The 72,089-nt window shown below is 38.2% G+C and overlaps 1 protein-coding gene across 9 annotated transcripts; it reads left to right on the top strand.

Moving 5' to 3' along the window:
* Positions 1–16,113: 16,113 nt before the first annotated feature.
* LOC113066080 (eyes absent homolog 1) lies at positions 16,114–60,879 on the top strand. Of its 9 annotated transcripts, none has more exons than XM_026237696.1 (18): positions 16,114–16,382; positions 22,725–22,852; positions 23,389–23,454; positions 25,423–25,500; positions 27,636–27,702; positions 28,064–28,209; positions 29,702–29,839; positions 33,878–33,960; positions 34,334–34,520; positions 35,685–35,827; positions 36,654–36,737; positions 42,287–42,376; positions 54,950–55,008; positions 55,106–55,266; positions 55,450–55,564; positions 55,796–55,917; positions 56,528–56,628; positions 58,665–60,879. In XM_026237696.1, the coding sequence occupies exons 2-18, from the start codon at positions 22,729–22,731 to the stop codon at positions 58,743–58,745; spliced, it is 1,845 nt and encodes a 614-aa protein (XP_026093481.1). In that variant the 5' UTR covers positions 16,114–16,382; positions 22,725–22,728; the 3' UTR covers positions 58,746–60,879. The 9 variants fall into 9 exon arrangements, with proteins under 9 accessions (XP_026093481.1, XP_026093484.1, XP_026093483.1 ...); XM_026237698.1 differs by having other exon boundaries at positions 16,115–16,382; positions 29,717–29,839; XM_026237697.1 differs by lacking the exon at positions 16,114–16,382 and adding an exon at positions 20,989–21,632.
* The last annotated feature ends 11,210 nt before the right edge of the window (positions 60,880–72,089 follow it).

The raw sequence follows: 72,089 nt of genomic DNA, 5'->3' as shown, positions 1-72,089 counted from the left end.
ACAAGCTAAAAATCTCCCCACAAAGAAAGCTTCCTAATGGCTCCCACAAGACCATGATATCATTTATTTTTCGGATCAGATGTACAAGTTGTACCCTTCATAATTATTGGAGGCACATTTGACCTCGGCAGAAAAGGAGCTTTTTCTTTTTGTTGCTGTCGTTTTACACATACATTTGCTCTGATGCATAGGTATATCGTTTTAAAGCACTAAACTATTAGTATGACTTATATGACAGACTGTGATGTAGGCCAGCTGATAAGCCGTGGCTCTGGAATGATTTCTACACATGATGAGATGACAACATATTATTCATTTGTCTTTATTTAGAAGAAGCCATTAAATAATGTATGTGCCTATGTTTGTAGCCTCCCACTCCTGTGCATCCTCCGCCCATTAAAGCATTACTGTGAGCACCTGTGTCTCATAGACGTCTGAGATCCTTGGGCTTCCATTTAATTAAATTATATCATAATGAAATCTCCTGTAATGAGATTAATTTTAATTATTCATCAAGAGCTGATTTGAGTAAAAGACAATGTAAATAATTGATGGCGCAGTTAAATATTATTATTATTATTTATTTATTATTTTTAATTTTTTTCAATTCATCACCCTTTGCTTTGATAAAAAGTACAATTTATTAAAGAGACCACAACTGATGCAACACGCAGGTCATGGATGATGGGAGTGGGTGCCCTCGGGGTCAAATTGTCAGTTTACATGGCTTGGAAGCAAATCTGTGGGTTAATGATGTATAGAGTAAGTGTCCACAATATAAAAAAAGGAAAAATCTAGTTATCACCTGTACAAACTTTTTAGAAATGCTATTTTTTCATTTATTGTGGTTTCATGTACTCTTAAATATAAAGTTTCTTTATTGGCATTTGTGATTCCATGAAAAACCTTTAAGGCCCAGGGAACCTTTCCATTCCACAAAAGGTTCTTTATAGGCGAAAATGTTTCTTTAGATTTTTCAAATGTTCTTTATACTAAGAAAAAAAAAAAAATTAGGAACAGTTCACTAAAAGGGAACCAAAAATGGTCCCGGCATTTTCCAGGGAAAATGTGGTGTAACCATTATGTAACGTATCTTAATTACACATCTTAATAATTCTTTTTTTTCTTTTTATTGTGAAATGTTTAAAATACTACATAATAATAAAATATAAAATGCAGTACTAAATAAAATATTTCTTAGTATCACTGAAATACTTTTATAGATTTATTTTGAATTTGTTATTTTGTTTTTGTTATTTCAATTTTAGTTCATTTTAGTAATTTTGCTCTGGATTTTGCAATTTATATTATTGTTTTTAATATGACTCTGTAGTTTTTATGTTGAAGTTTTTAGTTTTTATTTAGTTTTAGTTATTGTACTACTTCAGCTTAAACTAAATGAAAAGGCAGCTAGCTGAAATATATATATATATATATTGTATTTTATATCACTTAATGTTTATTATTTTATCTTATTTTTTTGTTTTTTTGAAATAATGAAATTATGCTACTGTGTGTTTCAGTTTAAAACCCTGTTCAGAAGTTTGTGGGCAGTCGGTTGACATTTTCTAATCTGAATTAATCTGGTAATGTCATAAAGTCAAATCATCTGATTAGGAGACATTGCCTCAGACAGCCTTTGTTTTTATAAGGTGACGTGGCTCAGTAATCTTTAATTCAGTGTTTTGTGTTGGGTCTGTCCTTTTGATTTAGCAGTCTTATACTTTTTATGAAAAACCAAATGATGCTGAACATCTTTTAATATTTTCATTTGAAAAATTAAAAATTGACGTTTATTTTTGCACAATATGCTGTTTACAGTATATCATAAATATGCTGTTTTGTTCTGATCTTGTTACTGCATGCAGCAGGGAGCTCTTAACTAGTTGGTGTTGGCACCGGTTGGTCGAGTTCCCTTTTGACAGATTGCACCATGGTAACCCTAATCTTCTATTTCAAATTCTGCTCTCCTCGAGGGATAAAAATAAGGAACAACATTTGCACTCTTCTGCCTAATCAGCCTTTTCCTTAATGAATTAGAGATGTGTCTATAGCGGCCAAAGACAAGAATGTTGACTGCATAGCAGACTGCATCCTTTTATTAGAGCTTTTCAATATCTGATCAATTATTCAGGCCCAGAGCAGCCGTTTGGTGATACAGAATTTCAGCTAGCTTGTAATTTTGTAAATAGCATAGACATCATGTGATGGGTCATTTCGTCATGCCGGTAAATGCAGAATAACCTCAAGAAACTGAATATGTTAAGTTTCACTTCGACAAAGACTTTATTTAATTAAAGTTCTAGGTCACCCGGAAATATTTTACTCAGCCTTATTTTGTTCTAAACCTGTACTGTGAAACACAAAAGGAGAATTTTTAATAATGTAGTGGTTATTATTTTCCAAGCAGTGATGAAGAAATGGGGACTGGAGCTTTGAAACTTCAAAAAGTAAAAGTATCATAGAATTGGTCGATTGGTGCGCTATATTTCATTTTTTTTTTCAGTCGGGCACTCTCGATCAACGCTGGTTACTGACAAATTGGGATCTCGCTTAGAGACACCAATCTACTTCGAGTGTAAACTTAACAAGCCAATGCACATTGGCATGCAATTATTGCATCCAGCTGCTGCTGATCACTGCTTGAGTAAAAGTAGGCAGCCAGTGCAGCGCATATTCCGCTTTTCAGTTCTCGGCTGCACAGGAGCAGACTAAGGTGGTCCGATGTTCTGTCCCGGCAGACAGCTGCTGCCTCCACCCGTCCGCCAGCCACAGTGCCCCAGCCTGATTGTCACCGAGGGCGGCCCCCTGTGACCGCTCCTGCACCTCATCCACAGCAGCCTCGAGCAAGCGGTGCCATGAAGTTGGTTGTTGGTAGGCAACCCCACCCATCTAGGCCCCCGTCAAACCTAGTGGTGAACAGAAGACAAGAGGCCCTGGGATGGGCGACCCAGAGAGGGAGGAAACTACTCTTTGAGGAATGGTGAAGGCACCTCTCCCACCCCCGTAGGAGGGCCAGTTGGAGAATCTGGAAAATCTTGATGAGATAGTGGTTTTCTCTGTCCCTGGGTCCCAGGAGGGCACAGAAGAGTAGCTTTAGGTGCATCCGTCCCTGAGATTGGTTTGCAGCGATCAAATTGAAGAATGCATACTTATGTGTGTCGATCCTTCTGCGGCACAGACCATTTCTGTGGTTCATGTTTGAGGGACATGCATATCAGAACATGGTCCTGCCCTTCTGGCTGTCCCTGTCTCCCTGTGTCTTCACGAAAGTTGTGTGTCCTCAACTTTCTCAATCATTGGCTGCAAGCACACGGACCTGGTGCTTCAGCATCTGAGCCAGTTGGGTGTTCGAGTTATAGAGGAAACTCTCCCCAACACATAGGATCTCTTATCTCGTTTTGGATTGTTGGATTCAGTCGAACAGACAGCACCCCTCACAGAGGAACGTGCGTGGTCTGTGCTGAACTGCTTGAATGCATTCTAGGATAGGACAGCAGTCCCACTTAAACTATTTCAGAGGCTCCTATGGAATATTGCAGCTGCAGCGGCAGTTACGCTGCTGGGGCTGCTTCATATGACACCACTTCAGCACTTGCTTCATGGCCGAGTCCCGAGGTGGCCGTCGTGTCCAAGTTACACCAGCCTGTCACCAAACCTAAACCTCGTAGTCAGACCTTACATTCCTCCGGGCAGGAGTGCCCATAAAACAGGTCTTTAGGTATGCTGTTTACACGGATTCCTCCTTGCTGGTGGACCACGTACAATGGTCACACAGAGGGTGTGGACGGGCCCCCAACTGCACTGGCATATCGATTTCATAGAATTGTTAGTGGTTCAAGGCGCCTTGCCTTGAACCATCTCAAAGGTTATGAGGCAAGCAGGTGCTGGTCCAAATGGACAACATGGCGACTTGCATACATCAACCGACAAGCTGGACTATGGTCCTGTTGCATGTTGCAATTCGCCTGCCACCACCTCCTTTGGAGTTGGAAGGTTCTGACTCCCGGCCCACCTATATACCCTCTTGGGACCTGTTTCTGGTGCCTGAAACACACTCAAATGGGTGGAGGCACTGAGAGGCCCACTTCAGTGGAGCAGCAAGGTTAGTGTCTGCTTGCTAAAACTGCCCCAGAGTGTCCGTACTTTAGACCCTGCCGAGTTCCTCCACCCCCTCAGCAGTCAGACATGGGGGAATGTACAGTGAGAACCGGTAGAAGGCTGGGTTCCATATGTAGAAACTAAATTGATCCCATATGTGTAAAGTCCACGGTATAGCTTTAGAACCCGTGTTTCACCTGCAGACTTCTGCCATTTCCAAGAGGGTTACAATCACCTCTAATCTTCCATATGCATCTAAATGGATGTTCATTTCGGTAAGTGCTTCCAAAACCTCCTTTGGGAAGGATGGGGCCTCTGCAACGTTCCTGTTCCAAGTGGAACGGGTACGTTTTCCCAGTGTTATCAAATCTCAATGAGTTGGCAGTGCTTTGACAACTTTGACTCCTCTTCTTGTTACGAGCCCTGGCCCACAGCAAAAAGGGGTGCAGGCGGTTTGTACAGGACACTGAAAGGGCAGCATCCATGGTGACGTGATGTAGAGAGTGACCAACTGAAAAGGAACCTCTCGGTTACGTATGTAACCCTCATTTTCTGAAGGAGGGAACGGAGATGTCATGCCCCATCGCCATGGCTGATGTACCACTGCTGAACGGCCAGGTCACCAGCTCAGCTCCTCAGCAAAAACCTGAATATGCACTGCACTGGCTGCTTTCTTATAATCACATGCCAATGTGCATTGGCTCGTTTAGTTTACACTCAAAGTAGATCGGTCCCTCTAAGCGAGATCCCAATTCGTCGGTCATATATTAGTGTCCACACTAGCGGACGATATTATCTGTTAATTCCGAGTGCACACATGTCTGCCAATTTAAATTATCAAGCTCCTCATAGAAGTATGATTGTGATTGGCTGCCAATGTTCTTATTATTCATTATTCTAAAAATCCAACGATACATTTTCTCTGTGCCTTTATCGTTATGATTGTGATGTGGACACTGCTATTCTTTAATATTGAGAATGATTTTAGAACTATATCTTTATCGTTATCTTTATAGTTATTATCCTTGGTGTGAACAGGCCTTTTATGTTCCAAATTCTTTTAATTGATATTAAGTTGATTTGTTTCTGGAAACCAGTCTGAATGGTTTGTTCCTGTATGAATCGGTCTGATCCAGGTCCTAATAACCTGGGGAGTTTATCAGGGAATAATAACGTAACTTTCAGTCTGTTTCTCACACAGAACACTTAAATTAAGGAAAAATGTTAAAAATCTGATATTTTACTCATGCCTGTACAAATAATTAAAATCTTTCTAGATTTTAAAATATACATGTATTTTACTATATTTAGTTTGAAAATGTTTTTCACAGTTTTTTTTTTAAGTTAGAAAATAAGTAATTTTATAAATAATCTAAAAATCTGTCTGAAAGATTTGTTCATAGATCAGTTTGGCATTTGGTTCATGATGAATCCGTGAGAACCATGGAAGGGTGGGTTCCATATTGAGACCTAAGTGGTACTCGTATGTGTATAGTCCACGGTATAGCCTTAGAGCCGTGTTTCCCCGGCAGACTTCTGCCTTCCCAAGAGGGAAAACCCGGTATGCATTGCACCTGCTGCCTTCTTATACTCATGGAGTGATCAGCGGCAGCTGGATGCAATAATTGCATGCCAATGTGCATTGACTCATTTAGTTTACACTCGAAGTAGATTGGTCAATCGAAGCGATATACCATATTCGTCGATCACCGAGGTGGCGTCTCCGTTCCCTCTTTCAGGGAACGAGGGTTACCATATGTAACCAAGACGTTCCTGCCACTCACTGTAAAATTAAATGTATTAGTTGTTGTTTTTTTTGTTTTTTTTAAGTATATAGTTTTTTTAAGTATAAACTAATTATCCTCCAGTTTTTACTGTAGCATTTTACAGTGTTTTACTGTTAAAATTATCTCTACTTTTTCAATCTCTAAATGGACCTTGCCTTGCTAATCCTAATGTTGTAATATGCATCTAAAGACAGAAATGACAGCTGTCTGTGCTGTGTAGCCATTAAAATTGAAGCTGAATGTCATTTCCATTCTTCTAGTGAGTCTAAGCCAGGTGTGACTGAAAAGGAGAACAATTCCAGCCTAGTGAATGAACAAACCCCTAATTACCCTGAATGTCCCTCTGGTAGTTTTCATTCAAGCAAATGTCTCCTCTAATTGACCTGACCAGTCCTACCTGTTTCACATCCAAATCCTGGACTATTCTTCTGCATTGTATCCATGGCAACAGGAAATTTTTGTGGCCTATAAAAAGTTGTGAGTCGTGTAACCGAAACTTGGCAGGGAGTGTTACCATGGTACGCTTCTCTATTTATAGATCAATCTTGCTGTGAGCTCAGAGTTATACCTCTCAGACGTTTTACTACAAAACTTTGTATTTTTACTTAATGTTTATATAAAAAATATATATATATGTTTTGTCGTTAACTACATGACATAACACCAAGTCCTTGAATACTCTTGTTTTATAAAAGACAGAATTTATGAGAAATATTTTTTTTTTTTCATATGAGCTTTCATATGAATGTTCCTATGATTTTTAGCTGATTGTGGCAATGACTAGATTGAATCATATGTTAGCCATCTGAGTGTAAAGTTAGTCATCCTTGTATTCATTTATCATCATTTATTAAAGCCAAACCTTCGGCATATGGATAGCTTGCTGATGTTATTGGAAGCAGAGGATTTTATAACCCTGTCGGAAGACAATCAAGTTGGCCGGGCAACTTCTTTCTTTTCCTGTGTGTTTTTCCAGAAAATTAAAGTGTGACTCAACGTCTCCCATAAACATTTTAGTCATACAAATCAAATGAAGAGCAGCAGAGATTCTGTGAGCCTATATTTTAATGGAAGGATTTCTCTCAACGGTGTCAAACCTCCATCATGGCCAGTTTTCCCTCAGTTCTTTGCTTGTCTAAACACATTTCACTCTGAATATGTGTGTCATCCATTACGGCGGTCCCCTAGCCTCGATTACTGCTTCCTTTCAGTCATATTTCCATAGACTGTGACAGTAGGCCGAGATCGAAGAGGGCCTGTGAAGAGGATGTGTCATCAGGTGAACTTCAAATGCTGTCTTGAAACAACCTTTCCTCTCCAGTGTATCCATTACAAGGAATCCACCCTGCACATCCCATTCAGATGTGTGATATGATACACCCCAGTGAAGTCATGGAGCAAGTATACTACATGCAATCGAGAAATAAAAGGCCTTTCCCTGTGGTTTTGGTGCACAGAAATGTGTTTGTGAGGAACGTTTACATCTGGAAATGAACATCTTCTGCACATAGAGGCTTTACTTTTAAGTTTGTTACTCTTTTGAGCATGTCCACGACACCCCACAGGTGTTGGGGTGGGATTTTTGGCCATCATGTCAATCTTTGACAGGCCTACATATAGAAGACAAGGTTTGACATGTTTTTGGAGAGATCAGCATAAGATCCCACTTGGCAATTTCCATTTCCTCAAAGAGGAAATTACCTTCCGAGCACTGCAGGAAAAGGAAACAAACATGGAAAGTTGGCACGTCAGTCCAAAAACTATGATTTTGTCACTGCAGCATTTTAAAGTGTATTTGGTGCACTTGCCCCTTGAAAAGTCTGAACAAAGTTGGGGTTATAGATATTTACTCTAACTAAAGGCAACTGTCTTTGTGAGTTTTGTAAATTAAATAGATGAAACACAGAGCCCAGAGTCACTGGGAGTTAGGCCTCATAGGGGGATGCTATTAGCACGTGTCTTTGCTCTCTCTCTCTCATGGATAGTACTAAACTGTTATTAACCTTTGGTTATTTTTGAACTTCTGGTCATGCTTCAAGTCACTTTATATGACGCCAGCATGATGGGAGGCAACCGCTGGCCAAGCAAGCTGCTAATAGTTCACACACTTCAGGGGCCTCTGCAGCATCTTCCTGTTCTATAAAACGAACAGCATTCCATATCCAGATAATCCGAGCGTTATTTTAAATGCATATACATAAGGAGAAAGAAAGAGCCAGAGAAGTTCAGCTGTCAAATGTCTAAACTAGAGTTAAAAATGAAATCTGCCGCCCAATAGCAACCCTGCCATTATATTTGGTAAGCAGTCCTGAGTGATTTAATTATACTTCCTGAAGAGCAAGTGTGGAAATATTTTTAGTACAGATTGTTACTTGTTGCTTCCTCAGAGTTTATAGGCAGAAGATGCTTCCCAGGCCTTTTATATAAATTTAGAACAGTTTTAATGTGAAAGCAAAAGCAATGTAGGCCTACATGGCCCCAAAAAATAAGCTTTTGAATTTTTAAATGCATATGTCTATTCATATTTATATATGATTGATGTTACACACACACAAACACACACACGCATATATATGTTAGTGGTGGGCCGTTATCGACGTTAGCGTGCTGCATTAACATGAGACTCTTATGGGGCAATAAAAAAAATATCGCCGTTAATCTATTCTCAAAGTTGGGTTGGGAGCTGGGTCTGTACTGAACAAGCTTTGATGACTTTCACCTTGATATTTTATATAACCGACTGGCAGAGGCCAGCCTAAAAAGATGCTGAGGACAGTTGACGGGCCACTGCTGCGCATCGTCACGAAAGGTTTTCTTTTTAAGCCTTACCGCTTGTCGATTTAAACATTAAAGCATCCAAACACAAGGCGCGGAAACAGAGCAGCTGGTTACTCGCGCGCTGCGTTCGATGCGCTCAAGAGAGAGAGCCGCGTATCACGGACAGCGACACTGAAACGAGCTCTCTTCTGCGAAGTTCTCCTCGAAGTCCCTCCTGCACCTGAACGAACAATTACAAATCGCAGTTTGAACAAACAAAAAGATGTGAAAGAGCCCAATTCAGTACTCGCGGGGTTCTGGTGTTCAGGGCTCACACAGAGAAAGGCGTCTCTAAATACTTGAACATCGAATTTGCTTATTTTTGCTCTTGTGCCGACAAATACATACAAAATATACATACGACATCCACCTTGGAAAACTGTCAGTTATTTCTTAAGTGAAAGTAAACAGTTGAAGAAAAAAATGGGATGTGTATTATATTGGATGTGATCATCATCTCTTAAAGTGACCATGCCTAATTTAGCCACTGGTTGCTGTAATGTTAATCCAATGAAATGAAAATGAAAATCACTCATTGCTCTTGACTGAAATACTTTGTAGTTTTAACAGTCAAACCAAAAATTACTCAGACACCAGGTATAATTTTTGATATATATAGCAAAACTGTAATAACGTGAGAAATGTTGAAGGTGTCTGAATAAATGTAGGTTTGATTGTATTTTTCATTTTTACATTGAAGACTATCCAGTGCTATTTTACATTTAATTCTTTGGTTTCTGTACCTTGTCACCTACAAAATTGAAAAAAACTTAAACATTGTATAAATAGCACAAATAAATAAAAATAAACGAACATACAAATTAAACAATTTTAAACAGGGCCCACTGGTACAACCTTCACCGGGTCCCCGCTGACCCCAGCTACGGCAATTCGAATGAGCCATTTAAATCTAGATTAATTTCAAGATCACAGTGAGATTAATCTAGATTTAAAAAAATTAATCTATGCCCACCACTATTATATATATATATATATATATATATATATATATATATATATATATATATATATATATATATATATAAATAAACCCTTTAACACTTTATATACTTTATTATATATAAGTCATTCATTCATTTGAAGTTTTTTTTTTGGTACTGTATTATTTTATTTATTTTTTTCTTATGTACTAAAATTTATTTTAATAAACTACCATTTGTTTACACTGAGAGAGAACTTTGTTTAGCACAAAAGGCCTTTCACAATGCCCACTTTGCTATGATGCTTACATATCAATGAGGCTGCACTTTTCTAAACTGTGGTATCATCTAGCGCATTTACACTACTCGCTGAGGCACACTGATCCATTTCTCCTTTGCGCTTAGACACAGTCGTATTCCTCCCTCTTGCATTCCTTCCATGCGCCTGCCCTTTTCTTTCCCTGGAACTGCCCACTGCCATTGTGGAGAATGGCAGTGCCCCAATCAAAGTGGCTTTCATTTGGCCAATTTAAACAGACAACCCCAACCATACATTTGCCTAATGTGTTTTTGTTATGTGGCCTCATGGCTTCACAAATGTCAGCCGGCTGGAAGGAAGCAGTGGCTCTAACCTCTGCAGTTTCAGGGCTCTTCCCCCACTGGGATTTCTGCTGGCCTGAAACTAATCCCTCCGCCTGAGAGCCGAAGTGTCCTCTCTGCAGGGGAGAACCCATTCCGGGGGCCAGGGAGCAGCGGTCTGGCCGCGGCACTCTGCTGACCTGGACCCAACAGGGGGAGGCAGCTGTGAAGGCTGGGAATGCCACATTTCTGACCAAAACCAAGACAGTTGGGCCAGCGCTGACAAATGTTCCTATGGACGCCCGGCATGCTTGCTCGGAGTCATTAGAAAGGGGGCCTGAAAATTTATTACGAAACATATTGATATTTTAGGCCACAGCTGATTTAAATTTAGTGGAGTCAAGCAGACTTTCCCATTCAGGAATGTAAGATTCCAGTTATGGCTTATTTGTATAAGTAAACCATTATATATATATATATATATATATATATATATATATATATATATATATATATATATAGTTGTGCTTAATATTTTTATGGAATCCAAGATTTGCTTTACTCAGGATTCTTTTTTAAATAGAAAATTTAAAAGAACACCATTTATTTGAATTAGATATGAAAAAAATTCTCCACTGAAACGTTTTGACCAATTTAATGCATCCTTGGTGAATGAAAGTATTATTTATAATAATAACAATAATAATCATAATAAAAAAAAACAAAAAAAAAAACATTTTTGCATTTGCTTCTGAACATTTTTTTTTTTTTAATTTCATTTTTTTTTGTTTTTTTGTGGCACATAATGCCACTTTTTAATTTACATAGACAGTGCTTGATTTCTACACTGAGGCATTGTGGGGTTTAATATGACTTACAGCACCTGCAGTTTATACGGTACAGTAGTTTAGTTTGTCAATATCAACACTGCCAAAACAGTGGAAATACGCCCAGGACACTAAATAGACTAACATTTTTTTTATGAATTGTCCAGAGTACACTCTTGTTTTAAAACATAAACCACTGAAGTTGGTTAACAACTTAACAACAGCCAATGGCCCTAGTACAGCATTTATATAAACACTCCAGTAGGGATTATGTCCTGTATATCACCACTATCCTCTGTGATGTCTCTTTCTGAGTAATAGGTCTCAGTAGTTCGCTTGCATTTGCTGTTTTTTCAGAGCCCTGGAGAGTAATAAACTCCCTTCTTGAGGATCAGAGAACCCTCATAGAACTTCGCCAGGTGTTCTTGAATCCTCATAAAGCATGGCCTGCAGTGCACTCATGGGTAGAAGTGTCCTTTGTGCCACTCTCAAACAAACACACTGTCGGCATTGATGATGTTTTTTACGTCTCTGATTTTTAGAAGTACAAACATCACTGTAGTTGGAAATTCAGATACAATATTACTATTTAGCGCTTTTGAGGTTAACCGGCTGAATTATTCTGTTGAGGAGAAATCCCTTTGTGTTTCGAAGGCCTTCAATATGAACATACTTCCATTAGTTCTAGCAGATGAATGTGATGTTTGTTTATAGAGAAATGGAGCTTCACTGCAGCTTTTATTCACCACTTGAAAGCACTTTGCTTGCTACTAATTTACCTTAGGGGGCTTTAAAATTATCCGTCTGTGCTGTCGAAATCTTTATTGTGGTGACAACTCGTCATCATCATCAAAGATTGCCCTGGAGTCAAATGAAGATGGTTTTTGAACAGTGGTGTTCTGTCGGGCAGATTCAGTCTGATTGGTTCTCCGCTCTAACAGTGAAATTAAGCACTGCAGGTTGGATCAGCAAATGTAGTTTTGGAGATTGATGGTGCAGTCTGTGGGATCAGGCAGGAGGAGAGAAAAACACTCACTGATGGAGTCGTATAATCTGTATAAAACGTCTCGTACATTGTGTTTGAATTTAGCTTTGCCCATAACTGAGTTTTTCAGATCCTTTTTATTTGTCTTTATTCATCTTAGCTAAACCAGTAATGTTCAAAAGTTCAGTGGGGGCCGGTAAAATGTTTTTGAAATGAGTCTCTTATGTTCACCAAGGCTGCATTTATTTGAAAAGAAAAATTCAGTAAAAAAAAAAATGTTATATTGTGAAATATTACAGTTTTAAATAACTGTTTTCTATTTCAATATATTTTAAATGTAATATATTCCTGTGATGCAAAGCTGGATTTTTAGAAAGCCATTGCCTTGAGTGTCACATGATCCTTCAGAAATCATTCTAATATGCTGATTTCCTGCTTGAGAATTTTCCTTATTATTGTCAATGTTGAAAGGTGTTGTTCTGACTAAGTAACAACAAACTTTTTATAGCTCGGTTATTCAAAGCAGAAAAAATACTCACTGTGCAAGAGTCGTTCAAAGAATTAAGTAAATATCCAATATCAACTGCTTGGTAAAATCACCATAGAGCCAACTCTCCCATCCTCTACCTGTCAGGGAAATGAATTTAGAGACCAAAATGATTTTTTTCCCTCTCGTTACTATGTAAATATTATGTAAAATGTGTAAAAAGTTATTTTTATTAGACAAAGACTGAAGTTTGGGTTTCGTATCTTGGGGGAATTTCAGAGTTTTATGTTCCGGGAGACCGCCAGAAAAAGCAACTCGATCTCCTCGAAGTGTGACACTGTGTAAACACTTTGGTAGCAGACTGCAAACGACCCGTGTTGTTGTGTTGGTTAGCATTAGCATTATTAGCATCCCAATGACTGTTGATTTTCTCTGTTTTCTCAAAACGGAAATTTGCTCCTAGTTTGAAGAAGCATAATTGTGCTATACAATAACAATAATGACATTCCATCAGGGGATCCATTTATTGTCTTTCAGTCGAATTGCTTTAGTGAGTAATGAGTAGCCCAGTATCAGCCCAGTTGCTTTTAGTGGCTCAGCTGTGGGCAATGCATGAATCATAGCTTAATCATGCATTTGTGACATAATTTCTTGATAACCCCCCGTGCAATGCAGGACACAGTAGATCTCCCCATGTGTCTACATTACAAGCCAGTAAGTAAGACTGCAGGGTCCCATCAAGATAATCCTTAATAAAGAAGGGTTTCACTTTTAATCTTACCCACTTCTCATATTTCTAGCTTGATATAGTTTTTGGCAAGTAATGTTTTAGCACTGATGTCAGTCTAGGACTATCAATGCATCTTTGTCAGTCCATCACGGGCACATAATAGGAACATTGCGAGCTTGATTGTGTAATTCTGAGAGGTGGTTTGCTAAGTGTTTAAGTCTAGCGGAAAAATAAGGCTGATAAAGCCTAGATTTAGACTCTCAGATGTAGGATCAACACACACAACACAATATATATACTTATATTATACTATATAATACTTACTAGATAGATAGTATAGATAGATAGATAGATAGATAGATAGATAGATAGATAGATAGATAGATAGATAGATAGATAGATAGATAGATAGATAGATAGATAGATAGATAGATAGATAGATAGATTCAGTTCAGCATTATTTATAATTAAATACTCTCACACAACAGTATTACACAACATGATAAACCATGTTATCAGAACTTTATTTATACTTCCAAACTAGCAACTTATTATTTTCCCAAGATATGAATTTAGTTTAGCTATTTATGGCCTTTCATGTTAGTGCGTCAATATATCTCTCAGAATCTTAATCTCAGTTTTATTGAATATTATGAGGGATCTTTTACCTGATATTTTGCTATTTATAGTTATGTGAACCATACCTTTCCACTAACGTTGAAGCCTTTGCTTAGGGGAAATTGAAAGTGTTTGCTTGGGAGACATAAACAACTTGGGATAATTATGCTGTGCAATTTTAAAATATCTGCAAAATTACATTGAAAGTTAATTTTATGAGTGAGAGAGGGGGTTTTAACTCGATTGGCGTATAAACCCCTCAGCTACATCAAATAGTTACTTGAGATCCCCTTTGCATTTATTAGTCTATTGAGTTATCAAGAGCCTCTTCAAAATGCAATATATTTAATTTTCTTAAGCTGAAATATGAAACGCTGGCTTTAACCTGTAGGCACATCTGTAGCGTAAATGCCGGTGCATTTGCATGACCACTGCTTTAGTTGCGCACCACATCTAGATGAGGAAAAGTCAAGCCCAGGTCTATTTATACTGAGTAGGACGGCAGAAGTTTGACCTGCTGTCCCATATAGGGTTGCCGAGTCCATTTCATTGCGGCACACCAATATCATCAAGGTGTGTGAGTGAGCTTGTTAGTGTGTGTTTGTCATTTAGCCAACTTGTAGTTAATTAATAGTAGCTTGTAGTTTTTTTTTTTTTTTTTTTTTTTTTTTTTTTTTTTTTTTTATATGGCCTATACAGTATATATAAAATAAGGCACTGCTGCATTTGTTCATTATAGAGGCATTTAGACAGTTATTGGTTATTGATCAATTACTTTGACAATTATATTATTATTATTATTGCTATGTTTTATATCCCTTTGCAAATGTAAACATTCATCCATAATTCTACAGGTAAAAAAACAAATGTAAACGCTGAATTACGTATTTCTTTATTAGATTTAGATTTTATATAAATATTTTTTTAATATAAATCCCTTTTATACATGTTTGTTTGTGTGTGTGTGTGTGTCTATATATATATATATATATATATATATATATATATATATATATATATATATATATATATAGAGAGAGAGAGAGAGAGAGAGAGAGAGAGAGAGAGAGAGAGAGAGAGAGAGAGAGAGAGAGACTTTTATTTTAGATACATTATATGTATATAGCTTAACGTTACATTAAAATTAAGACCATTATATTAACAATTTTATTTCTATTTATAGACAGACAGACAGACAGACAGACAGACAGACAGACAGACAGACAGACAGACAGACAGACAGATAGATAGATAGATAGATAGATAGATAGATAGATAGATAGAAAGAAACATGCTACACGTTTATATTGGTACACATATAATATATATATTAACATCTAGCTAGATAAAAGAAAATGCAATTGAATAAAATTGCAGATATTTTATTAAATGTATATATACTGTATGTTCACTAGCTTAATTTCAGTGTAAATTTATATATGCATTTATGTTATATTGAGATTCATAACACGTCCACAAAAGGAATGCATTTCTTTATGTAATACTAATAGATTGCATTTGGTAGTATTTCCATTGTCAGGGAGCAGTGAAGGTAAACTTTGGAAACAAATGAAATAATAAGCTGGAGCAGACAGAGGACAGTCATTACCTTGCAAACAGCAGTGAGCCGTCTACTTGTTGATGGAGGGCTTCCACTACAACGCTGATCGGACGGGCCGGTTTGCTCCAATAAAATCAGCTCCATCATTTACAAACTATATTTACTTAATGCATACCTGCTAGGATCCTTTTGTCAAGGGCAAACCAGAGAGAATGAACCACAAATAAAAGAACCGGTTTGTGGGAAGAAGGAAATAACAATAAACTAGAGAGAGAAAGAGAGAGAGAGAGAGAAAAGGCTGTGCCCTGGGGCTGTGTGTGTGCAGAGCCACAGGATCCAGCAGACTAACAGAGATGCATGCAGGATCTGCTGTTTCTTTGTCTTAGGATCACTGATACAATCTAGAGGAAGGCTATATTGCTTAAAGCTGTGAGTGAATGACATATGGAGGACTAGTGTGAAGAAAACTCCCCAGTGCCTCCTCCAAACTAAAGTCTTCCTGTGAGATAGAGAAGCGAGCAACTTTTTCTGTGCTTTCAAGCTGCATGCTCCCTCCCTCTCTCTTTCTCTCTCTCTCTCTCTCTCTCCCTCTCCCTCTCTCCCTCTCTGCCTCTCTCTACCGGCTCTCTCTCTTTCACTCTTTTTTTTTCTCTTCGTCAGACACTAGCTAGTCACTGCCTGCAGCAGTAATCGGACAACTCTCGTTCTTGCTCGGAGTCTGCCTCTTGAGATCTAACACGGGGCTCCATGACTTTTCACCCTTAAAATGAAAAAGAAAAAAGTTGTCTTTTATCGCCGATCTGCGTGTTAAAGTCAACTCTAAGAAAAGTTTCTTAAAAAAAAAAAAATAGACAGTTCTTTATTTGCTCTGGAACGGACAGACACTCAACGGAAGATTGCAAGAAAGGCGGAATAAAAGAAAAAGTGCAAGGATTCTTCCATAATTGTAGTGAGTACTATTTTTGGTTATCTACTTTTCTTCTACTTTTGTTATTTTTTCACATCCTGTGTTGTGAACTTTTTATGTAGTTTTTAGAGTTACATGGGCTATTTGCAGCTATGTCTTATAACTTAACATAATCAAGATCTAGATTAAATTGAAAAAAACAAACAAAAAAAAAAGAAATTTTAAAATATATATTTATGTCCGTCAGTAAGTTTTCTGAATGACAAAATTGCACTCCTTTAAAACCGGCAACAAACTATTCCAGCAAATAAGTTATCTCTCAACAAATTTTATTTGAACGCTACACTTAATGTACTGTTAAATCCTCAATACTGTCATTTTACTTTAATATATTTAATAAAAGACTGAAATATAGAAAATAAAACTATCCGTTTTACATTTATGTCAGGAACGCAATTTTCAATAGGTACAATATTAAAATTGCTATAGTATATTTTGACAGATTATTTTCAAAACTAATTCCTAGCCAATTCCTATTTAAACATATCAGTTATTAAACTTTTTTTTAAGTCACTTTTTATATAGTGTTTTGAGTTTCCAGTTTCAATTTTATTTAAAATGTTCTGTTAAATACTATTTTAACATATAATTCCCTTAAAAAAAAAAAAAAACTGTAAATAGTTTTAAACTTTAAGACCACACTAAAAGCATCATGTCACTGCCGCTCAAATTTAAATCCCCAGTGACTCTCCGTTTCACCTGAGATTCACACCTTCACCCGTTTCAAATTCACTTTTTTTGCGTTTCCTTAGCCCTCGGGTGAGGACTGTCTTTTCTGATACTTTAAAACAGGTGTACAAGGCACTGAAATGAGAGACTGCATTGTAAATAATGACCCCATTTTGAATCCAAGATAATAAGTTTCTATTTTCCCTCCAGCAAGTAAAACCCACAATTCTATTCAGCTGGCAGAATAAACAAAACCAGTTCAGTTTTAGCAGTTGGCATGCAATGCCATCTGCTGCAGGCAGGAATGCTTTAGGGTAGACAGACAGGCAGACTGGTGTCTTGTAAGAAATCGGCAGGCGGCCACCTAAACCAAGACACCCGTACATTTTTCAAAGAGTCGTTTTCTATCCGAGGATAAAGTTTCTTTGAGAATTGAATTTTGTGCTGTCTGGTAAAATGCATAAATATAAGACAATATTCAGGACACACTATTCTTCTCACTTCCAACGTACAGTAATTTAGTAAAAACATATAATAATTGAAAAGTCATCCCTCTGCAGCTGTTTCCCGGCTCGGGATGTTTTTTCAAGAGTGTGTTAATACGGTGTTGCCTCCAGCCGCCCTCTCTGTGTTCCTTTCACACAATAAGCCCGCTTATCTAATTACCTCATTATGTGCTGCTTGATTTGGACCATTTACACACTGTATTTGTTTTAATAAGGCATACGTTCGACTGCATTAAGCTCTCTCCGATAAGCTCTTGTGCGTTTAGCCCCACGATGTGCTGTTGTTCGCCGAAGGCCCAATGCTTTCCGTATGTGTGCGCCCGAGCTGGAAACGGTGCGCGGTGAAAGACACGGGGTTAATTGAAACCGCTGCGCTCCACTGTTTACGAGACAGAGACAGCGGAAATGGTTTGTGGCGATTAGTTGTTTACTAAATACAGTAGAGTGTTATTTTGTTAACATGCCACTGTTGGTCTCAGGAAAACGTCGCTCAGGGAGCAGGAAATAAGGCTGAGGAGCTCAATTGATCACGGACCTTCTACATCCACAATTCCTTTGTGTTTGTTTACATGTAATCAAGGAGTTTGTTTACTTAAGCATAAGAGCAGAGGATGAGCTAAACCTGTCTTTTTTTGCTTTTAGTATATTTACGTAGATGCACGTTTTGGTACGGTGAATAAAATAATATAGGGGAAAAATAAATTGAATGCAAATGACTCACAATAATATATATATATATATTTAAATTAATTTGCAAAGCAGTGATTTTGCTACGTGAAATTAAAGGCAGAAAAAAAATGCATTGTAATTGCATGTTTTTTTTTTTAAATAACAATTTACATGTTCGCAGTGTGAGTGCTTTTTTGTGTGTGTGTGATACGAATTTGATCAGATGTGTACCTTAAATCTTCTCCGATGGACACTTAAAGCGGATGGACTTCTGGAAATAATTTAGCAGCTTGAAGAGATCAGAATTAACAGATTGAATGTAGCTGCGCTGTCCGTCGCTTGAGCTCCATGTCAGATTGAACAAAATGGAAGAGACAAATTGCCTATCAACAAACCGCAGCGCGTGTTCGGAATTAAGATTTTAATTGCACAAAATTTAAATTGTCTGTTCAATAAACAAAAAAATTAAAAACCAAACTGATTTTTATGGGTGTGTGTCCAAGTGTGTGTTCTACCACATATATATGTCCTTTGATTTGATACATTATATACACTTTTATGTGCCTCATATCTTATAATAACATATTAGTATTTTAGTACATTCACAATTTTTAATCCATAATTCAGTTACAGAGGGGCGAAACATGATATAACAGGTATGCATTTTTCATTCTGTTCTTTGTGTTGTTGTTTTTTTGTTTTTTTTATGTGATCAGTGTTTTGCCGGTTGTGGACTTTTCTTTGCTCTGTGCTCATAGAGTCCAGTGAAGTGTAGCATTTTGTAAACTGCGTCTAAATCTAGTCACATCTGTCTTTAATTGTTGTCTACATCGACATTCTTTGCAAGTGGATTTATTTTTCCTGGGCCACCATGTGGATTCAGCTGACCATCTTAAGTTGGGATTAGTTGTTTTAAAGTTATTTTGATTAAAGCGTTGTTTTTCAAAACTAGTAACCCACAACACATGTTTGCATAGTCTATGAAATTCAAAAAGAGACATGCATGTCTTGCCCTATAAAATTACAATCTTGTAAAACGTGGCTGGAAAGCGAATAAATGCTAAGGTTTCATTAAAAAATGAAATAAAAAATATTAATGTGAAAAATATAATTTGCTTATAATTCCCAGAATATAAATGCACAGCTCATATAATTGACAAAAAATACGCAATATAATAAATACCACCAAATATTTCAGTCAGTATTTCAGAATTGAAGTATTCAGGTGAATCTTATCCGTGTCAGAGCAGCTCAGACAGCCCGCGTTCTCTATAATCATCAATGTTAAAAGCCCGGCAGTGTTTGCGGATGGAAACGTAGTGCTTGAAATAAGCAAAGCGAGACAAAAAGCCGTGCAAACAGTCGTGAGTGAAGCATGTTTGGCTTTTTGATGACACTTCCAACACAGGTCTTTGTTCCCGTGAGCTTCAAAGACGGCTCAGTTCAGGTTGAATTCAAGCGCACATCAAAGATGCTGAATGCACTCCCTTTTTGTTTAAACAATAAATATTTAGCAGTACAGCACAAGCGCCCCTCCCTTCACCGTTCACCTGGTGAAAATCACCTGCTGGATGAGGGGCTTTGCCGTGAGGCCGGCATGCATAATACCTCGTAAACTCTGAGTGCTGAATGCAGGCCGAAGCAAGGTCTTTATTTCTCTGTTTTCTCCCTCCTTATACATCTCACATTTCTTTTTATAGAAAGTCAAATCATTGTTCCCAAGCTTCTGATGATGTAAGGAACGACTTTAGAGTGCAAAATTGTGTTAATGTGACTAGACAGGGTCAAGAGAAGGAAGGACGAAGAAGAAATTTGGAAAAAAAATGACCATTATTCATCACTGCATAGCCTTTGTGGGAGGGGGGGGGGGGGTGCGCGAAAAAAAACAGCATGACCAAACAGCTAAGGTTACTACATCATGAAATCAGCCCAGCATTAAAAATTCATGCAGGGATTTTTCAGACATTTTTGGTGGAAAGGCCGAATAACCGTGACCTAGATCCAACGGTTCGGCTCCGGTCTGATGTTGGGTAATAGCGCCGCAGGTATTAGCAGAGAGGTGGACGGCAGAATCTAATTGTTAACTAAAAAAGAGTAATAACAGCATTTGAGGTATCATAGAAAACATATGTGGCCCAATAGATTCCACTCCAACTGTACAAGATGCGCACAATACGTTCAACTCCGACTTTTTATACAATATACATCCAAATCATTCCACTCTGACAAAATGCACTCAATAAGTTCTACTCAAATTTGTCGTACAAGACGCACTTAATGCGTTCCACTCCGACTTATCACATAAGATGCACTCAGTAGTATCTATCTGTCCCCCAAACCCTCAGGCAAAGTCCCAGTCATCCCCCTGATCATCATTAGGAACTGTCAGTGTGCCTGGAGAGGGATTGTAGATAAATTTCAGATAGTGTCAACTGCAGATGAAAGATGCTAGGGGTGTCATGCTTGACTTGCTTCTGTTCAACAAAGTCCCATCTCTCTCAGCGCCCAGACACACACTTCCAGAGGCTACAGCGGCAGCGACCTCGAGCAGGCGCCCCCCACTCGCTCACCCAAAACTAACCCCCAAAGCTTACCCCCCCCCCCCCCACACACCTCCCGGTCACGCACCCCTCCTTTTCCTGCTTACCTTGGCTAAGCCGCTTTGCATGTTGATTGGGGGAGGACTAATCCAGTTTGCAGCTGTCGTAGACCAATGATGAATCACCTTACCGTCATTCGGCAGGGAGGAGGGAAGACCTGGAAGGAGGAAACAACAGTGGAGGGGTTGAGCCTCAGACAATGTGCCTCTCTGTTCCACCGACTTCTCTCTTTCCATTCTGCGCGAGCATAACAAAAATGTTTTCTCAGACAACGTCTATTGTGTCACGGATGGCTCTTCACAGAGACATCGAGCTGAAATAACAAGGAGTGATATTGTTTTTAGGTTCCTGGCAGGTGGAAGGGATAGTGAGAAAGAAAGAAAGAAAGAAACAAACAAACAAAGAAAGAGAAAGGGAAAAAAAACACTATTTGACTGAGATGCTTGAGGTCCGTCCAGCTTCAGGTAAAAGAGAGCTGATTTGCCGGCAGCATCACTGAAAAGCAGCCACTTGTTTAGCAAAGTTGAGTTCTGAAATGCTCAGGACTTCTTGAGAAGATGTCTGGACGTTTTTGTAAACCGCTGGAAGTGTGAAAGAATCAAGACAGAGAGTTAGAGGTGTTAGAGAAGAAAAACTTTTGACATATAAGCTTTGTATTGAAAACAGACATTGTTTGAAGAGCAAGTCGAGTTTTAACATCTCTATGGCATGGATTTTTTCCCCCATTTTAACTGCGACCATTTGTAACGGATATTTTATGGCCGATCAAGAACGGCGGCTAAAAAGAGGTATGATAATCTATGTTGATAAAACGTTTCTTATTTCCCCCTCTTTGTTATTCATAAAAATGCAAATGTTTGTTGATAGTAGTGACACGAGCATTCCTAATTGATTCTGACAGAGCGGCATGCAAGGCATCATGTTTTTGGCGCAATTAGCGCAATAATGCTTTTCTGGAGACTGATGCGTGTTTTAGTTTTGCAGCCGCGTTCACATCACATACAAACACCCGTAACGTACATCCGACCGCAGACGCCCACTGGCCTGACCTTCCGTTTGCTATGCATAAAATGATCCCGTGAGTGTGCGATGGAGCCAGTAGAATAATGTTTTCAGTGGCGTAGCCCTCGGCACATAAACAAAGAAACAATCAAGACGCTCGCCAGAGCAAACAGCATGCTTTAGTGAACTCTTCAGTCGCTCTCGTTGAGGTTTGAGGCCTCGCAATCACACATCTCTTTCTCACACGGCACTGGCTATTGATGCTTCAGATCAGAGATTGCTGGGGGAAATGAACGTCTGAAAATTGCAGCGTGCGCTGCGGGGCTAGTGGCGATTAATTTTTAATGCTTAATATGAGAAAGCCAATCAATCATCAGATGGCTCATTAATTGTTAAGTTTGTGTCAAATGTTATTTGATGTGCCTCAAGGGAATGCCCTTGTTAAGCGGATTTCTCTGGAGAGCTGTTGGGATGTTCGGTTTTTATGAAAGCCGTATTTTTTTTTATCCATTATTTAAATAATTGTAATTAATTAATGTTGTTTTTAAAATAATTATAATAACAATATAAAAGTATTATTTTTATTGTTCTGCTTTTATTCTGTTATTTGATGCTGTTTGTAAAATTAATGGATAGGTATTAAATGTATCTCAAAATCTAAGCTACATAAAATTGTAAGTGTTGGGATTTTAAATGTACAGCTGTTATAATATACATGTACAAATTGTAATTAATTTTTATTGTTGATTGTTAATGTAATTAATATCTATTTTTTGAACGATCACTCACATTTTAGATCTCGAAGTATGTGTTAGCTTGAGTGTGCGTGCATGTGTCATTCAGTATCATGTGACCGTCTGTGTGTCTCTTCCTCTCAGGTCTATGGAAATGCAGGATCTAGCTAGTCCACACAGCCGAGTAAGTGGAAGCAGTGAGTCCCCAAACGGTCCCAACCTCGACAACTCGCATATAAATAACAATTCCATGACACCAAATGGCACTGAAGGTACGTCTCCTCAGCCTCTGGTGGACCGTATACCTTAATTACTAAACATTTAAAAGTGCTACAGTCCACGGATTTTAACCGCCACATTCCCTTAGTGTAACATTTATGCGCTTGTGAAAAGTTGAATCCGTGTTAAACATCATGTGATATGCTTGTCATATCATGGGGATTCATATACTTCACTTTGGCTGTTGTAATCTAATCAAATTTTTATAATCTTAAGTATGCACTTATTTGAAAAATGCACAAATTTGAAGTGTGTTTAAATTTTGTTGCTACAATATTTAATACATATTTTTTTGCAAATGCATCAGTGCAATTTAGTGAATACATTTTAAAAAATGACTTAATGCGTGCACTATATAAACTGCAGAACTTCACGGATAATGTTACAGCCCATAAGAATTTTAATCATCTCTGAAGTAGTTTACATTATGTAATCTTGACTGTGGTTTTCTTATATTTCTGTAGCGTTAAGCCCCAACCTGTCACAGTGCAGATTGTCATGTATCCTGTCCCGTTCTTTCTCCCTATAGGTGATAACATCACTATGCTTACCACAGCTGACTGGTTGTTAAGTTCTAGTTCACAGTCCGCTGCAGGTTTGTGCAGTTCTGGCGAAACAATGAAAGGACAATACTTGGCGTCATATGTGAAATTACACACGTTATGTAGTCATTTCAGCCTGAGGCAATCCTAACAATTCCATCTGATTATATTCACAAATGTGAAAAGCCAATTTGATGTGCTCACATCTCTTCAACTATTGTGCCTTTCATTTGGACTCTTGTTTGGCATTCTGTGTTGTGTTATGGTGAATCTGTTGAAAGCATGGTTTGAGACTTTTTGGCTATGATTCCAGATGAATGGTAAAGCTGTGGGCACGCGTATTGTGCGTTTAGCTTTTTATTTGATGTTCTGCAGGATGGTTTTATGGTTATGTGTGGTATGTGATAAGACTTGACTGCACTAGTTTCTGCATGTGCTCCCGTATCGCTTCGAGAAGGAGGGGTGGGGGGAGCGTTGGGACGTATTCAAACCTCTCCCCATCGACATGTGTTCTTTGAGGGAGAGCATAGCTGCAACATGTTCAACATGACAAGCTGATGGCTACTTCAGCCATGAGGGATTTCAGTGGGCATGACTCCGTACCCACATTGTGAATTTTGTTTTCATAAATGTAAACCTCCACCCCACGCCCTCCTGAGACAGAGATGGATTCATTTCAAAGATCTGGGTCTGTCTAAACGCTGTGAAATCATCCCCCGGTTGCCCTCATTGTAGCTCGGAGCGGCTGGGTCAAACACATTTTATACACCATGCATTGCCTTGACATATCAATTATGCTGCACGTCCATGCATTCCACAGTTTACTCCTGCCATTAAATTCCACCTTTTTTGCCTGTTTTCCCTTGATGCTACATAAAACCCTTCCGGTAAGAAATCAAGTGACTAAAATTATTAAGAATGCATTGTTTGGCATTAAATAAAAGATCAATGTTATCAATGTAAAAAAAAAAAAAAAATACAAAAAAGTAAACAGATCAATTTAAAAAAAACTTTATGTAATATATATAAAGTTTGGGGTTGGTAAGAATTTTTATTATTTTTGAAAGCAGTCTCTTATGCTCACCAAGGCTGCATTTATTTTTAATCAATTGATTTAATACAGTAAAACAGTCTTATTGGGAAATATTTATTTTTACATATTTTATATATTTTGTAACATTTATTAATTTATTTTATTTATTTTAAACAGTTTTCTATTTTTATATATTTTATATATTATTTATTATATTTCTTAATTTATTCCTGTAATAGAAAAGCTGGATTTTTGAGAACTATTTCATACAAATTCAACCAACAATTAGAAATCATTCTGATATGCCGATTTAATGCTCTATTAAAATACATTTTTGTGTCAATGTTGAAAACAATTGTGCTGCTTAATATTTTTGTGATAATTTTTTTCAGGAATACTTTATGAATATAAAGTTCAAAAGAACAGCATATTTTGTAATTAATTTCTTTCTTTCAAAAAAAAATAAATAAATAAATATATATATATATATATATATATATATATATATATATATATATACTTTTTTTATTACATGCCATTCATAGACTGGTTTATGCTTTTATATAATAGTGTTTAGTATGGCTTTTGTCCTTAAATCAACACAAGAGCTGTGTGTATTGGAAGGGAAGTGTCCTTGTCTTATTTGTAGAAGAGATTAGCTTTAATTGTTGGCCTCTTCTGTGAGTTAGCCAGGAGAGAGCTGTCAAACCTGAAAGCTGTATTATCTCAATAGAAGCACTCTTCATTACGCCACCCTTACAAACCTATCCACCTAATGATCCTTTCTACATTGTGAGGCAATAAAACCATCTGAATGAGCACTTTGACATGACGAATGTTAGTTTTTTGGCTATGCTTTAAATTTGCGCATTGCTTTAAGATGAAGTCTGTTGATTTTACAAGCAGAAAGGCATTTGCCTGTAGTGTGACTGACAACAGGCTTTACTAGTGCAGGATCACAAACGCTCTGCTTTCCTTCTGCTTGCAGTTAAAACAGAGCCAATGAGCAGCAGTGAAATCGCCACCTCTGTAGCAGACGGCTCTCTAGACAGCTTCTCAGGATCAGGTACCACACGCACACACTCAAAGCTGTAGAGCTGACCGGAGGGAGATGATGGCTTACTGATAAGCAGAGGCCCAGGAAGTGGCCCTTTGGCTGGAACTCTAGTAGTGTGAGGCTCTGTCTCAGTTCCCATGCCAACAGGCGTTGGGTTAGGACCCTCCCAGGCCCCTTCTCTGCCCTAATCAAGCGACACCTCATCCTGGTGGCCCACACACTCTGTAGGTTTTAGATACATGACTCGTAAATTGTGAAATGCCTTTCTAAACCACAAAACTCAAAACTTTACACCAAAATAATAGAGTCTGATAAGACCAGAGACCTAAAGTGGTATTAAATGCCTATTTGTACTCCATTTCTAAGACATTTTGGAGCCACAAAACCAGCTCGCTTGCATTGTGTCAGAAACGTTGTACTCTCAATGGTCTATTTTAAAATGTAAGCATACAAATTTAGGTAGGTCCACTCCATGTTATAGACTCCTCACATTACTTACTAAGCAAATGCGAGAACTCTTCATAAAGTATTACATTCCTGCTAATTTTTCTTATTTCCCTACCTATTTGACTAAGTACTCGATACCTTTATGTTAAACTCATATAAATCATAGCTCGGACTTCTATCTCTGACAATATGAACGAAGTGAAGTCATTTGAGACTGTCTTATACTCAGGGGATGCAGTAGTGCAGAGGTTCAGTGTTTGTCCAGACCAGGTGCTGAAGTGTGGGGAAAAGGCCCCGTTTTCTGGACGCAAGGAATACAGTTACATGGAGCAAGAGCTCCTTAACTAACCCTTACTTTAGATGTCACAGCCAATTATACACACAAGGCAAGAGAATCGCAATATTTCTAATACCTCCACCCTAAAGAAAAGACAGCCAAACCCTACAAATGGTCATTTACAAAGGATGAGGCTTATATTTAGCAGTCTAAAAACAGCAATAGTGAGATAGTAAGGTAGTAAGCCTAGTAATGTTATTAGTAGTAGTCAGTATTTAAAAAAACTAATATTTAATACAAAGGTTTTATATTATATTAACATTATCTTTAATAATAAAAAAATGTTTTAATAATATGAATAATATAATAATAATAAATATATCATTTTATTATTATATAGAATATAAAAAATTAATTTATAATAATTTATATGGTAAACAATTTAACAAAAAAAAACGATACAAATATAATAATTTTAATTAATTGAAAAAAATATTAAAATATAACAACAACAACAGCAATAATAATAATAATACAAATTCCAGTTAAATAAAAATTCCAACCAATATTACATGATATTACATTAATAGTAGTAATAATAAAAAACCCTGCAATAACTATAATAATAATAATAGATGCATTATTTTCTTGTAATATAAAATGTAAAAAAACTAATTGTATGATAATTTTAATTCTAAATAATATTAGAAAAAATATTATTATTATATTATTAATAATATCATATTAAAATCATATATTTCAAATAACATGGTTTTAATTCGTTTAAAGATATTAAATCAACAGCAAAAACAATACAATAAAAATATGACTAATAATAAAGAAATAGATTTTCTCTTTGTGATGGAAATTACCTTTTATAAGGGCACTACAATTTAAGCTCAATTTTCAAGACTTTAGCCATGCATTCACTGGGACATCAAAAGATCTCATGTTGCTCTGTAGTGTTTGTGTGAGTTAGCTGAATGGCCCTCCACACTGTTATTAAGGGCTGGGAACCACAGGGCCGGTATGTGTCTAATGAAGGCTCCTTATGTGTACTACTTACCTGTAATCAGGCCCGCTGATTTCTCATTGTAAAGTTCACTTTAAACCCTCAAGTGTGCGCGACCATACATCATTCCCAGCTCCGTGTGTGTGCGTGTTTGTGGACACTAGACCTTTCCATCCTGTATTGGTTTTTATGTATACAGTAAACGCTCCCATATCACCTGATTATTTTCCTTCGTTATTGCTCTTAATTTTTCAACTTAAAATAAGGTTAGTGAAATAAATAGTGTAATGCAATGTAATTACTGTTTCCTTGGATTCCAGAAGTTCTGTTGGCAAAGAATAATATTTACCTTATTTTTTTTTTTATGTCTGAATATGTGCTTGCCTCTTTTCTTTTAACTCTCCACAGCCATTGGAACCAGTGGCTTCAGCCCAAGACAAACTCACCAGTTCTCTCCCCAGATTTACCCTTCCAAGTAAGGCTTCTTTTATTTTTCTTTAAAAAATAAGCAGCATCCAACTTCATTTGGGCCTTTAATTAGATCCTTCTGCCAGATTTTGGACTCTCCGTCTATTGTTTTCATTGATGTCTGCAGCTTGCGTACTCCAAAATCTGTTGTAATTATTATCTTGTCAAAAATTTCCCTCGTAATTTATTTTTCTTTTGCAATGTATATCAGCTGCTTAATGGCTAGAGTTCTCTCTGTTTCACAGCTTGGCCAAATATTTATGATTAAGTAGCAGAATCACAGAGAATTTGTCTTTGAGCAAATTTTGGGATATGGGCTTTTGGGTTTAAAATGTATCTTCTCTTTCTTTTACTATGGTCTCAAATAGTAGACCCTATCCACACATTCTTCCGACTCCTTCCGCCCAAAATATGGCCGCGTATGGACAGACGCAGTACACCACAGGAATGCAGCAGGCTGCTGCCTATGGCACGTACCCTCAGCCAGGCCAGCCCTATGGGATTACAGCCTATGGTAACTGATTCAGTTTGTTCTTTTCTCTCCTTTAAAGCTTTGTAATCCAGGTTGTGCCTTGCTTTTCACTCAAGCAGACGAACTCTCTCCCTTACAAAACATTGAATCTATGTTCTGCCATTATACTATAGTAACTAGATTTTAAGAAATTAAAATAATTTAAAAATGCAAAAAAAATAAAAATAAAATAATAATAATAATAATTGGTCTTTTTTATTTATTAATTCATTTATTTATTTATAGAAAATTTAAGAGTTTGAATTCTTTAAATTATTTATGTCCAGTGGACATAAATAAATTATGTCTACTGGACGAACGCTATCTAATTAATATTTATGAGAGGGTTTTGTAATACGTCTTTTAGGTTTCAGATATTTCCTTAACTTTTGGAGATCATGATCAATATTTAATGTTTTTTGGTCCTTCTAATGCATTTAATCTTATTGAAACTCATCAAATGGGATGCAGTTTAACTTTAGCATGTAGCATTCGTAGCATTTTGTCTCATACTTAGCGTGTAGCGTTAAGATTTATTCCGAAACTTAGCTAACAATGTGCTGATCACTAAGATTAGACTAAAGGCCCGTTCACATCAAGCACGATAACTATAAAGATAACGATAAAGATATAGTTCTAAAAATCGTTCTCAATATTAAAGAATAGCAGAGTCCACACTACAACTATAACGATAAAGGCATAGAGAAACGGTATCGTTGGAATCATTTTCAGAACGATTTTTTTCCAGCTGATGAACGATACAAACATTGACATCCAATCAGAATCCACCCTGCTATAACGAGCTCGAGGATTTAAAGCGGCAGTCGCACGTACGCTCAGAATAAACAGACGATATCGTTCGCTGGTGTGGATGCTAATATCGTTATCTTTATAGTTATATTTATAGTTATCGTTCTTGGTGTTAACAGGGCTTTATGCTTACCTCAGCCTTTGGTAGCTCCTTTCCCACCTTCAACTGAAACTTGGGACTGTGCTGACCTTTTGTTTTGCATTAGCAGACTCAGTGTCTCCCTCAGACAGCTACTAATTTTTTGCTAGTTTGACAGATTAGGCAGATATAAAGATTTCAGTTCCTCATCTACACACTGTGAGAGCCCAACTCAAGCTAGAAATGTTTTTCCAAGGGTTTGAACGTTCTGAAACCTTTGCGAAAATATGCACACAGATAATGTTGTTTAGGTAGAACGATCTCAAATAAGCTCCCGAGGGTTCACGTGTTTGTTTGAGTGGAAGCAAATCGCAAACCTGCATTGGGCCTGATTCAATCTAATCAAAAAACTGGTTTGTTTTAACTCCGACCAGCAAATTCTTGGAAGTCCATGCTGAGTTTGGCACAAATGTTTCAATGCAAAAGTTGCTTGAACCACGGCCCAGTGTGAAACAAGCCACCATTATCTTTCATTCTTGATTGACGTGGAAGGAGTAACACTGAGCATTGTGCATCATACTGCTCTGGTGTCACTAACTGATTTAGGTCCATTGTGGGCAGGCATCAAGACAGAGGGCGGACTGACCCAGGCTCAGTCTCCAGGCCAGAGCGGCTTCCTCAGCTACAGTTCCAGCTTCTCCACGCCTCAGACGGGACAAGCACCATACAGTTACCAGATGCAAGGTCAGGATCACCCTCTTCTCTTTTCCTCTACTACTCTTCGGAGTGAGATAATAGAGCCGTGATTCACCCTTTAAAAAGATCACAATTAAAGGCAGACATGGACCAATTCATAACATCCCCAAGCTGATGGTTGTATTTGGTATTTGATGGTTGTACTGTAGTTAGACAAATACTTTTTTGCATTATGTCTGAAGAGAACCAACACAGATGGAAAAAAAATATTTTTCCGTCTTTAAGACCAGCCTTTTTCTGCTTTGCGCTCAACCATGTATGTTCTTAAGTATGTTTGCTTTAGAAGGAACACCCATGAGGTCAGTTCATGGAAGTCACACTCGCGTACTGGGAATTAAACGTGCATCAGGCAAACTCTCCGCCACCTAGTGTTTCTTTTCTTTCCTTAGGAGACATATTGTCCCAACTCCAAAACCAACAGGCATTTTCTGCCGTTCTTTTTCTCCCATCTTTCTCCCTCTAGTGTTTTCCTTCGAGCCTCCAGCAGTTAGCACCGGTCTGAGCTCTCTAATCTCCAAATCATGTGTGACAGTAGAAACATCGCCATGTTTTTGAACGCTGTCCAGAGCATCTCCCAATAAATAATATGGCAAATGTGGTCTGTTGAAGACTCTTTTCCATGCCTCATAAGTAGAAACGTTTTGCTTCTGCTGATGCAGCTTCATCACCAGGGCTGTAAGTGTCACAAAGTACCAGCCGCAGAAGTTTAAAGGCCTGTTCACACCATTCAAGTCCAAAGAAACTATATGTCATGAATTTATAGAACCCAAAGTATGCATCCAGTCTGTTTAATGGTGTCATATGCCAAATTGTAATTCTAGTCCATTTTTACACCTAAAGGACATTGTTTAGCCTCCAGAGGATATGTTGCAAAATCATATGCTAATCACAGTAGGATATTTTGATGAAATGCATTGTTTCATTGTTGCATTTGACCATGACACTGTTTGTTATAAGTCAGAAACTGAGGTGCATTCAGACTTCCTTCAAGCCCACACAGCCATAAACACATTAGCCACTAACTGCAAGAGCAGATGACAGATGACCATCAACCAGGCCAGTCTGTCTCTATTGGCTTCCTCTCTGTGCCTCATCGATTAGTCAGGTCTGGACTCAACCTGGTAGCCAAATGTAGACCCCCCCATCTATATAATACCAACTGCTGTCCCATAACCCTAGTAGAGCGAGCCTGCACCCAGCTGTCAGAGGGAATACAATTAAATTAATGTTTTTACCCTGCTCTTTCATGTCTAATGGAACGGCGCCGGCTTTTTCTGATCATGATCCAGAAATGTAACACAGAAGGACTTTCCTGGCTGAAAATATCATCACACATTGTTGTGTGATCAAATATTTAACGAAATAGTGAAAGAATATGGGAGTGTTAACTGATATTATTTTATATCAAGATTCAGAGTATTAGTGATCCGGCTTTTTCTTAAATTATAGAAATTGTAACAAATAATATGTTGATTTCTAAAGCTACTTTTTCTAATCTAAAATCAGTTATTTGCTAGTTCTGCCAAAAATATGTAATTATTATCTTTGAATGATCTCCTTCGTGGTGATTTCATTTGCTTTATGTATGTATGTATATATATATATATATATATATATATATATATATATATTTATATATATTCCTCTCCTTTGAGATTTGAATCGCTTTATACCAATGAATTTTAAGACTTCTTGAATTTCTTCAGTACATCCAAGAATAAATTAGGAATTAATATTCCAGTTTCACACCTGTTTGAGCTTTGCTTCCTTTTCCATAACCATAATGGCTCTAAAGCACGAGAAAAGCAAGAGAGGTGCTTTTCTCACTGATTTTTTTCTCAAAGTAGAAGATAATTACAGCAACGATTGGTCCTCCCTCCATTCTGCACACCGTGTGAGAGGAGCAGCAGACTGCTTTTTAAAGAAGCCCATCTGGACTTGATCGCTTGCTCCCTAGAGAGGCCTACAAAACCTCTGCTACAAATATTGTGCACTGATGATAGACATAGCCCATGGCAAGAGGACTGATCAAGCAAAGCAAATGGACTCCCAATTGGAGAGGCCATAACTAGAGCCAGTGTCTCGTCTTGAGTGAACTAACTGGAGCAAGACAGAGTGGAGAGGGGGAGGAATGGGGGAGTTTTTGCCCCAGGGAAAAACCAGGCCTCTTCTCAGCATGGAGTCATTCTTTTGGGACCGGAGGGGGTCTTGCTTGGCTTTTATGTGGCTCCGGAGTCTCTCTGGAGTCAACTGCTTTCCTACGAGTCCTGGCTTTTATGACTTTTTGAACTGTGGATTCAGCTAATTTGTTGTGCACTGGGAAATTCATGCGTCTCACTTTATGTGACGGCCCAAGTCTGGGGAGGAAAAAGCAACAGCTTTTTGAGCACCTCTTGCTGTTCTTTAAAAACTAGAAAAAGAAGCAAACTTGCTTTTTGAGTCAGAGAGTAGTCCTCAAGTAAAGCTGTTTATTACAGTCTGAGGGGCCTCATTTCTTGAACATCAGAAGATGAAAGACTTTGCTTTTGTTTTTTTTTGCTGAACAAATGTCCAGTTACCTTTTTTATTTAGACAGACTGAGTTAATTTTGTGATGTATAGTGATGTATCCACCTTTTTCCCCAACGCGGAAATAAGCCTATGGGTGAGACTTCCGTTTCATTAGCCGCTATAGGTAAATAACGAGGAGAATGACAATATGCAGTAAACGGTAAAACTGTTTGCAGTACAAACCAGTGTGTTCTTAATTATGATAACAGATTAATGTAATATGATAGGACACATCAATTGTCAATATCAAGCAGCAAAACAAACTGTTTTGTACAGCTAAAAATAGCTGGACACAAATGAGACCGGAAGCTTTACCCATAGAATTTACAAATGGCGACGGCCATTTTTACATCAGGAAAAAGGTGGATAGTGATTGATGATTCCAAGGTTACCCACAACTTTTAGCAGTAGGTATTACTGCTGTTTATTAGTTATTGCCTGGTTTTGTTAGTGTAAGAAAACTTCTGGGAAAAATGCAAATATTTTTAATTTAGTACATGTTAATATCAATATATAACTTTTGTGGCATAATGTTTATTAACATAAAAAGTATTTTTCACTCGGCCCTCATTTTCTAGAAGCAAAACTCAAGGTTACGTTGAGACACAATGGGAATGAATAGAATACATTTTTTTTTATTTAAAATATACAACTTTTAAGTTTATAAAAGTCCTTTTTTTTTTGACACTTGATTGAATTATTATTTCAGCTGTTCAGTTGTTCTCGTCATTTCTCCGGCAGTGTTGATATAGTTCACTAAAACTGAAACTAAAAAAAAAAAAGAAAAAAAAAAAGAAATTAAATAAAAAAATAACTTCCAAACCTCTTATTTTTAACATTTTAATTTATTTATTTATAAAAATCACACGCTTTGAGCCCTGTGACTCCAAGAAGCTCCTCGAAACACAGTGTACCTCTATAACTCATGTCATGTATGTTATTAAGTCATTAGATGCTATCTCTCCATAGAGAGATTTAATTACCCAGAATGTGCTTCTTAGAGCAGCTTGAAAAGAAGACAGATATGCATATTCATTGAGACTTGATGTCAGGTAAAACACCCCCCCCCCCCTCCCCCTCATTCACAACAGTGGCACTATCTGTCATTGTAAAGGTAGCGAAGGATGAAATAATAGACCCTACCCCATTCCCTCTTTCTTTCCGACCGTGGTCCAAGTTCCAATCACTGATATGGAGAAAGATGATAAAGCACGGTTATATCTCACCCACCAACACACACACACACAATCCCTCATGCCCCTATAGTACCTGCAAGGCTTTGTCATAAATGCCTTTGAGGTGGTTTAGGTCTTGCTTAACTCAACCCCCATCTACAATTTAAAAATGAGGTTTATTTTGAAGGTTATATTACGCTTATCGTCCTCAGGATGACATCAGTTGCAAACAAAGCCTCATTTGATTCGATCTTTCTGTTTTGCATTGCGATAACTCACCGTTATGTCTCTTTCTCTCATAGGAGGCACTTTTACAACAACTTCAGGGCTGTACGCTGGAAACAATTCCCTCACAAACTCAACTGGATTCAATAGTACACAACAGGTAGCTGTAATTGAATTGCTATCCTTCACTATCTAGTCTGTTGAAATCACATTTCCTCCATTTGCCACATGCGCCCAGTATTTTTTTTCCCCCTTCCTCCTGTAAGCCTTTATAGAACATGTGTACACTCGCATATTACTCACATGATATGAATCACTCTAAATGTCTCGACCACTGTACGCAAGGATTACCTTCTTGCTCTTTTTGCGTATGAATTATGCCATGAGTGGAGGAAAAAAGAGTGAAGACAGATCGCTGTCCAGATGTAGCACTCAGGAGACATATGTTCACATTTACGTTTTGGAATCTGCGCTGTAAAGTAGCAGCGTTGCGTGCGGCTATCTCACATTACCGCCTTGATGTCTTTCTGCAGGACTACCCCTCCTACCCAGCTTTTGGCCAGAGTCAGTATGCGCAGTATTACAACAGTAGCCCTTACACTTCTCCATACATGACCAGTAACAACACCAGCCCCACCACACCCTCCACCACTGCCACCTACACCCTACAGGAGCCTCCATCAGGGATCACCAGCCAGGCCCTCTCAGAGCAACCGGCAGGTAAGAAAGCTTGGTTCGAGGGAGGAAAAAAGTATGGAGGTAATAATACTACAAGTTGCTGCAAAGACGAGATGTGATTGGCTAATTTTGCAATACTGAACCCTGGTGATACACACGAAAAAGTCCCAATGTGCAATCTTCTGTAATTAATTATTATTATTATAATTTTTTTTCATATTTTGAACTCAATTCAGTGTATAATGTTTAGGATTAAAGGGTATGTCCATAAAAAAAAGGAAGGAAAGAAAAATTACCGGATTTGTCATTCAAAACAATATATGGATACCATATTGGTTATCGGGCTGATTAGATAATTATTTTTTAGAAATATCAGTTGATTGTGTATCATTTCAAGTGTTCTTTACATTTAGATTTTCTTGCTGTCATCTAACAATTGGTCATAATTAATTAAAAAAAATAAGAAAAATCTCATAGAAAAAAAATCTATACATTTTTTATTAATTAACTATTTTTTAATTATTACGTTTCAATTTCAAAATAATTTATATATGAATATTTAGTATTTACATAATATGTTTAGTAAATATAAATGTATACATTATCTATATAATTACAAATATTTTTTTAGCATTTTCAAAGACTAACTTGAGTGCGTAATGTTGTATATGCATTATAGTGATGCTTAAATTAACTTCTAGTATGTTTTTTTTTTTTGTTGTTTCATTTTTTTATGTTCAATTTTTTTTTAGATAAAGTTAATATCTATTATTTATATCTGTTTATTATTGTTCCTAATGTCTGCCATTTATCCTTCATTGGCCATAATTCGAAAATAATTATCACCTTATCTGAATCAGCCAAAATTTATATTGCATAGTTCTGTAAACAAGAAGCTGACATCATCATATTGGATAGAATATTACCAGTTATTTAGTCTATTTTTGCTCCCCCAGTGACTCAGTCTTTTCTTACATTTGCCTTGTAATTAGGGAAGGATGGTATAGTGAATAACACCCTCATTGCCATCACTAAAGCTTAAATGGTGTCTAGGGTATAAGGAGAACTGATAAACAGCATGATATTTAGGCAGTAGCTACAGCGCTGAACACGGATGAGGTAAACAGATCCAGCCACAATGTGAAGGTGAAAGCCTTTTTTATTTTTCTCTTTTCATATACTTTTTGCCTTCCTTTCTTTCTGCAGCAGAGTACAGTACAATCCACAGTCCATCAACCCCCATTAAAGATTCAGATTCAGATCGATTGCGTCGGGCTTCAGATGGAAAGTCACGTGGCCGGGGAAGGAGGAACAATAACCCATCCCCACCTCCCGACTCTGACCTTGAGGTACTGGAGCGCTGCCACTCTGTCAATGTATCCGGCTGGAATGGCAGCAATAGATTTGAAGATACTTTTGATTATCTAGACGCGTCCGTTCTGCTCACTGCTTCGCCTTAAAAACAATGCGTTGACATGTTTAAAGAGTGACGCCGAGTGCGCTTCCATGCTCAGCTTTACATGTTACAACATGTAAATGCTTTTTTTGGTGAAAGCTTTGTTTTGCATGTTTTGCACGCTTAGCATGCAAAAGCCTAAATCGGTTTTCTGTCTGTTTATTTTGTGTGCATGCCGCATGCTTCGACATGAAGACGGAAAAAAAAAAAGCAAATAGATCATTTCAGATCTCTTGTAAATAGTTTTCCTGCATTAAGTTTTGTAAAAAGCAGATTTCCCAAAAAATGTCTGTCTTGTGTTTATATATATATATTTATATATATATATATATATAGAAAATTCAGACTTGTTTACAATTTGTTTCTACATTAAATGTTCAGTGCAGAAGTATATTTATATATCTGAGATATACAGAGTTCGTGGTCTTTTCATTAACATGACCTGAATCTCTGGAAGGTTTCGGCCCCATTAGCATGCTGACATCATGCCATGTTAACAAATCTAGTTAATTAGTTTGTTGGTATTGATTGTGCTAATGCATCGGGGGCAGGAGATGGATTATCCATGGGTTCTCCCCACAGTTGCGGGGTGCTAAGGTGACCATCAGTGCTGTATATCTACCGATCCCAGGGCGCATGAATCTATGCACCCTTCTTATTGACAAGCAGATCATCTTGCATGCTGAGTGAGCCATTGATTTTGCTCTTTCTTTTCTCAGCGCGTGTTCATTTGGGACTTGGATGAAACAATCATCGTTTTCCATTCCTTGCTCACAGGGTCTTACGCCAACAGATTCGGAAGGGTAAGTGATGTATTTTGAATGCAAACACAGGCAAATATGGCGGCAAAGCTTAGGAAAATACACAGAAAGAGGGTCTGTTTGGGAACACCGTCCAGCTTCGAGGAACTTAGAGTTCAGTGTAATTGTTTCTTTTTTTTTAATACGATCGTCGAGGCCTTGCAGGCATTCAGCTCGGCCTGCAGCTGTCTGAGTTATGTGGCTGGAAACAGGCATGGATTACAAACCAGTTGCACTGAGAATGTCCATTGACACTTCTTAAGGGTTTTTCTGTCCTTCAGAAATGGTTCATTGCTAAGTTTAATTAAGTGTTTGCCTTAACTGCCCTTTGAGTGAGGTTAATGTATTATTGCATTGCAGTTGATGAAACTTGAGAAACATTTTCTTTTTAAATTTAGAGTTACATACTGCTTTATAAATAAAGGCAAAGAGTCCCTATATATATATATATATATATATATATATATATATATATATATATATATATATATATATATATATATATATATATATATATATATCTGACATCTGCATTTATTAGATCAAAGATACAGTAAAAGAATATATTGAAATATTACTACAAATTTAAAATAAATCGTTTTCTGTTTTAATATATTTTAAAATGTCATTCCTGTGATGGCAAAGCTGAATTTTCAGCATCATTTGCTCCAGTCTTCAGTGTCACATGATCCTTCAGAAATAATTTTAATAGGCTCATTTGCTGAAAAAACAACCTCAAATAAAATAAAACATTATTATCATCAATGATGAAAGCAGTTGTGCTGCTTAATATTTTGTGTTGTTAAAATAATAGAAAGTTTGAAAGAACAGCATTTATTTCAAATAAAATCTTTTGTAACATTTTTTTATGTCTGTCACTTTTCACAAATTTAATGATTGTTTGCGGAATAAAAAAATATATAAAACATTAATTTATTGCTGTCCCCAAATGTTTGGGTATTGTATATAAGATATATAATATTTTATTATACAAAAATGTATAATATATAAAACATTAATTTATTGCTGTCCCCAAATGTTTGGGTATTGTATATAAGATATATAATATTTTATTATACAAAAATGTATATAACAATATATGTCTATATTTTTACCTTTATTTATATTTATATTATTGCCTTTATTTATATAATCGTTTTATTAAAGCATAATGCCAAAGAGGATATGAACATGCAATAAGAAGCAGTTTACTTCTGTGGTTGTTGTATTTGTTATTTTATGTAAACCATCATAAGCTATATTTGAACTCTCAAAACAAACAATTTGGGAAATACGGTGATCTGGAATTCTCAGGCTTCGTCGGTGATCTCATGGATTTATTTAACTTCCATGACTGTTCGTATAGTTCACCAAATTATAGTTTCACAAAAAAAAAAAACTAAATCTGAGTTCAACATGCATGTGTTTTTAAAACCTCTTTGTGTCAGAAGAATGTAAAAAGCTGCTTCCTTGTTTGAGGGAATAAATCACAGACTTGGCATTTTTTGGCTGAGCTTCTTGAAGGGTTTTTTCTTTGTGGTGAGTGTAGATGACAGCGGCGCTCGGATGTCAGTGGAACGGGGCCCAGCGGCTGGTTTGTTCTCTTTGTTCCTCAGGCAGGGTGTTTGATGGGGGTGGTGTTTTGTTTTAAGGGTGAGGGAGCCCTGGCCCTCGACCCTGCACTGTTTATTTACTTTATCTCGGCTGTGCATGCTGGGTAAAGAAGCAAAACTCTGAGAGCGCCTCAACCGTGTCCACTCTCTCTCTCGCTCTCTCTCTCTCTCACACACACACTCACACACACACAGACACTGGGCTGTCGGTGCATCCACATCTGATTTTAAGGTCCTTTCTCCTAACCAATCTTCATTTATAAGTGTATGTGTTCCCTTTTAAGGTCAAACAGAACCCAATCTGAAGTTTCAGTTGTTACTATAATATAGAAACGTCATGTTTCAAGCTTAATAACTTCTGTCTTCTGGGTTTTAATTGGTCAGAGGAACATACTTCAAAATATTAATGGGAGACAAATTCTGTTATTACTTGTAAACATACATAATTGTGTTGTTTAAGAGTTTGGGGTCAATAAGATATATACATATATACATATACATTTTTTTAAAATAAATGAGTAATTTTATTCAGCGAGGATACATTAAATTGATCAAAGTTGACAGTAAAGATATTCATAGTCTTACAAAAGATTTATAAAATGTTTCTTGAGCACCAAATCAGCATGTTAGAATGAAAATATTCTGAAAATAAGTATCCCGCTTTCCACAAAAATATCAAGCTGCACAAGTGTTTTCAACGCTGCAAATAATAAGAAATGTTTCTTAAGCGCCAAATCGTTCTTGGTTCTCCTCTCTGCTGTCGAAATCTGATTACACGTTGCCCTTCCACTAGAAATGTGCTTATCCCATCTACCCTGCAACATCGCAAACCGCATAATGCTCTCTTGAATCATATCAGCACACTCATCTCAAACCCTTACATTAAAAACCAAGGTGCTTCACGGTTCTCCGATATGAGGCGTAGATGACATAAACAGTAAGAAAACCCGGCAAAATGCATTTCTTCCAGCGAAACCGTTGAGGAAGAGCTCTATAAATAGAGCCATGTTGGAAAGCTCACTGCCGTGGTTATCAGTTCTCCTAATTGGCATCAGGGCAGCTCGCTCTCATAAAGCTGATGGTTCGGGCCAGCTGTGTGGCCATCAGCCCTGGAGGGAAAGCTTGCGGGGTGAGGGGGGTTTCGGAGGGGAGGACTTGGCGCCCTTCGGGTGGCACTGATGTGTGGGGACAGGTGGCCGCGAGAGCAGAAGACCCTCTGGCTCTCCGGCCTGCTTGTATTCTTAACTCCCCCGCTGAATGATTGTTTAGATTTAATTGGAGAGGATTCGTCGGGCCAGAGAAGTGCACTTTGCATACCTCTCAGCACCAAACCTGCTTTTATTAACTGTCAGATACATACGCAGGTGTTTATATTAAGTCCACTGACCGGAAAGCTTAAAATAGATGGAAGGGTTAAATTATTCAGACGTGTTGGAGAAGTGCTTAACAAAAAAATAACCTATTTTTGATTTAGGCTATATATTTAAAAGCTTCTTATATCATTTTTATAATTGAAAGGAACATGAGAGCAACTCGGTAGTGTATATAAACTGTGAAATTATTGATCACTTTTTTTCATTAACCCTCATGTTCTTTTTCTCAGTCTGAGAGACTCCTTGGCTTTTAATAGCTCAGAAAACATACTTCACATTGAAGTATCAGGTTGATGACTTCCTGCACTCATGAGAACCGATTATAAACATCATTTTAACTTGCTAACATGCAAGTTTAGGGTTTTGGAGACCTCGGGTATAAACAAAGAATAATTGCAATGGATTTTCACATGCAAAACATGCATGCCTGCTAATTTCTTTTGTTTTAATTAATTAATTATTATTATTATTATTATTTTTTTTTTAATTTTGAGGTCAACAAACCCAATTCTGGAGTTCCAACTGTTACTACAATATATAAAATTGACATTTCACATTTAAAAAGTTGGATTGGTCAGAGGACCATTCCCTATTAGAATTTGATGGCAGAATTAGAGGTTTCATTTTACATCACTTTTACACATACATAATTGGAGTCTCTGAAAGTCAATCTGAGTAGAACATGTGGGTTAAATATTTAAATTTCACGTACACAAATGTTCAAAAGTTTGGGATCAGTAAGATTTTTTTTTTAGAAAAGAATACATTCAGTCAGCAAGGGTGTATTAAATTTTGTAAAAGTGATAGTAAAGGCATTTATAATGTTTAATGTTAGATTTGATTTTAAATAGATGCCGATGTTTTGGACTTTATATTCTCAAAATAATCCTGAAAAAAAAAATGTTTCATAGGTTTTACAAATATATTAAACAGAAAACTCATATAAAACCATGAAAAATAGAACTTAAATAGGAAAAAAATTCAATTATGTGTACTAATTTGTAGATTATACGCAGTGTGTGAACATCAATTGAAAACCTCATCAGTGTCTTTGCTGGTGTTCTGTTCTTCTTGTGTGGTTTGCCCTCCCGCTGTCCGCAGTTAAAACATGTTCATTGTTGAGTGTGACATGTAATCAGTAAAAAGCTCTGGCGTTTCTTCAGGTGGCTTTAAGCTCTAATCCCTGCAGCAGAGCTCTCTGACTCAGCACGGCTGTACAGACACTGGAATAAATGCCCTCCCTCGCTTTTCTCTCTCATTCGCACACTTGCTTTATCCTCTTAATGAACAACCAGAGAGCAGCCCCGATTAGAAAAATAAGCCTCTGTGGAATGAAGATTACAAAAGATGATTTTAAATTGAATACTAGTCTAAATATCCATTTAATAAACCCCGTGGCCTTGTTTTAAGCTCGTACTACAGTGTTGCTTTGTTTCAACGCTGTGAACTGTCACTTGAAATACACTGTGTAGCTCAACTGAGATGAGAAAACTGACAACATATATGTGCAAAGGCAAGTTTGTAATCCTGAAAGGTGTAATTTCGTAATGAGTTTTCTTTAAAGTGGTATTAAAGAGAAAAACACTCTGCAAATGATTCATTAAGAGTTTCGAGAGCAGTCGCTCCCATCTTTGTGTCAGCTCAAACACAACACGAGATCGCCATTACTGCCAGTATTGCATTACCGTGGAAACTGAATACTTTGAATACATTTAAAAATAAAAGAGTCCATTATATTTTAAGTGTATAATCTATTTTGATTACTGCCAGTGCACGGGTTTGAACATCACTTGCTAAAGCTGTTTTGTGCATCTTCCTCTTTCTAGAAGTTTCTATTAAATTCCCAACTTCAGCCTTTTAACCAATAGTTGTAAAATGCTTTATCTGATGTGAGAAGATTGTTTGGGGGAAATGGGGGTGAAATGCATCAGTAGTAATGTGTAGAAAGATGATCTTGGCTCTGAGGTATGTGGACAGTGATATATTTATGATGACACTTTGACCTCAAGCTCATTTTTAACTCATAATGCATCTAAGATTGGGTTTTACTGCCTACAGAGTGTAAAATTAAGCCCTGCTTCTTTTTTAGATGAAAATGAAATTATTAATTCTCAAACCTTGTAGAACTGGCTTTGGCAGAGGTGTTTTATATATATATATATATATATATATATATATATATATATATATATATATATATATATATATATATATATATATATATAATCCTAAAAGATGTGTTATGTTTTGTCTTTCTATGACTATCTATATATCCATTAAAGCCATATGAATATCTACATGTTAAGTAAGTAATTATGGAAAAAATATAATAAATATATAAAAGATAGAAAATCAATGAAAGTTTAAGGCTTTTATGTATTCAATATGTTTCACTACAAGACTATATATATAAAATTTAACATTTTATTATAATATTTAATTATATAACATTTTATTAACTATTATGTTTTAAAATATTTTTAAATTAAACATAAATGATCTAAACATGGAAAAATGAATGATTTTAGATCTGTTTTTTGTGTGTGTGTGTGTTTGTGTATATCAGGATCCACCAACATCGGTGTCATTGGGACTAAGAATGGAAGAGATGATCTTCAACTTGGCTGACACACATTTCTTCTTCAATGACTTGGAAGTAAGTCCAGCACTTTTCTTATTTTCTTTGGGGGCCACCCTTTTTTTTTCTGTTTTTTTCTTTTTTTGCGATCACCATACCTGTCTTCACCCCCTGTGGAGTTTATTGCAAGCCCTCTAATATGGTGATGACTTCTACAGCTTGCTTTCTTAGCGGCCATATTTAAAACCCAGCCCCAAGATGTGGATAAGTCACAACAGAGTGTATACATTACATTACGAGCACAAGAGCAGTCCATTAAAGTTTAAGCCATAGCATCAACAACCATTTAATAGCAGGGTGCCTATTTCTCGCTAACGTCCCTCAGTGGTGAAGTATTACCTCGGAGCCCAAGGGACACTATGAATTTTACATGTGCTGTCAGTCTCCCCGGCCTGCTCCCACCACAGGCCCCCTCCCTTCCCTGCCGCCCAGGCCAATTTGTCAGCTTCTAATATTTCTGTATGTGCTCTGACTGTCTGCGTGTCATGCTGTGTGCTCGGTGTCTCTGTCCGCTCCGGCCGCAGACTCTCTGTCACGGTCTGAAAACGGCTGCTTTGCCTGATTCATGTCGGATCAGTGTAAAATCTGCCCCCGGGGGCAGTTACTGAGAGCGTATCTAGGTGTCTGTCTGCCCGGCCTGGTGAGGGGTGAAAACGAGACCGGTAGGGTCACTTCTGCTCATGATTGGCAGCGCTCCACGTGTTCATAGCAAGTGAAGTTAAGTTTGACCAGATCTGGTGTTGCTTGAGCTAGCGCTTCATTTAGTGATTTGAACAGATCAGTGATATTGCTGGTTAAAATAGCTTCAGGTCTGAAAATATGGACTGTCGAACAATTCAACAAATCCACAAACCCCCAAAAAAGCCGGTTCACCCCATCCAATTATTATTTTTTTTTTTTTTACTTTCTTTCTTATTTTTTTAAAGCTATCCCGTAGCTATGTGTTAGAAAAAAACTGTTCTGAATGACTCATTCACAAAAATAATAGATTTGGTTCTGTATCATTTTTATATGCAAATTTCTTAGACAAAAGTATCAACAGGATCTAAACTTTGCTGAAAAAAGGGTGATTGTTTTGTGATTTATAGTTTATACTTTTTTAGCAAGTAAAAGGCCTTTTAATATAATTATTAAAACATCCTTTCAATATGTGGTGCACATGTATATTTGCTGTGAATTTTCAGATTTATATAAAGAAAATGTAACACTAACTATTATATTATTAGAAATATTTCAAATTGAACACTTACTGGACTGACACAACTTATGTTTACTTGATTATACCTAATGTTCTTCTTCTTCATTCTTCATCTCAATATGTAATATATGAGCCATAAAAGCTGATTTATTATGATATACCCTTTTTTGTCTAAATATTTATTGAACAACCATTTAAAAAGACTATTATTATTTTATATGTCAGGCATTACAGGGTTAAACTCACTGATTCCGTTTGCAGTGGAAGATTATCAGTGAATAATAATAATAATAAATTCAATCCTACACAAAGCAGTCGTTTGACTTGGAATATAGAAACTAAGTCATGCACAACATTTATGATTATTTGCCTCCTTTTTGAAATCTTCAGTTCGAATTCATTGTAATTGCATGAAAAAGAGCAGCTCAAACATTCTTCTAAATATTTTCTTTTGTACTCAACTGAAGAATTTAAATCATACAGGTTTGAAATGGCATGAGGGTGGATTAACGATTAAATAATTTTCATTTTTGACTAAACTATGCTTTTAAGTAGCAGACTTTCCACACCAGACCAGATCTAACAGAACTAGCCCGAGCCCAGACACCACTGGTGAGCCACTTTCCCTCCTCCCCAGAACCCGACACCACTGACCCATTGATTTTCCTCTGTGTCCTACTCATGGCTGACCCCGCAGAGGAGGAAATGTTTTGTTTGATACTTAAGTGTGAGGAGAACTGTTGCGAGCCTGCCAAGTCTCATTAGTCAACGGCCTCGCTCTGCTTTTCCTGCCACAAGAACCAGGGAGAAAGAAAATGTTTGTGCTGCCTGAGACATTCGAGTGACGGGGAGATTCCAAATCGCACTCATCTTGATCAAAGTTAATTGGCAGCAATTGGCTGTTAAATATTTCCGTATGTTTGGCTACACTAAATTGTGCCCGCTGTACTTTGTATAATGGATATGCCCCCCGCCCCAGTCATTTAAAAAAGAAGAGAAAAAAAAAGACAGTTTTGTGACAAAGCTTAAATGTGGCTTTTTCACAACATCTGTCCTGTATTTTGATTCCGTTTCATGTGTTTAAACCACTTTGGTATGATTCGGCAGCCGAGGCATCTTGTAAAATGATTGGATTGCGCAATGCGCCGTTTTTCCTTTCTGCTATATCTCAGCAACGGAATTATTACATTTCATTTTGACACTTTAAAGCTAAGGACATTTCTCTTAAAACGACAGTTGCATGCAATAGCAGAAAACTTCACTTTCTCCACTTTAAACCCTAACAGAATGTTTTCTTTGAACTTAACATGGGTGTTCAGAAAGACAGACCGAAATTATGGGAGAATTTCAAGCTGTAAATACCAAAACAGATATGGCTCTGAGACCTTGAAGAAATGCACATGCTTGGTCTAATTTAGTCAAAGCCATAAAGGGATTTCCCTCTGGCTTTGCACATACAAATGCTTAATGGTGATTGGTGTTTGTCAACTGTGTAACTTACACAAATGTGCAAAGGACAGCCGGCACTGTCCAGAAATACACCATCAGCCTCTCAGCATTTGCTTCGTGCCAAACTTTTACAATGCTCATTTTGGGGAATGAAACAATACTAAGACTTGTGAATATCACTGTTTAGTGTTTAAATCAACCTGGATGCATTTTCTCGTGGTCATATCCTGTCTGATTAAAATGTCAGAGTTTGTTGGTAATGTGTGGGGTCATGTTGCATTGTGTTGTGTTAAATTATTCTGTGCAGTCAATAGGTTGTGTTATTTGTTCACTGTTCCGCCTGCTTTCCTGCACTTTTTGATATATTCTGAATTAATTGCATGAATGTTGTTATAGAGGGAGGTAATGCAATGGAAAAGTCGTTTTGGTCATAAGGAATCTACTTCACACACACACACACACACATACACACACACACACACACACACACACACACACTCACACACACACACACACACACACTATTGTGACCTAGCAGATACTTAAACAAGCAGATGTCTTTGGAAAAAGACACTCTGTCTTGTTTTTTTTTTGGCTCTTTTAATTATTTATATTGTACAGTGACAGAATATATTTCATGCTTGTCAGCAATATGATCCTTGTATTGATTGCAGTATATTGATTCAAATTTCTTCATGAGAGCGGAAGATTTTAGTGGTTATTTTCAGGAACCGCGAGTTTGATTTTAAGAGAGTGCGCAGAATGTCCGGTAGCATTTTTATGAATAATTTTATTGAACGGTTAATTTAAAAAGTGTGTTTCTGAAAAAAAATAATAATAATAATATATATATATATATTGGTAACACTTTACAATAGGGTCCCATTTGTTAATGTAAGTTAATGTATTAACTAACATGAATGAACAACGAACAATATATTACAGTATTTATACATCTTTATTAATGTTAATGAAAATACAGACATTTACTGTTAGTTCATGTTAATTCATAGTGTATTAACTAATGTTAACAAGCACAACTTTCGATTTTAATAATGCATTAGTAAATGTTGAAATTAACATTAAGATTAATAAATGCTTTTCATTATTAGTTCATGTTAACTAAAGAAGTTAACTAATGTTAACTAATGAACCTTATTATAAAGTGTTACCAATATATTTGTATGTTTCAGTTATTCAAATATATTGCTGTGCCCTTTTTATTATTAGATTTTTATAAAGGATATTTATAAAAAAAAATCATCCACTGTATATTACATTTTGTCATATTTATTTACATTTATTTGCATTAAGTTCACTACCATTCAAAGGTTTAGATATTTTTAATTTTTTGAATAATATGCTCATCAAGACTAAATTATATATATACCGTATACAGCACAACTGAAATATTGTGAAATATTATTTAAAAAAAATGTATATTATTCTTTAATATATTTTTATATATATTTTTCTTTTCTGTGATGACAAAGCTGAATGTTCTGCAGCCATTACTCCAGTCTTCGGTGTCACATGTTCCTTCAAAAATAATTTTAATATGCTGATCTGCTGCTCAAGAAAAAAATAATATTATCCATGTGTTCTTTTGTATTTTAACTTTGTTAAAATCAGTTGTCCTTCTTAATATTTCTGTAGAAACCCTGATACTTTTTCCCAGGATTTTTTGATGAAAATAAATTTCATTTATTTGAAATAGCAATTTTTTGTAAAATTACAAATGTATGTAGTGCCCCTTTTCATTAGTTTGCATCCTTGCTAATTAAGTACTAATTTCTTTCAAAAAAAAGAAATCATACTGAACCCAAACTTTTGATTAGTATTGTATGTGCATAAAATTAACAGCTAATTTACTTTTCAGTTTTGCCTTGGAAATATCCACAATTCAATTTGAAACTAAAATAAGCCCATTAATAACTCTTTCCTTCATATTTATTTATTTATTTATTGATTGATGTTATTTTATTTTTTTAGGAGAGATCAGGGCACAAAAAAAAAAAATCTTTTTTTACAAACCACACATTTAATATGAGCACACAGGTTTAGTTGGCATGGTTATCTTTGGTTATACCACAACTGGTTATACAATAATTATTGTGTGCAATTTCTCCAGCTTGTGTGGTATAATGTGTGCAGTACCTGAGTGTGAGGACGTGTTGGGGATGAAAGCATTCTTGTGTGTTGGGTGAGAGGTGGAGAGTGGGAATGTGTGTCTCTGGAGGCCAGGCCATGCTCCCTCTCAGTGGGGAAGGGCCACGGCTCGCCGGGAGAGAAAACAACACAGAGCCGTCTGCGGGACAGTTCTCCTCCCTGGTTCTGCCGAGATGGGAACGGTTTCAATTATTCCCGGCCATACCTCTGCCGATGCATACCTGAGGCCAACTCTTTGACACTGCAAACGGGATGTTTTAGCACCTCCTTTTAGCACTTATCAGTTTACAACTGGGATTGTATTTACGTTTTTTTTTGTTGTTGTTTTTTTAGAAGTGCATTTTTTTGGTGACATCTTATGACTTTAAAACAACTTAACACATTGTTGTAGTCTAACATCATCATTCTTAATTTTCAGTTTTCCTCTCAGTTATTTAGGTAGATAGCTTTGTTATTTAAAATACAGTGTTTCTGGCCAATACCACAAGCAAATGTTCCATCAAAATTCCTCAAACTCCTTGGAGCAAACCAAAATAGAGGAGTGACTCTTTTGAAAGTGAAATAAGTCATTATCATAACTTTCCCTGCGCTTGTTGTGTGCTCGGGAACGCGATTGACTCTGTGGATTGAATGTGTTTTCACGTCTAGACGCAGGTAGTGTCTTTTGGCTGTCAGGGCTTTAGAAGTCCCTAGGCAGGAGCCCTGATGTGTTTTGGAATGACTAAAAAGAGAACAGAGAGCTTTTAAAGTCAGTCTGTCTATCCTCTCTCAGCATTGGCCCCTCTCTTACCCAGCAGCCCACAGTAATGGGGCCTAAAAGCAATAAGGGTTGTGCGTCTGTGGAAAATGTAGTGTTACAAACAATGTGGTGACAGATGATGGTTTTGAAGCCGATTGCTTATCCTTATGCATAAATATAGAGATTTTTAGATTGAAGCAACATTGTGTTTCAAATTAAGATCCACAGTTTAGACAATATGTGAAAAAATGTTTTAGATATGCTGATATAATACCGTTAATAAGAGTAGGTTTTTGCTTTTCTTCCTATTTGGACAGACTTTTGTTTTAACTGGCGTCACATCTATAAGGTAGAGTTGCAATGGAACATTTGGCTCTTGTGCATGGGTGTTGATGAACCAGACCGTGTTTGACCAAATCTGAACCATATTTTCCGTAGTTTCCGAGTTTACGTAGGGGCCAGATTCACGAATTATATTAGTAATGAAATTCTTCTTAACTGCTAGTTAAGAATGCTTTTACTCCTGAAAACATTTCTTAAGAATGTTCCAATCTGTTTTTTTTTTTCCTTCTTAAAATTGTTCTAAAAATAAAACTTTGGAAGTATTTGAATGCCTGAAAAGAAATACAGTGTTACAGAATGCAACAAAGCATGCCATCTTGCGACAGGCTCTTTGACGGTCAGTATTTAAAGGACATGGTGCATTAAAAACATGTTTCCAAATTTTTTACTCCCCCAAAGCAAGTTGAGAGTGATTATGAGAGTAGGCATCACCAAAAAACAAAAAAAAAACAAAGATTTATATTGATCAGCACCATACAATCAGAATCACCAAAGCCTTTAATTGTCTTCTTAAAAAAGAAACATTTTCTTAAGAAAATTTCTAAGATTTGCACTTTTTACAAACATCTTTGAATGAATGAAAATAATTTCCTTTCTTAAGAAGATTTTCATGAATCTGGCCTCTGCTCTTTTCCGTATCAATACGCCGGAGTGCGAAAAGCCTCGGTTTTAGGAAGGTCACGCTTCCAGAGAGCTTTGTTTTACTTGGTTGTTTGAATTCCATGACTGTTCGAGCACAAACTGTGGATTGGAATGAAGTGGGTCTGAAGAACTCTCTTTGTTCTCCATATCCTGTGTCCAACCCACAGGTAAGACGCTCCCTCCCTCTTTCCCCTCTACCTCTCTTACCCTTTGCGTGGGCCAACTGTGATGGGAAAGTGAGGGGAGGGGGGGCAAACACTGGGGTCATCAACCCCCCTCACAGACGGGGGATGACAGACCCTGCCAATGGAGTGGCAGCATTGAAAACCTGCGAACCATGGATTGGGCTTTTTCACATGGACTTAGCTTGTAGGCTTGGAGGAATGTTGTGATGATGGCTGTAATCACTCACACTGTGCCTTTGTTACCTGGGACGCTCACCTGTTTGGGGAGCTGGTTCCTTCTCCAGACTGAGCTTTAGTGGAGTTTAGGGTCTGGCCCAAAGGCACGGCCAGGAATGAAAGCCCTCTTACCTCCTGAGCTGAGACAGAAAAAAAAAAGAAACTAAGGTAGCCAGGGAGAGTAATGCAATACGGATGTTTCCAGCTCGGGAAAGTGAGGTTTGTAGTTTTAAATAATCATTTTCTTTTTTGACATTGTGCAGCAGTCGCTTCTGTGCAGTCGGCAGCGAAGCCCTTCCTCTGGCCAACAGGAAGAATCAGCCAGTCCGGCCTGATTGCTTAATGACAGATGCCAGCCGAACAAAGGAGGCTCTGATAGCTCGTATAAATGAAACGGTTTTTCTAGGGCTGGATAGTCAGAGGAGGAACATTGAAAGGAAAATGAGAGCGAGTGAATGGAAATAGAGAAGAGCCGATTTCAAGGTGTTTCTTTTGTAGTTTGTTAGGCTTCTCTTGCCGTTTCCCACAGTTTTTCCCACACTTTTATTTCTTTTACCAGGACCTTCATATAGTTTAATGAATGAGAAGGGATCAAGAAATTGATGAATTAAACAGAGACAACGTGTTTGTGCAAGACGTAATTTTTGTACGGATTGCAGAGGAGGATCTTTACACAGCCTACAGTAGGAACATCTGGTGTTAGTTAGCAGCGATTGTAGCTTTGTAAGAACCACTGCTTGGTGAACGAGGAGAACTACAATAAAGAAAAAGACAGGCCTATTTACACTAGATCACACTCAACACCATTGCCATCTCAGTTTTTCCTACATATTTATGAAAACGTAAAAAATATATATAATTTAAGAATGTAAATAAAAAAGTATATTTTTTTAAATACTTTTTGATGCATAATACCATGGTTGTATTACAATAGGAAAATCATAATATCATATATATATATATATATATATATATATATATATATATATATATATATATATATATATATATATATATGTGTGTGTGTGTGTGTGTGTGTGTGTGTGTGTGTGTGTGTGTGTGTGTGTGTGATTGTTGCATAATCCTTTATTATTTTTTATGGCAAATCTACTTCACTGCTTATTAATATTTGAAAAACAAAATGACTAAAATCATTAAAATAATGAGATACTGTATGAGACTGCTGCATGTTATTTTACTATTATTTTTAGGAGAAAAAAAAATGTTTTATCTGTGCCACAACCAATTAATATATATCTCTTTATTTTTTATTTAATTTGATCTTTTTTCTATGATACAAATATTTACATATTGTGACGAGTCAGCTGCCTCCTCCCTGATTGTCACCGGCACCCCGTCCTAAATCGCCGCCCTTCACCAGGCTCCCGACTGGAGTGGGTGTGTGAGAGGAGGGGCGCTGGACGAGTCAGGGCTGGCGGCGTGTGATGGGGCACACCTGAAGGAAGTGGAGCCTCATTACCGCCGCTGTTTAAAAGCCCAACGCGCCTCTCCTCAGGAGACCGGTCTCTTCCCCGTGCATGCACACTGGTGTCCTCGTGGGTCCAGGAAGGGTGCGTTGAGGGACTCCCGCACCACCAAGACGTGAGCTGCCGGACCCGCGATCCGGATGGGAACCGCACCCGTATACACGGCCGACGGGCCAGGATGCCGGGCCGTCCATCCCCTACCAGCGCCGCGGCCGATGAGAGAGATGCGGCCGCTAGAGGAAGCCGCCGCCCCTCGCGCCCCGGACCAAGGAGGGGAGCGCGTGCGGCCGCCGGACTCCGCCCCTTACCTGGACCCTTCCTCCATGAACACTGCCTGACCCACACGAACCCCGCAGCACGACGAGGACACCAGATTCCCTGTTATTTTGGACACTTTCCCCCTTTGGCCACTTTTATTCCCTTTATTTTATGATTTCTGTTAATAAAAGCCTCTCCGAGGCCTGACGCCACGCCCACTGTGTCTGTCTTGTGCTCCTCCCGTGACACTGGTGGAGAATGCGGGCAGGCGGAGCCTAGACAGCGCAGTTGGGAAACGTCTGGTGACGTCACCCCCTCTCGCTTGCAAACGTTCGTGAGAACCCAGACTGGGACGGAGGAAAACTGGGGACAGCCTCCCAGCCACACAAGGGGTAAGTGACTTTTCCATTGTCATTTTACCCTGTGGTTGGTTGAGGCTGTCACTTAAACCCGGTTTCTCTGTCCCTGTTCTGGTGCGCTGCGAGAGGGAGGACCGCCCGGAGAGGAAGCCCCGCCCACTCCGACCGTTTGGAGCCTGGTTGAGGATGGTAGCACTCCCGTGTGGGTGGCGCCCTGGGGACGGGGATGTCGCTTGGGAGGGGGAATGTGACGAGTCAGCTGCCTCCTCCCTGATTGTCACCGGCACCCCGTCCTAAATCGCCGCCCTTCACCAGGCTCCCGACTGGAGTGGGTGTGTGAGAGGAGGGGCGCTGGACGAGTCAGGGCTGGCGGCGTGTGATGGGGCACACCTGAAGGAAGTGGAGCCTCATTACCGCCGCTGTTTAAAAGCCCAACGCGCCTCTCCTCAGGAGACCGGTCTCTTCCCCGTGCATGCACACTGGTGTCCTCGTGGGTCCAGGAAGGGTGCGTTGAGGGACTCCCGCACCACCAAGACGTGAGCTGCCGGACCCGCGATCCGGATGGGAACCGCACCCGTATACACGGCCGACGGGCCAGGATGCCGGGCCGTCCATCCCCTACCAGCGCCGCGGCCGATGAGAGAGATGCGGCCGCTAGAGGAAGCCGCCGCCCCTCGCGCCCCGGACCAAGGAGGGGAGCGCGTGCGGCCGCCGGACTCCGCCCCTTACCTGGACCCTTCCTCCATGAACACTGCCTGACCCACACGAACCCCGCAGCACGACGAGGACACCAGATTCCCTGTTATTTTGGACACTTTCCCCCTTTGGCCACTTTTATTCCCTTTATTTTATGATTTCTGTTAATAAAAGCCTCTCCGAGGCCTGACGCCACGCCCACTGTGTCTGTCTTGTGCTCCTCCCGTGACAATATATATTTATTACTTGAGAGTTACGGTACACTGAATGTACACATTAAATGTGCAATTTTATTATTTCTATGAAAGTTCAAAACCATATAAAAAAACAACCTGAATACAAATGTATCATTGACCACATTATCGATATAGAATTTTTACCACTAGCCATCGTGCTGTACTTCATATAATATTTACAGCATCTCATCCTTTCAACATAACACCTTCTTGAAGGTACCTTCAGCCACCCTTGAAGATCAACCACATGTTGGGCTTTACCACTTAAAGCTGTCCCATCCTCGGTTATTAGGCTTAACGGTGTTTACGAGTGCTTAAGAAGCTGCCTTAATGAGTCTCATGAGTTACTGTAAGACATTAGGACCAAGCGGCTCCATTAGGGTCCTGGTGCAGCTACCAGAGTGGCAGTCAAGTGGTTTATGTGGGCTCCAGCTGTGTGCAGTAATTGCTAGAGGTTGTGCATTCTTTCTCTGCCCTCACTTTCATCCCGGAGGTCTGGAAGCCCACAACACGACTGTTAATTGTGTGTCGTAATAACCAGCGAATTAAAAGGCAATGTAAACATGTGGTGATTCTGTCAAAGGGAGATGGTAACGTGTTAAGAGACCTAGACAGCTGCACACACTCAAACGTTGGTGGTACTTCTGGAATGTGTTTGTGCTTTGGGTTTATAGTTTGGATTTTTTTATCAATCAAACTTTGGTTGGAAATATTTCGAATACTCCATGTTTTATTTATATGAAACGGCGCATTTGTCATCATAACCGTTCATAGTCAGGATTAAACGTTTTGACGGGGGGGCCCAGTTTTCTTTAATGATTTTGAATTGTCCAAAGGTCCTCTTTGGAAAATATATTGGTACTTCAGAAGTATGACAGGTCCATTGCTGACTATCTAGAAACAGATTACACAAATAGCTTGAGGTGTTCCTGATCCGTGGCTGCAATTGGCAGTCCATCTTTTGGCCCCACAACACTCGGAGTTCTCCATGTGAGGTCACCCCGGCGCCCCCCTCACAAACGCCCATGCCTCCAGTCCCCTCCTCCTTATCTGAGCCTGTGGAGCCCTGGAGAGGAGGAACAGGGCACCGGGTCAAAGTCTTTTCCTCTTTGGATCTCGAGGCTTGCTGGGAGAGGCTTGGCGAGAGAATGGCTGCATTAGAGCAGGGGTTGGGGGTCAAGATTTTAATTCTGTTAAAGAACAGCTGGTTTGAGTTTCTCTTCACGTTGCTTTCCCCTCCCTCTCCCCACAAATCCAGAGAGATGAAAAATTTGTTCAGAGGGGAACCAGTAAAATAAAAAAGGTTTACGGTCTAAAGCGCTTACCCCTACCCTGCTGTAGCATTAGACAGGAATGCAATAACGTCAGCACTTGGACAGGTTCAGATTGAGTTAAAACAAGGAAGTGCTTTTTTTACTTTTGTGTCTTAGCAGCCTGTTGAAACTTAATTAAAAGGCTTAAAGATCTGGAAAGGAAATTCTAAAGAATGGCTAAAAGGAAATACCCCCTTCTAAAATTCAACTACCAAGTAAATTGTTAGATTAAACTTGAAATATGAATGGAGGTTTAAAATAAGATCTGGCAATGTCAACCCAGTTTCTTTTTACTTCATTGGACAGGGTTTAATTTATAATTTGTAATTATAAGTATACATATATATTTTTTTATTATTTTTTATGAGTATATTTGTAATATTTATAATTAGAATTTTAGCAAGTTTATACAGAGAGGTGTAATTCCTAATTAAAATTTAATATGATTGTAATTCTAGTGATAATATATATATATATAATTTATTTACCTATTTATTTTCTTCCAGATGATTTTTGGAACACACAAGCTGCCATCTCTGTCTTTCCATGTGATTTTAGTTTGATTTGAATGCTCATGCCCTGCTCACTAACATCTAGAGCTCTTATGAGGGGAGGGGTAGAGGACGACTATAAATGGAAAACTAATAACAGATTTTCAGTCTGCTTTCTCCTAAAAACTGGCCTCAGGCTGTGTTGGTGTGTGGCTCGGCAGCAATCAGAGGTCATAATTTCATTGGCGGTTAGCATCAGGTTCAATTTTTCTAGTACGTTACATTTACCAGAAAGTCTGGTTTGTGTTACTGTGTACACTGGCTGAATCAGCTCTGAGCTGTAGAATCATTCAGCCTCTCCAAGAAGTGGACACCCTGAAGGAGGCATAGATGCTCTCATTATTCCACAGCTATCTCCTTGTTCAGGCACTGGACTCTGGATTAGCAGACCTAACACGGAGAAGCTGTTTCTACCTTCCCGGAGTCTACCGATCCGGTCCCATTTGACTTTACGTACCAACAAATGTGTATATCAAGAGATCCCCCTAGTGGTAGTGGGCAAATGGGTCGGACCCCCAATCCCCTGATGATGGTGTTTATTTTTATTAAGATTTAGCAGGTGGGGGTTAGAGGCTGGAAGTGGTTGAGGGTTGATTTGAGCTTTCGGGAGAGAGCTTAGTCTTCAATTGGGAATTCCACAGTTGTTGACATTATTCACTTCATGGATTCAAACTGCCAAATCATAACCAATTTTTATATTTTAATTACAACCAGCTCACCATATCCATCCTTTGCTTTTGCTTGTTTCCAGGAATGCGATCAGGTCCACATCGATGATGTGTCGTCGGACGACAACGGGCAAGATCTAAGGTAAAGTTAGCACCATGCTAGCCCTTTCACAGTTCACTCTGACTGAAGCCAAGCTTAAAAGCCATTCTCTCTCTCTCACTCTCTCGTTTCTGTTCAGTACATATAATTTTAGCACAGACGGATTCCACGCTGCTGCCACTAGTGCCAACCTGTGTCTGGCCACCGGCGTACGAGGAGGTGTGGACTGGATGAGAAAGCTCGCCTTCCGCTACAGACGAGTAAAAGAAATTTACACCACCTATAAAAATAACGTCGGAGGTAATCCCCCAATAACCTGCTTTGCTAAAATTGCTGGGGACGAGGGGTGGTGTGTCAACAAAATCACTCATAAGTTTCTCAAATAATCCCTTATGCAGAAACCACTTGGTCTGGGTAGATTTCGAAAGTTCTCAAAGTATTCGCGGGACGGTCCAACTCAAACAATATTTCTGTTCATTTCAGGTCTGCTTGGCCCAGCCAAAAGGGAAGCATGGTTGCAATTGCGAGCAGAAATTGAAGCCCTGACTGACTCCTGGTTAACACTGGCACTGAAAGCACTAACATTAATCCACTCAAGGTAGGCCTTAGCACGAGCGAATTATATAGAGCCCATCTCTGATACACATAAATCAGGGTTTGCTTTATGCCCTAATACGTCAAAGAACACTTACTCTCTGTATTATACAGCATTTTAAGTGACACCAATTAAAGCTCCATTTATCATGGGGCGTTTTGAATGACAAATGGCATGCCTGGTTAGCCTTGTCCTCCCCTGTGCACTTTAACTTAGTTTGCCATTCAATTACAGATCAAACTGTGTGAACATCTTAGTGACCACAACACAGCTCATACCTGCCCTCGCCAAGGTCCTCCTGTATGGACTGGGAGTAGTATTTCCAATTGAAAACATTTATAGCGCCACGAAAATAGGTAAGTGTGAGCTCAGTATTAACTACCTGTGTGTATGAATGGACTCTATTGGAGTGTGGCCGTAATTACTGCGATGTTACGTGTAAACAGCGCGATTGGGTTAGGCTGCAGAAGTGGCGGACACACGAGAGGGTTGATGTTCAGGAAGAGGTCTAATCAGGCTGGGATTATTTTCTTGGAGCTCAGCCTGAACTGGGCCTCTCCTTTTCAGGTCTACATATGAAACCACTTCGGCAAATTTATGTCATTCCTTCTTTTCGGCCTCTCCGCTTTTTCGAATGCAAAATAAACACCAACCTTTACTTCCATTTTTTTTTTGTTCGCGCAAAAACTCTGCGCCTCCTTCGCTGCGCCATATGCATGGAAGGTTGATTTAGCTTGTTAAACTCCATTTGTCTCACGTTCTAAGAGGAATAAGGCACACTTAATGCTTTTCAGACTGCTTTTATCTGAGCATTGAATATCGTATCTCCAACCCAAGGCAAAGTGTTTACACTGCGTAATTTTGTGTAACTTATTGCATGTTTAAAGAGCCCCTCACTGGGCCTGGATCTTGTATATGGCTCCCTTGCTTTCTGCAGCGACCTAAACCTGTTTCTCCTCTCCCCAGGAAAAGAGAGCTGCTTCGAGAGAGTAATCCAGAGGTTCGGGAGAAAAGTTGTATATGTGGTGGTGGGGGATGGCGTGGAGGAGGAGCAAGGGTCGAAAAAGGTATGAAGACGCCTGGAACTCTATAGCACTTTCCCTTCAAACCTCTCATTTCTTCAGGCCATTCCCTGAAAATGTCACTGGACCAGCGAGAGAATTATTCCTGCATTGTAATCAGCTCAGTTCCCCTGACAGCTTGAATGTAAAGGGAGGCAAGATGACATAATTACACGTCCCTGCATGTGACTGTGCCGTTTCAGCATGTGCAATGCTAGACAAATCCTCTCAGGTATATTAGAGGGTCGGTTCATAAATATAACATGTTTTTAAGGTGCTTAAATTGTTGTAAGATAAGTCGAGGAAATTCCGAAGACCATCAGGACCATCAGAGGAGTGTTGTTTTCCAACCCAACCCAATCCAACCCAAAAGATTTATGTTACCTGTCGCCTGCATTCAGAGCATCCACCAAGTTATCTAAAGCTATAAGCCACAGAATTCTAAATCATTAATTGTGTTATTAATTATGAAAGCAGCTTGTTGTTCAGACAGGCTGCAAACAGACAAAAATGTGTTGGTGTGATTATTTTATCATGCCAAGTGATTTGTTCCATGTTGTCAGTTAATCATGCAAGGAATGCGAACATAGGAAGTTTAAGTTTTACATGTCAGTCCCCATTTCCTCCAAGATAAAGTGTTTAGATGGAGCGCAGGGTTGTTTTAATAACTCCTTGGCACTTAAGAAACCCAGCTTGATATAAAATGCCACAGTTTCGTCAGATACAACACTAGTGTCAAGGGTGACTTTGTATGAAACCACCAAAGCAAAGTTAAACCTTTGTATACTTTCGTTTTTTTCCATCGTATCCCAGAAACAATTCCCTCTAGTTAATAACTCGACCGAGGCAAAGAGATACCATCTCTGGCTTTTAAAGTTAAAAGCAAAGACAATTTACAAAACAAAAGAAAAGAGTCTTTTAAGGGTCAGTGCAAGCTTCTCTAAGCGGAACATATGCCTGAGAGAGGCTATACCTTTGATAAGACTCAGGAATGGTTTGTGTGTGGATGACTCTGAGCTGACAAGCTTCTTTCATTCCGGGCAGAATCATATTTCCCTGTGGCCTCTCCCAGGAACAATGCCTCATTTGCACTGTTGTGTTCGGATACATTGCTGTATATGTATAGTTGATTTAATAGTTATTTTCCACCAGGCCTTTCTTTTTACTGAGGAGTAGTAAAATATTTAGCTGTGCTTTCTAATGGGGCCTTTGTTGTTTTATATATTTTAAATATGTTTTATTAAATGTTTCCAACAATAATATTATTAAAATGTATAAAGTTATTCGAATTAAACAAATTTAGTTTTTTAATCATCCGCCAAATCATCCTGCGGAAAGAAAAACCACAGAACAGGAAATTATGTCATAAAGGGGACCCCTGAAGAACCTCATGACTATGTATCAAGGTCCATAAATTTCTTAAAATCTTTTTATGACCCGGCAGGTTCAGGTTGTAGAATAATAGCATGTGGCGCCTCCCCAAAAATGAAATCATATGTTGTGAATAAATAATTCCTGGTATTTTATTATTAGTATTAACAAAACAACTTACCTTGGGGGAAAAAACATATTTTGAAAGCTTTTTGAAATTTTAAAAAAGGATTGTGATGCATGTGTACACATGTATCCAAGGTGTACGATTCGTTTTTTTAAATGGTTTTAATTGGTTACACCATATGACATTTTGTCATTAAATTGAAAATGGTCAAAAAAAAATTCTTTACATACAGTATGAAAAAAAAAAACATGAACACAAAGACTCCCTTTATTTTCATGTAGTTGAGCTGTCAAAATTAGATTGTTTTTTTATTATTATAACTTTTTTAATGATATTTACTGAGTGATCTCAATAATATGGTGCTGCTTAAGTGCTTGGTGTTTGTAAGTCCTTCCTCGTGTGATGTTACGGGCCATCGAGGCTGTTCAGACGGCACTCAGGGGCGTGATTGTTTTTCTAAGTGAAGTGCTCATTGCAGGTTTTGTGTTTCTTTATTTTCTCTTTCATCCTCAAACTCTCTCGCTCTCTCCCTGTGTCTCTCCAGCACAACATGCCTTTCTGGCGGATCTCTAGTCACTCTGACCTCATGGCCCTGCACCACGCTCTGGACCTGGAGTACTTGTAGCACTGGGACGGCCCTGTCACTCTGTCCCAGGCCATGCGGGGGCCCTGCAGACCCACATCTAGCACCGTCAGCCTGCTGCGTCGCCCGGGCGTCTGCGTTCCGACAGCACTAGACCAAAAACAAAATCGTTCACACACATAACGTAGAGAGAGAGAGCAGCATGCTCAGCGTGTTGACACATGGCCGCAATTCGTCTTAACCCTAAACCTTTTTCGAAGTGGAGGAGAGTGAATTTATGGCACTGCAGCTGCTGGCCCTGGTTACTGTGAATTGGCTTTTTTTCCCGAAGCCATCAAAATGTTTTACAGCCCTGTCTATGCGGGGGACTCGGCAAGGGTTCACACCTGTGACAAAAACTGAGCTACCGATGCCTTTGGAACTCAGCAGGACTCCGATCCCACTGCAACTTGGTGTACTGTTTTGTCTCGAGCGATGGTACAAAGACAGTGGGGCACAACTCCTTGGTTTTCCTCGTTTCGCCAGACCTGTTGCCCTGGACGTCTTACGCTTCTTATTTATAATCTCCGAGAGACTTTGTGGAGCGGCACTTGGCCCCAAAAAAAGAAACGTGTGCCTTTTCGCATTACAAAGTACTTTGATTCCACTACACCAAGAAGTTTAAGCAGAAGATAAAGGATTTTCTAAGTAATTTAAGGAAAAAGATTTAACGAAACATTATTTACATTGCAGAGACAATCGTGTACAGACATTTTTTTGTGCGTGTGAGTGTGTAAATTTGTAATCACTGGACTATTCCTTCCTATATTGATTAAGGTACATGCTGTGGAAAGCGGTTTCATTAAATTACGTACGTAAAGGCGTTGACGCAGTAGTTCGTGCAAAGCCTGAAATTGTTGATTGTGTTCAAGGTTTCATTCAATGAATAAATATAGATAAGGATTTTTTTTTTAGTGATAATCGTTTTGTCATGACCAAAAGCATGGATGTCAAGTGTCAATAATTTCGTATTTTTCTTCAGTGATGTTTTGTTTCCTCCTTTTTTACGCTTTGCTCCTCAAAGGTGGCGAGTCCATGTAGAGACTTTCTCCACGATGAAATGTGACTCTTTCAGTCAGGATTTCATAGCGAATTAAATCCCAATGGTAGCTCAAACTCCAAGGAAGAACATAAGCAGCATAATAAGAATAATAATCTTCTGAATGTCAAGCTTCAAGCCGAGTGTAAATGTCTGTATCCCCAGTACTATCTCTGCCCGAGCTGGACATTGAACCTCAGCATTTAAGCTTAAATAGGTTTTATTATCTTTTGTACCGGCGCTAAAGCAGAAAGTCTTGTACAGCAAGTGTAATTTTGTATGAAGTAGTCTTTTTATTTTGATTGTGTGCACTTGGAAATCACTGTAGTTGGATTTTCATGTTGCATATTGGTAGTTCTAAGGTAACTGTGGACTGGAAACGCTAGCTCTTAGACTTTAAAAAAGAAAGCCACTACTCACTCGCACCTACACACACACACACTCACTCTCACAATGGAGTTGAGAACATACATGTGCTATCGACTGTGAATTTCCCCAGCTAACTCAGTCTGTTTTTCATTTTTCCCTCCCGGCACATGATGATGTTCGGTTCCTGCAGGTGAGGTCGTCTTCTCTGGCCTAGTTTTTCTCACCACATTTACAATTTCACCCCTCTTATTGCATCGCCCGCCACCCCCCGTACCGGGGAATCACATTTTGCTGCTAGATCACGGTAACAGTAGATGTTTTCTAGATTTAACACACATTTAGATTTTTTTGTTTTTTTTAATAAATGATGCAATCATAATGCAAACTGGAAATAATATTACAATATGTGGGCCTCATTGTGAAACAGTTTGTTGTGTCTGCGAAAAGATGTGTACAGATGTTTTTGACATTTATTATTTGATTGTGTTTAAATTAATAAAAACTGATTTGTGAACTGTTACACACATTTTTCCCGTTTTGCAAGTGATTGAAATGGTGGCTAAGCAGTCTTCTGCCATAGAGTTTCTATTTATTGACTGTTTGCTCCTGCGATCAAATGCCTCCGAAATTAAGTGTTTCGGAATAGCAGTTTTCTGGAACTGATGAATGTCATTTTACGTATACACACGGACACTTTATAAAAGTCGCATTTTATGGGATGGGAATGTAGATTTTGTGTGGTCTCTTCATTTCTTCTCGTCGTTTGGTCTGCAATTCAGCATTTCCCACACTGACAGATTCTCAGACAACACGTCATGTATGGCACTTTTGTTTAACTGATGTAATGCCATATAAAGCTCTCCGTCCCTCTCATCTCTGTGGAAAGCAACTGTTAAAACAATATGTGGGCTCTCAATGTGTACATTAAAAATCAAAGCTTTCAGTTCATTTAGGAGACTTGCTTCCACACAGTGTGATCTATAGACACCGTCTAAATTTATCACACACTGACAGAAAAAACGTTCTTTTGTTATGACGAGTCTGATCACATTCTTATAGCTTTGCTTTTCTGCTTCAGCCAGAATTTCTGGATTCAGATGAGGGGAATGAGCCCTAATCATGCTACACAGGCACCACAAATTTGTCTGTCTGGCGGTTTGTGTTATTATTGGGGATAGTTGAAGGTGAAACCCTCACCTAATTGTGATTTTTCTTTGCAACACAGCCAAATGCTTCCAATAACAGCTCCTCTCCACAGATGTTTCCCTGTGTTTTCCGAAACAACACGCCGCGTGGCCACTTGCAGTTGGGAGTTGAGTTGGTTTATATAACACGCATGAAAAATATTTATGAGGCTGATTTCATGAGGTGGCCAAAATGAAGATGTAACAAGAGACTGGCAGAGGAATAGAGATGTTCCTGCAAGCACTCAGAAGAATCAAACTTCCATTGAATCTTATTTTACATGGTTCTGTTCTTTGATTAAGAAGTCAATTATGTTTTCAGATGGCATCTAAGCAATATGCCAGGGGACTTGGAGGCTGCCAGGAATGCTAGATAGGGCTGTAGTCCTTGGATGGCAATATATATGTATACAATTGAAAGCCAAAATTCTGTCGGAGTCTCATTTACCACACTGGGACAGAATGGGGTTTGCTTCCTTTGATTTTCAATGGAGTCCAAAATAATCCAAGAGACTGGAATAATCCTTGATATAAACAGTAGCATTGTAGCAATACAAGACACTATGTATATATATATATATATATATATATATATATATATATATATATATATATATATATATATAAATATAATTTAAAATAATATATATTAATAATTAAAATTACTTTAATTTATAAATCATTAAAAAACAATATATAATGCTTAACAGGTTATTAGTAAATATATATATATATATATATATATATATATATATATATATATATATATATATTCACTTAGCTAGTAATATGACAAATTTAATAATAAACTTGCTAAACATTACCTAATTATTAACATATGATTATTTAATGTAAATAGTACATTTTCAGTTCATATGATCTTGTTTGTTGTATAATATCTATTAATTATTTGTTTTTGAAGTTTGAAGTTCCCAATCTACAGTGGAAACTATTCATCAACTGCAAAAGTCATGAAAATAAAGAAAACTCTTTGAATGAGAAGGTGTGTCCAAGTTTTTGGTCTGTACTGTTTGTATTATTTATAATGTAATCATATTATTTGAAACATTTATAAAAGTAGTTCCCTCACTAATTTACCCAGCTTTAATTTTGTTGTTTTACTTTCATAGATTAATCTTACATTTACAAATAATGTATACAATCTATATATTTTTCATTCTGCATTCTATGTTTTGTTTTAAAAAATCACTTTATACTTCTGTTCCAGTAATGCCTTGACCAACAGCACTAGACTGATTTACTGCCTTAGCCCAGACACCGATTTCATGCCGATTCATACAGAAAGACCCACTCCTGGTGCATCGAAAGTGAACTAATATTGTATTACATACATATCAAACATTAAAAACTCGTTCCACATGAGTTACTTTACAACCAGAGGTTCTATTAAAAGGCCCTTGTTCCCCACAGATGCGGTAGCTAATGTGTTTCAAGCTGAGGGAGTTCACTCTGTCTTTACACTGCTGACAAGAGAGAGAGAGAGAGAGAGAGAGAGAGAGAGAGAGAGGTTCTAATAAAGGACTTGAAATTCACATTCCTCCCTCTTTCCTCCAACAGTAACATTATGAAAATACATAAGTCAGTGGAGTCTGCCATTTTACTGCCATCGTCTTTAATTATGATGTTTGCTTCTGGGAAAAGAAAAACATATTTGAAGTTATTGTTGCCTCTTTTCATGGTGGGTTTTAGACAGATCGATTTACTGCTCAGAGTAAAGACTTACTTAAATTCTCTGCCATTACAGCTACAGGTCTTGCTGCTATACTAGTGTGATAGTTACAGATCCAAGGAATTTTATATAAGATGATTTAATGATTTAAAGGTGTACTCAGTTAGTTTCACTGGCTTTGTTTCTCTGATATAATGAATTATCTCAATGTTTCTCCTTATGACCTACAGTACCTGAGCTCCTTTTTGCTTACCAATCTTCCACATGTCTAGATTTCTCTGCTCACTTATGTGGGTTTACCATAAGCAGCCACAAAAATGTATTTAGGTAAAGGTTTTATTACAGATACAGTATGCTAGAGCATTTAGTCCTTTTTAGAGTCACATATTCTGATATCACAAGTTGTTTTTGGTTTGTTTGGTCCGTGTTGCGTTCATTTATCAGACGAACCACACCAGAGTTAATTCTGAAGCAGACTGAGACAACTTAAAAGTCCGCTTGTTTAGTGTGAACTAAGGTTTAGATTGGCATTGTTTACACTTATTCAAATGAATCACACAAACATAAAAATCCCACCAGAGTTCTTCTTTTAAATCAAACCAAACCTGCCAAGTGTAAACATGCCCTTTTGACACAGCAGCTACAGAAGAAGCTCACTAGGTTTTGCAACAGGGCAAGATTCATGATGAGGTCATTAATTTTTACGCCAAACTGAGTACTGAACGTGAGGTGACATGTGGCAAAGTATGGTGACCCATACTCAGAATTAGTGCTCTGCGTTTATCCCTTCCAAAGTGCACACACAGCAGTGAACACAAACCTGGAGTGGGCAGCCATTTTTTGCTGCAGCACCTAGGGAGCAGTTGGGGGTTCGGTGCCTTGCTCAAGGGGCACCTCAGTCATGGTACTGAAGGTGGGAGGACTTCTGTACATTTACGATCCCTGCCGGAACGAGACTCGAGACCACAACCTTAGGATTAGGAGTCCAACTTTTTAACCATTAGGCCACGACTTCGCCAGCCAGGGATGTCAGATGCATTGTCAGTGACATTCAGATTGATGCCTTGTCTTGTACTTCTGGTTAAAGTCTATGAGGACCTTGGCTCCAATCCATTAATCAATCACATTATACCACACATTTTTTGAGTTATGTGCAATTGAAAATTTGAAATCGGCCTTGTTAAAGTGTTTCTCCACTTGGTTCAATAAATGTATCTCTGATTTATTAACAATTCTAAGAGGATGTCCTTCAGTGCGACACCAAAGCAGTGCCTTGTGAGACATGTCCTCCAAACCCTCCATTGTGTAAACATCACAGCCTATCACAGGGGCTGGTGTTGGTTTTATAGCAGCTGAGTGTTGGCCCTAGTCATTGAGCTGGGAGTTGTTAGTCATATTTGCGAGAGAGCTCAACATAGGCTTTCCGTTCTCCTGTTTGCAACCTCCACCTGCACTTGCGGTCAAACTGCATGCTCAGTGCTCTTTTGTAGGCCCACCAAGCAGTGAGTGGCAGTGAGTTATATGGACGGCTCAGGGATCGTTTTGGCAGTGCAGAGCCAATGATTCTGGCTTCCCCTGCTTTGAGATGTGAGCTTCTGCATCTCCCGGGACTTAATTTGGCCAGCAAGCTGCGCTCAGACCTCCCGGTCTGGTGTTAATTGGTCAGACTTTCTCCCGTTATGGCTCGGATTCGTTCCAAGCCCTTTCTCGGCTGGCCCACGTTCCAACCTCTCTGTGAGTTTAATAAACTTTATGTCGTCCGGTTAATAAAACAGTATTGTGTCCCACCTTGGCTTGTTTTTCCTCAATAAGTCATGGGATTTTTCCGCTCTCACTCACCCTCTCCCTTTCTGTCTCTCTCTCTCTCTCTCTCTCTCTCTCTCTCTCTCTCTCCATTGGCGATTTCAGAAAAATGCATTGGAGGCTAAAATACTCTGCGTGTGAAGTGAATCATGGATCTTTTACTCTCTCTATAAAAATGTATCTCCTCCTACTGCCTGATTATTCTACTGTGTCATGCTCATTGGGTCCCACAATAAAGCATTATAGTAAGTCAACTTTACATTCGTAAAACACTTCCTTTTCTTCTTGGATTCCAGGGAAGAGGGAGGGTTCTTTCTCTTCTGCCTGAGTTTGTTGAATGATGTTTGAGCGGTGCTGACCGGTGAATGTGGACTGATGTCATTGACAGGCAGATGACAGATCCACCACACTTACTCTGACCTCAGATGAGGTAATGTGCTCTTCAAGGGGTCAATGGTGGTTTTCTAAGTCCTATACACTTCTGCCAGTTTAAATACCTTTTATCTGGAATTATAGATTATAAATCTATAAAGAAAAATGAAAAGTTGTTTAAAATTACGAACCCTTGTTTTTTGTGTCACCTTATAAAATCTATGTTCCTGTTTGTTTCCCAGCGTACTTTGCTCATTTTCTCAATGACAATATTTTTGGATCCATATCTGGCTATCAGGGTCAATGAAGAACGCATAGACAACTGTCACAAAAGGCTGGAAACCGACAAAATTAAGAAATAAAGTATGTCGACTTTTGACCAGTTTCACTTTTGTAGTAAACCTTATTCTTTTTGTTTGTTATTTTGGCATTCTTTACAATTCCATGCCTCTTTAATAAGATAAAAATCAACTATGATGTCAGTGTAGCCACAATGTGTTTATTATCACTGCTTTCTTTCTTTATTAATTCTGAAGGAATGTTAATGCTGGACAAAAATGTTTTTTTGACCCCTTCTTTTGCCAAAAAAGAAAAAAAAAATGCAAATCACTCTTTGCGAACAGGAAAGAAATATTTTATTTCCTCTGTGACTCCCGTCGGCCGGGGATTACAAAGGCTTTAAACCGGCGGATGAAGGAAAGCAAAGTGGTAAGTGACATTTCTGGTCTGGGAATATGGCAATCAGCAGTATGGAGGGCTGCCAAGTCCCAGGCCAGGCCTGAAAATGCTAAAAAGTCTCTAGAAGAGTGTAAACAAACACGGTGTTGTGAAGGTGGGGGAGGGATTCTTGGGGGACAGATCTGTTAGCCATCAGCGAGTCCTTTTCATCTGACCGCTGCTCCTCCGGTAAGCTGAAGGAAGGCTTTGTATACCTGCGTACAGACAGGAGCTAAGCATTCAGAGAGCAGGAAACCACAGCCTTTCCCCCCACCTTCATCCCTCCATCCCTAAGGCCCTTCAACAGAGAGTGCATACAGTATGGCATTCTGCGCCAGCGGCCCTTGCCCACTACTTAGCCAGCCCCAAGTTACAGGAAGCTGGCAGAGTCACTGCCGGGTCAGGGTTCACTTGGGACAAGGGCATACAATGACTCGCTCATGCATATTTAATAGGTTAGAGAGCACCCAGACGTATTTTATAATTTAGTGCAATTAGCGAGAAGGCTTTAAGTTAGTAATGACTTCCTTTACATCACTCTACCCTCCAAACGTGCTTGCTGTAATTCAACAACAGACACAAACTAATCAATTCAAGTGTTATACAAAGATATAAAAAGTCAATCCATTAAATATCAAACTTGACTAGTAACATTATACGCATCTATTAATTTCTCAGAAATATCTAGTGTTAAAATGCGCCAGCATTATTGTCTAATGAGTTCAGGATGAGCTCTATAATCCCTCTGGGTCACACAGGGACCATCCATTGCCCTTGTTCAATAATTCATACACTTTATCTCTCCATTGACCAAGCCATCACCTTAAAGCATTAACAGGGCTCACAGTAGAAATGAATACCCTCTCAGTTGTGCATGGGATGTCTGCTTCTGGGTGGGTTGATTTGTTCGATTAAGACTACGAAGTTATCACAGACGTGTGTTTGAAATAATGTGAACCGAAAAATTGTATATTGGTTCTGTTTATTGAGTAAGTAAATTGGGTCTATTTTGATTTCATGTTGAACTTAAGACAGAACTGAAGATTGAAAACATTTTACACATCTGTGTCTGACATGTTTCCTAAACATTGACTCAATAAGTTCATTCTATAGTCACTGAAATTCAGAGGTTTTAAATGTGCTGGCAGCGACAGAAACCAAGACACATTTAATTCTCGTTCTTGTTTACAATATTAGTTACACATTCGTGTAACATTGTCTTTGTTTCATATACACAGCATCAGCATACTGTACGTGAGGAACGCTCTAGCAAAACTCATTTGAAATTCCAGTCAACAGTGATTGTTGAGTCTAACAATGATTCAAAATCCTGTAACAACAATATACACCTTAATTATTCACACTGCTTTGTTTGAAACCTCATTGTACTCATTCTGTAAACATTTGTCTAGGACCTTCTCATCATGCCTTCTCCCCTTCCCGCTCTACCTTTCTCTTTGAACAGGTAAATGCTTACATGTCTGTGTAAATATGTCCTAAAACCACAAACTCACTTCTGCAAAAGAAACACTGCCTGCATCACTCGCTCAGCCTGACTCTGGGCAGCCAGCAATTCTCTGTGGAACGCTCAGTATCCCTCAGCACATACAAATCCTCACTGGCTATTTAAACTCAACATAACAGAATCACTGTTTTTTGGCAAAAATGTATGTTGTCTTGATGTATAAAATTGGCATAATTATGAATAAAAAATAAAAAATCTTTCAGAGTATGGAAGTTAGATAACATATACAGTATCTGTGTTTGGCAGACCACATCAAATTGTAGGATTCCATATTGGTGTCATCCAACACAACATATTATATGGATTGTAATCAGAGTAGACACCATATCTCTTCAATAAACTGAAAAAAAAAATATATATATATATATAGTATAGTTCATTTTAGTGACACATTTCTAGAATGTGCACCCTTTCTATTTTCTTTATTTTACAAAAGCACAAACTTTAGTTGTTATTGTAAGTGTACACAAATAAAAGTAGACACCTATCATTTTCGAATGAAATATAACACTTATTTGTGTGACAAAAATCGACACAATTAGTTTTTAGTATTTTTAGTCTCTTTCACACCGATCTTAAAAAAGGAAGCTGGTCACATCATCGACCCCAGGGAGTGAAGTTTTTTTCTTTCTTTTTTTTTTTTATACATATGTTACCTTTAAGACATAAGAATCTATTAAACAGTTGGTATATTTATATATGTATATTTATGTATATATATGTATATACTGTATATATGTATATTTATATTATGTATATTTCATTTGCATAAAAAAAAATATTGTGTAAAGTAATTAAAATTCCATTATATATTATAATATTTGTTTTGTGGGTGGCAATGTACAAACTATTTGTTGAAGCACTGATTTTTTAATCATCTGGAATCATAGACATAGTGTTAACAATGAGAGTGTAAAAAGTTAATAAAAGACTCATAGGGAATACAAGTCTCAACTCCTGGAATACTACATTTAAAAAATTGCTGTAACCCAATAAGATTAAACCTGCGATAACATCTAAATCAGTCTCATCACCACACAGCACACCACACCAATGACAAGTGATGTTCAGGAAGCGACTAACACTTGCCAGATCAACAGATAATATTTGTCAAGGGGTAATATATTAATATCTGCACCTTGAATTACACATTCACCTCATAGCCCGAGGCCTGTTCAACTTTGCAGGAGAGGTCACGGGAGGGTGGATCACAAACGTCTGTTTTTTTTTGTTTTTTTTTATGTGCGTGTAGGATGGATGACTTAGCGGCTTCTTGGCTGGCTGATTGCGTTGTGTGCGTGTTGAGCTGCAGTGGGCCTGGCTCCATGACAACAGAGGCCAGGTCCCATCCTCTCTCTCTAATTGTCTCTGACCTCGAAATTTGATCTGCACTCTCAAGGCAGGAGGATTTCTTTTCACACGGCAATCACTTTTGAATTTGTCCCCTGCATCTCCTGAATGCCTTGCTGGGCCAAAGCTTGGCAAAACAAATGACCTATCCTTTTAATTTACCCTCCGAACAGCATTGAGGATTTTTTTTAGGGGAGGGTAAATCTTTAGGGTAAATCTCTAAAGTTCTTTTCTCCTTTTTCTTCCATTTTCTCTCTCTTTTCTGCATTTGTCCTCCTCCCCTCTCTTTCATTCTCATGTACACCTACCGATTTTAGGTAATTACAGCCCTGGACAGAAAACAAAAGACATTTTTGATGGATGACGGAGAGGGTGGAATGGGATTACAATTTTTACGCTTTTCCTCAGCACCTTTCTTTTAAGCACTGGTGTTTAACTGGCATAAAAGGTCTTTCCGTCCTCTCTTCCCCTTTTTACAACAACAGAAGGGAATGTAGACCTAAAACAGATTTGTGGAGAACTACCAAATCACGGTTACTTGGTACAGGGGTTGCTTTTATTGTAGCTTTATTGTAGTTTTTTTTTTTTTATAAAAACATGTTTTTGTCCCAGCTTAACATGCAAATGTACATTTTGTAAAAGTATATTTTGTAAAAGTGTGAACACTTTTGCTGTATGAGCATTTCGACCATCCCAGCATAGTAACAGCTCAACCAATGGCGTGGAGTTTGGGGCGGGGCTTTCTGTTTATTTTAACAAAGGGCCTATGGGGCAGGGTTTAAGAAACCTGTTTGAAAACAGTCAGGAGGAAATATACTAGTAATGAATTGTGCCTGCTGATAGCTCCATTTGTATGATGAATGTTCTGAAAGGAATTATGCAAATCAGGTAACTGTAATCCATCATCACACACATTGCTTTGAAAATAAATTCGGTTTACTATTTATCATTATGGTAATTGTGTCAGACAAAGAGCACAAGATTTGACATCATGTCATATATAACACATATCATTTACTATGTATTTATCCAATTTATATAAAAAGCAATGTTAGTGCCTGATTAAGCTGTATTGTGAGTGATTAGTGATAGGTTTTATGCTAAAATGCTGCGCACAAATTACCATTTAGTTAATCCAGCCCTGTTTTTGCTTTATGTTGCTAAAACACAAGCTTCATCTTTAAATACAATTGATGAGGGTTTAGTGCACATCATGAGGTTGTCTGTGGCTATGTTGATGTCTCTGTTCCTCTGGTTAAGGCTTTTTAATGCTTCCTGTCACACTGGGGTTTTAGAGTACAAACGTGCCTCCCTCAGACGGCAGTGGCAGCTGTTGCAAGCCTGAATAATTTGATTTGGTGTTTCATGCCGGAAAAGGGCCTTTCTTCACGAGCCACATTTGTGCTGGGCTATGGCCATGAGTCTGCCTCCACTGAAAGACTTTACATGACATTAACACGTTTTCAGAGAGCATTACCATTCTCAGGGAGATTTGTCTAGACAAAGACAAGGTTTATTTGGAGTTAAAGCTTCATTTCCTGTCTGGACCTTCACTTTCTCTCTTCCTCCATCCTTTATCCACCCATACTCCAACACTCCTCCACACTGCCTGGCTGGCTGTCAGGTAAGAGGATTTCAATTAGTTTACGCTGTGAATATGCGCACAAACGTGATAAATGAGAGCAATTAGTCTCTGTCATGTCTTCCCTCTCTGCTCAGTAAATCACTAGTCCGCCCCTCTTGCTGATGTTAAGAGCACATTACATCACCTTCAGCACTTCATATGGCTTTATGAGATTTCAGGCTCTTTAGAAAAGAGAGGTGAGGAAGAGAGACCAAAAACCCACTTTACTCTAAAACTGATTGGAAAGTTAGAGCCCCTACATTACGTGTCAAAAGCCATAACTTGGATTACAAGGTAAAAATCCGACATTTCCAGGTCACGGAGGAGCCACGCATTTTCATATAATTACTAGATGTGGTTTCGGGGTGTTTGATTCGTTGCCAGGGTGTGAAACACTGTGTTTGTTATTAGACTTTTAAAACAGTGGGGTACCAAACCATGTGGTGTGATTATTCTGACTCTGATAGAGAGTGCTAAATACAACCTACGCCAAGCGTAGGTTTAGATTCTCATGTGTTATATTGTACCCTGTGTTTTGAACCGACTGGAGATTTATGGGAACATTTGTCTAACTGGCAGTCCATGCTCGTATACAAAAGCACGTCTGTAAATGTCAAGAAAATGAACAACAAAAGGGGCAGTTTTACCCTAACAACTGACAGACAGCTTTTGGACTCACCAGAAGGTAATATTTGGGTGGAATTCCCCTTGAAATGTTCAAATAAAGCATAGTTTACGAATCCGCTGATATTGTTTGGCTCACTGTAAGGAAGATGGAACACTGCCAAACATAATCAAGCTCCAATATTACAGAGGGAACCCCTGCTGTAGCAAAATAATGCTCTTTAAACAACTCCTCCAAGTTCTCAACCTCTCCTCAGCCTTTCATTGCGAATATGGATCGCTAAATGCTTTTCAGATGATGTATCATCATTTCATTTCTTGTTTATTGAGTGAATCAGTCATTTCACAGTTTGCTACTTAATTCTGTGAAAGAGATTGCACATCCAGTCAATACAATTACTCGAACCTCAAAGAATGTCTGATGTAACAGTAAATCCATGAGTTCATGGTTAAATAAAAGCTGACTGCAACAATACTTGCAAAAACCTGTCAGAAGGCATGAGAGATTAAAAAGAGTTTAACGACTCTTGACAGTGATGTTTTAAAATGCTTATTTTGTCAGCATTTTGTATTCTTCCATCTTCCATTTATTTATTTATCTAAAAAAGGGGTAAGTCATTCCTTGTACTGAATGTTGACTATGGCCAACACCATTAAAGGATTAGATTGCACACAAAAAAATGACTTTCTTTCTTCCATGACACAAAAAAATGAGACATTTTGAAGATTGAGATGGTCATTGACATTGTCAGTGAACGGGGACTGAAGTGCTGAAGCTTCAAAAAGCTTCAAGCTTCACCATAAAATCATCATTAAAGCGGTTCATAGGATTCATGGACTCTTCCAAGTCATCTGACGCCATATGATTATATGGGAAAGAGATGATTTAAATCAATATTCACTGAATATTATAAGAGTTCAAAAAAGAAGTAGCATTGTTTGATTTGTAAATTAAAATCATTCTTCGGTGATGGATCTTTTTTTATTTAAGTTAACTCACTGGAGGGGAAAAAGTGCATAAGTGGTGGTTTATGATACTTTTGTATTATA

This window comes from Carassius auratus, chromosome 49 (genome assembly GCF_003368295.1).
Source record: "Carassius auratus strain Wakin chromosome 49, ASM336829v1, whole genome shotgun sequence".
Classification (NCBI taxonomy): domain Eukaryota; kingdom Metazoa; phylum Chordata; class Actinopteri; order Cypriniformes; family Cyprinidae; genus Carassius; species Carassius auratus.
Note: the sequence above shows the minus strand (reverse complement) of the source record. Positions and strands in the feature narration are given on the sequence as shown.

Excerpts from the sequence above, each read along its gene's own strand:
- LOC113066080 (XM_026237696.1), top strand. The coding sequence starts at position 22,729 with ATGGAAATGCAGGATCTAGCTAGTCCACACAGCCGAGTAAGTGGAAGC. Across the intron at positions 55,918-56,527 it reads TTATAGCGCCACGAAAATAG|GAAAAGAGAGCTGCTTCGAG; the intron begins GTAAGTGTGAGC and ends TCCTCTCCCCAG. Across the intron at positions 56,629-58,664 it reads AGGAGCAAGGGTCGAAAAAG|CACAACATGCCTTTCTGGCG; the intron begins GTATGAAGACGC and ends GTGTCTCTCCAG.